The following is a 70,789-nucleotide window of genomic DNA, read 5'->3' as shown; positions in this document are numbered from 1 at the left end:
ATTTGTACAATTCTTCAAATTTTGTAGAATTTGTATAATGTTGTATCTTGCTTTTTTAACCACTGATGTTATAAGCATATTTATGCCACTTCATTCATTTTGGGACTTAATAATACATGATCTAGTGGATATATCATAATTTATCATTCCTTGATAGAGAAAAATTTAGCTTTGCTTATTTTAGAGTTATAAATGATGCTGGGTCAGGTATCTTTATGTTTGAAGATGGCTCCATATTTGGGTTGTTTCCACAGAACTCTTTCCTAGAAATGTTTTTTCTAGGTTAATGGCTACAAATATTTCTAGGCACCTGACATATTGACGCCCACCTCTAAAGTATTTTTATGATCCACAACTAGCATTTAACACACTGCCCTACTCACTCCATGACTAATAAATAGACAAATGACTGAAACATGACCTCATGCTTTCTATTCCTCCAGCTTTCATTGAGTTCCTTTCCTCTGGGAGGATTGGGTGTTGTCCAGCACTCCACAGCATCAGCCCATCGACCCTATCCCTGTGGTTAGAGCGGCTGAGGAAGCCGAATTGCAGCTCTGTGGAAAGGAACGGGGCTGGAGAGTTCATGCATAGACCAGTTTTTTATTTTATTTTTTATTTTATTTTATTTTTTGGTGGGGGGACGGAGTTTCACTCTTGTTGCCCAGGTTGGAGTGCAATGGCATGATCTCAGCTCACCACAACCTCTGTCTCCTGGGTTCAAGCAATTCTCCTGCCTCAGCCTCCCGAGTAGCTGGGATTACAGGCATGTGCCACCATGCCTGGATAATTTTGTATTTTTAGTAGAGACGGGGTTTCTCCATCTTGGTCAGGTTGGTCTTGAACTCCTGACCTCAGATGATCCACCGCCTCGGCCTCCCAAAGTGCTGGGATTACAAGCATGAACCATCCTGCCCCGGCTGCACAGACCAGTTCTTATGAGAAGGGATCAGCTAAGAATAGCCTTGGGTTGACACACACACCTCTTCACACTCACAAGAGAAACCATTTCCCCATGAAGCTAGAGATGAAACCATCTCCCCACGAAGCTAGAATAGCTCAGAGATGCTATTCTTGGATATCCTGAGCCCCTGTGGTCACCAGGGACCCTGAGTTGTACAACACTCAGCATGACAGCATCACTATGCTTAACAATTTCCCTCCTCACCCCCAGATTCCATTTCCCCATCTGCCAGGGCTGCCTATAAAGAGGAGAGATGGCTTCAGACTTCAGAAGGACACAGGCAGCAGAGAGTGGTCAGTCCCTTCTTGGCTCTGCTGACACTCGAGCCCAGATTCCATCACCTGCTCAGAATCATTCAGGTCTCCACTGCTGCCCTTGCTGTCCTCCTCTGCACTGTCCCTCTCTGCAACCAGGTCTTCTCTGTACCACGTGAGTCCGAGTTGTCATTGTGGGTATCACCACTCTCTGGCCATGGTTAGACCACATCAGTCTTTTCTTGTGGCCTGGGAACCCCCAAGAGAAAAAAGAGAACTTCTTAAAGGGCTGCCAAACATCTGGTCTTTCTCTTCAAGACTTTTATTTTTATCTCTAGAAGGGGTCTTAGCCCTCCTAGTCTCCAGGTATGAGAAGCTAGGTAGGGGCAGGGGAGTTACAGTCCCTTGTACAGATAGAAAAACAGGGTTCAAAACAACTCAGTTTGCAAGAGGCAGAATCCAGGGCTGGTTACTTCCCAGCGGGATCTGTTGTTCACTCTCCAGCTCACCCTAGGTCTGTCCCTTGGATGTCTTATGAGAGATGTCCAAGGCTTCTCTTGGGATGGGGTATGACTTCTTGAACCAGACAAAATTCCCTGAAGAGAGCTGAGATAAGAGAACAGTCCGTTCAGGTATCTGGATCACACAGAGAAACAGAGAACCCACTATGTAGAGTCAAGGAGAAAGAAGGATATAGACAGAAACAAAGAGACATTTCTCGGCAAAAAAGCCCAAATGCCTTCCAGTTACTTGGTCTGAGCAAGCCTGCCTTCCTCACCTGCTCGGGGATCAGAAGCTGCCTGGCCTTTTCTTCTGAGCTGTGACTCAGGCTCATTGTCTTCCTTTCTCCACAGTTGCTGCCGACACGCCGACCGCCTGCTGCTTCAGCTACATCTCCCGGCAGATTCCACAGAATTTCATAGCTGACTACTTTGAGACCAGCAGCCAGTGCTCCAAGCCCAGTGTCATGTAAGTGCCAGTCTTCCTGCCCACCTCTAGGGAGGTAGGGAGGGTCAGGGTGGGGGCAGAGACAGGCCAGAAGGCCATCCTGGAAAGGCTCAGTCTTCCAGAGCCTATCGGGGATACAGGACCCAGGGCTCCAAGGTGTCATCTGACTTGGGGCTGGAGTGGGGCAAGTGTTACAGAGTCAGGAAGGGCTGCCCCAGCCCAGAGGAAAGGGACAGGAAGAAAGAGGCAGCAGGACCCTCTGAGGGCCACCCCGCCGAGTCCCTGAGAGAAGCTCTCTAGATGGAGATAGGCAGGGGGCCCCTGAGAGATGAGCAGGCCCTGAGCTGCCCAGGACAGAGTGGGATAGTGGGGCCACGGTGGGCCCAGGATTCCCCTGCTAGATTCCCCAGTGCTTAACCCTTCCTCCCTTCTCCACAGCTTCCTAACCAAGAGAGGCCGGCAGGTCTGTGCTGACCCCAGTGAGGAGTGGGTCCAGAAATATGTCAGCGACCTGGAGCTGAGTGCCTGAGGGGTCCAGAAGCTTCGAGGCCCAGTGACCTCAGTGGGCCCAGTGGGGAGTAGGAGCCTGAGCCTTGGGAACATCCCCGTGACCTCCACAGCTACCTCTTCTATGGACTGGTTGTTGCCAAGCAGCCACACTGTGGGACTCTCCTTAACTTAAATTTTACTTTATTTATACTATTTAGTTTTTGTAATTTATTTTCGATTTCACAGTGTGTTTGTGATTGTTTGCTCTGAGAATTCCCCCTTTCCCCTCCCCCTTCCCTCACACTGTGTCTGGTGACAACCGAGTGGCCGTCATCGGCCTGCTGTAGGCAGTCATGGTACCAAAGCCACCAGACTGACAAATGTGTATCGGATGCTTTTGTTCAGGGCTGTGGTCAGCCTGGGGAAATAATAAAGATGCTCTTTTAAAAGGTAAACCAGTATTGAGTTTGGTTTTGTTTTTCTGGCAAATCAAAATCACTGGTTAAGAGGAATCACAGGCAAAGATTAGGAAGAGGTGAAATGGAGGGAAATTGGGGGAGATGGGGAGGACTACCACAGAGTTAACCACTTTACAACAGAGACACAGTTCTGGAACACTGAAACTATGAATATGTTAGAACTCAAATCATAATATGCATGCTCTAGGATAATTCACTACTCGAATGGACACCATTAAGCAGAGTATTCTGTAGTGCATATTCATGATGAATCAAGCTGTTAATAGCAATTACTTACATTGTTGAGGCTTACTCCTACTGAGTGCTTTTTATACATTGTTTGTTTAATCTGGTTTGTTTATTCTTACCAATGCAATAGTACAGCAAATACCCTGAGCCCTGTGGCTACCAAGAACCCCTTGCATGTGCAATTCAACAAGACACCACGGTGCTTAAAAACCATCCTCTCTCATCAGCCGCCATTTCCATCTTCCCATGACTCAGGGCTTACCTCTTAAGAGAAGGGGACACAGCTTGGATCCCAGGAGGAGGCTGGCGACTGAGTGCCCAAGCCCTGTCCTCTTCTACTCACACCCCCAAATCCCCAACTTCCTGCCAGTTCTTCTCATCCCCAAATCATCCCCTGAACAGCGCTGTCTCCATCTACTTCCTTCTGATTTTATCACTGGTTAGAAGGAGTTGGCTCACTTGTCTCCAGTGAAAAATCACTCAGGGTCACGCTGCTCCTTCCCTCAGAATGCCCAGGTCCCCAAGCACCCAGGCATCTGCTGCTTTTCCTAGGACCCCCAGAAGACCCCTAGTAAAATGGTAGATGGCAATTATGAGACTCACAGCTGTTGCCTGGTAAGGGCTGGTGCTCCTGCCCATCTCTGGAGAGAAGCAGGACTTGGAGGGGGGCACCAGCTGGTATGAGGGCCATCCTGGGGACCCCAGGCCTTTGAGGTCCTATCTGGTGAAGGGACACAGGGAAGGGTCAGAGATGTGTTTTCTGGCCTGACCTGGGGTCTGCAAGGAAACAGGGAAGAGCTGCCCCCAGCAGAGGGAAGAGAGGTGGAAGTGTTAGCAGGAGGAGGCTGCCTGAGGAGACCCCCTGAGCCACTGAGGAAAGGTCTAGGGAGATGAGGTTGGACAGAGTCCTGAGCAAGTGGACAGGCCCTACGCTTGCCAAGACAGAGAGGGGACCAGGAATTCCCTTGCTGATTCCTCAATTTTTATAACTCTCTCTTTTAACAGCTTCCAGAATGAAAGTGGCTGAGGCTGGCAGGTCTGTGCCAACCCCATCGAGTTCTGGTGCCAAGTGCATCACTGACCTCAGAGTCCAATCCCTGAGCGACCTGGAAGCAACAAGACACTGTTACATTTGTGGCAGATTAGGAAGCAGGGACCCAGGCCCTAGGGAAGTCCCTTCAATTCCTGAACCTACCCCTACCCAAGCAACCTCACTCTGGGACTCTTCTTAACATGCATTTCAACTTACCTAGATTATTTAATTTTTGTAATGTATTTCTATGTGTTCTTGACTGCTTGTCGGAAGGGATCCCACAACACCTCTACACCCCTTCCTCAGCCCCTCCAGGCACACAGGTGATCTGCCCACCTTGGCCTGTTGGTGATTCTATTGGCTTTGTTTTGTGACAAAGCAAGGCAGTGGGATGTGAGGGGAAGAAAAATCTCTATAAAACAAGATACAAAAGAGTATTTAAAAGTACAACAGCGTGGATACTATGCTATCTTTTGTACAAGGTCAGGTGTTCAAGACCAGCCTGGCCAAGATGATGAAACCCCGTGTCTACTAGAAATACAAAAATTAGCCGGGCATGGTGGCAGGCACCTGTAATCCCAGCTACTCAGGAGGCAGAGGAAGAGACTTGCTTGAACCAGGGAGGTGGAGGCTGCAGTGATCCGAGATCGCACCACTGCACTCCAGTCTGGGGGACAGATCGAGACTCCGCCTCAAAAACAAAAAAATAAAAATAAAGAAGAAGAATGCTATGGAATTCGACTAGAATTAGGGCTAACAATATGAAGCACTTTGGGAAGCCAAGGCAGGTGGATCACCATGTTAGCCTGGAGTTTGAGACCAGCCTGCCCAACATGGTGAAACCTCATCTCTACTAAAAATACAAGAATTAGCCAGGTGTGGTGGTACGCACCTGTATTCCCAGTTACTCCAGAGGCTGAGGCACGAGAATCATGGAACCTGGGAAGCAGAGGTTGCAGTGAGCTGAGGCAGCCTGGGGTCCAAGGCTGTGGTGAGCCATGATCATGCCACCGCACTCAAGCCTGGGCAACAGAGGAAGACCCTGTCTCCAAAAAAAAAAAAAAAAAAAAAAAAGAGGCCAGGTGCAGTGGCTCACACCTGTAATCTCAGCACTTTGGGAGGCTGAGGCAGACAGATCATGAGGTCAGGAGTTCAAGACCAGCCTGGCCAACACAGTGAAACCCCATCTGTACTAAAAATACAAAAATCAGCCAGGTGTGGTGGCATGCGCCTGTAATCCCAGCTACTCAGTTAGTTGAGGCAGGAGAATTGCTTGAACCTGGGAGACGGAGGTTGCAGTGAGCCAAGACCACATCACTGCACTCCAGCCTGGGCAACAGAGTGAACCTCCATCTCAAAAAAAAAAAAAAATTTAAAAAGGGAGTATAGGGCCAGGCGCGGTGGCTCATGCCTGTAATCCCAGCACTTTGGGAGGCCGAGGTGGCTGGATCACTGGGTCAAGAGATCGAGACCATCCTGGCCAACATGGTGAGACCCCATCTCTACTAAAAATAAAAAAATTAGTTGGGCATGGTGACACATGCCTGTAGTCCCAGCTACTCTGGAGGCTGAGACAGGAGGATTGCTTGAACCCAGGGGCCAAAGTTGCAGTAAGCTGAGATCACACCACTGCACTCCAGCCTGGTGACAAAGCAAGACTTCGTCTCAAAAAAAAAAAAAGGAGTATAAAAAAATATTTACAGAAGAATGACAATATAGAAAAAATACATAAAAAATAGAAAAGTCTCCATTTTATAATCACTACAGTAATATTTGATTTGGCAAGAAGCAATCCAGATAAAACCATTAAGTAAAGATTATTATGGGACAGAATATTCACACAGTTTCTATCATTCCATAGATCACTTGTTAATTACAAAAGGAAAAAGAGGCCGGGAATGGAGGCTCATGTCTGTAATCCCAACACTTTGGGAGGCCGAGGAGGGCGGATCACCTTAGGTCAGGAGTTTGAGACCAGCCTGGTCAACATGGCGAAACCCTGTCTCTACTACAATTACAAAAATTAGGCAGGCATCTGTAATCCCAGCTACTTGTGGGCCTGAGGCAGGAGAATCGCTTGAACCCAGAAGATGGAGGTTGCAGTGAGCCAAGATTGCGCCACTGCACTTCAGCCTGGGTGACAGAGTGGGACTCCTTCTAAAAAAAAAAAAATGCCCTTATTCTTAGGAGATATATAGAAGAAATTAGGGGTGAAGTGCTATGAAATCTGCAGTTAACTCTCAAATTGTACAGCAAGAAAATTTATTAAATTAAAAAAACGTGAATATTCATAGATATACATATATGTGGGTGCAGGTAGAAAGGGAGGGACACACAGACAAAGAAAATATGGCAAAATGGTATCAACTGGTGATCACCGACCTATCCTTGGAACTCTTTGAAAAGTTTTTAAAAATTGCAAAAGTATATTATTTTTGAACTGCTCAGGAGGTTTAAATTTTTGAATTTTTAAAATAAGCAATCAATTGTGAGGAAGTCTGAGAAGCCAGACTAAGAGATAAGATGAAAAATAAGGAAAGTAGAATCACAGTAATGAAAGGAACAGAGTTTCAAAATGCTGTGGTCAGTAGCTTCAATGCAAAAGAAAGTTAAATTAACGACGAACTCAGTAAAGACAACTGGATTCAGCAACTGGAAAGTCAGTGATGACCTAGGGTACGGGAGCTTCATTGAAATAGTAGAGTTGGGCCACGGCACGTGGCCCACACCTATATCCAGCAGTTTGGGAGGCCGAGGTAGGTGGATCTCTTGAGGCCAGGAACTCAAGACCAGCCTGGCCAACGTGGTGAAACCGCATCTCTACTAAAAATACAAAAATTAACCAGATATAGTGGCACGCCCCTGTAATCCCAGCTACTCAGGGGGCTGAAGCATGAGAACTGCTTGAACCTGGAAGGCAGAGGCTGCAGTGAGCCGAGATAGGGCCACTGCACTCCAGCCTGGGTGACAGGGCAAGACTCTGTCTAAAAAACAAAAAATAGGCCGGGCGTGGTGGCTCATGCCTGTAATCCCAGCACTTTGGGAGGCCAAGGCGGGCGGATTACAAGGTCAGGAGATCGAGACCATCCTGGCTAACACGGTGAAACCCGTCTCTACTAAAAATACAAAAAATTAGCTGGGCGTGGTGGCGGGCACCTGTGGTCCCAGCTCCTCGGGAGGCTGAGGCAGGAGAATGGCACGAACTCGGGAGGTGGAGATTGCAGTGAGCTGAGATCACACCACTGCACTCCAGCCTGGGTGACAGAGCGAGACTCCCTCTCAAAAAAAAGGAAGTAAACTGGGTATGTGGCAATAGTTACTTTGGTCCACAGATATTTGGTATCTTAACTAGTTTTGGATCTCTTCCACTAAAGGGATTGCCTGTTGAACGTTGTTAGGAATATAAGTACTGAAGGCAAATTGCCTGGGTTTGAATTTTGTTCTGTCCCTTGCACCCTGCCTGGGTTCAAATCCTAGCTCTGCTTATTAAGTTCTTTTAAGGGGATGATCTTTGAGCAAATGTCTTAGCTTCTGTTTTCCCAAGTAAATGGACACAATAGTTGCTACCTTGTGAAAGATTCATGTAATTGACCAGTGTTTACCAAGTAGCATCAGTGTTCAGTTTCAGTCATTGGTGATTCTGCAGTTGGACTGTGATGGGGTGTTGGGGTGGGGGTGGTGTGTGTGTGTAGCACTTAATTGCACGCAGAAAGGAAAAGATACTTTTGATGACCGAGAGGCAGCTTTTCTCTGCTTTTGTGTCAAAAGGGAGGAAGGGAGTTTGGAGAGGGAAACGAATTCTGTTCAATACTAAGCTCTCTTCCTCAAAATCAGAGGTACATAGAATGTGTAATAACTTACAGAATTGCTAGACTTCAACAATCTGAATGTTTTAAAATTCATTTTTATTTTTTCAGGTTGAGACTGAGCTAAAGTTAATCTGTGGTGACATTCTGAATGTACTGGACAAACACCTTATTCCAGCAGCTAACACTGGCAAGTCCAAGGTTTTCTATTATGAAATGTAGGTTCTATACTAAAAATTAACAAGTGTACTTCAATAATTTTAAACACGCTCAGGAATAATTGGCTTTGTTTCTTTTTTTCTTAGCTATTTCCTATTATTTTCCTTATTAAATATAACGAAAAATCCCACAGAAATTAACTGAGGAGCCTCTAAATATCAAGAAAATTATCACTTGATAGACTAGAATTAAACAAGCAAGTGGTTCCAAGAAATGGCACAAGTGTATTAATCATAAAATAAAATTTCTACATGAAACTTTCAGCCAGCACTGTGAAATGTGTGGCCGTTTAGGGGAGGGGAATGAGATAGGTCCCATGAAAGCAAAAGAATATAAATAGGCAAAGCAAAAGCTAATGCATTTTTTGTAATAGCCTGACCATCTTTTTATTCCAACATTGACTATCCTTCTAACATTAAACAATTATTTTTAAATAAAAGTTGGAAACCTACATAGAAGAAAGTCATGATTCTAAAAAGGCCAACTTTTAATCTTACGTTTTCCTTTCTAGTATAGAACCTACATTTCCTAATAGAAAACCTTGGACTTGCCAGTGTCAGCTACTGGAATGAGGTGTTTGTCCAGTGCATCCAGCACGTCGCCACAGATTAACTGTAGCTCAGTCTCAACCTGAAAAAATAAAAATACATTTTAAAAAATCAGATTGTTTCAGTCTAAATTATTATTTCAGTGTAAATTATTACACATTCTATCTACCTCTGATTTTGAAGAAGAGAGCTTAGTATTAAAGAGAATTGGTTTCTCTCTCCAAACTCCCTTCTTCCCTTTTGACACAAAAGCAGAGAAAAGCTGCCTCTCGGTTATAAAAAGTATCTTTTCCTTTCCGCATGCAATTAAGTGCTACACACACACACCACCCCCACCCCAACACCCCATCACAGTCCAACTGCAGAATCACCAATGACTGAAACTGAACACTGATGCCACTTGGTAAACACTGGTCAATTACATGAATCTTTCACAAGGTAGCAACTATTGTGTCCAATTACTTGGGAAAGCAGAAGCTAAGACATTTGCTCAAAGGTCATCACCATAAAAGAACTTAATAAGCAGAGCTAGTATTTGAACCCAGGCAGGGTGCAAGGGACAGAACAAAATTCAAACCCAGGCAGTTTGCCTTCAGTATTCACATTCCTCACAAGGTTCAACAGGCAGTTCCTTTAGTGGAAGAGATCCAAAACTAGTTAAGATACCAAAAATCTATGGACCAAAGTAACTATTGCCACTCATCTCTATTCATTTATAATGCTGAAAAGGTACAGCACCTCTAAACACACATACCCAGCTTGCTTCCTTTTTTTTCTTTTCTTTTTTTTTTTTGAGACTAAGTCTCACTTTGTCCCTCAGTCTGGAGTGCAGTGGTGCGATCTCAGCTCACTGCAACCTCCGCCTCCCGGATTCCAGCTATTCTGGTGCCTCAGCCTGCGGAGTAGCTGGGATTACAGGCATGCACCGCCATGCCCGGCTCATTTTGTATTTTCAGTAGAGACAGAGTTTCTCCACATTGGTCAAGCTGGTCTTAAACTCCCGACCTCTGGTGATCTGCTCGCCTCGGGCTCCCAAAGTGCTAAGACCATAGGCGTGAGCCACCGCGCCCAGCCCAACATGTTTCTTATGTTTTGCGATATAGACAGGCTGAGGATTTTTCAGATATTCAAGCTGCGATTTCCTTTTTTTTTTTTTTTGACAGACTCTTGCTCCATCACCCAGGCTGGTGTCTGGTGGAGCGATCTTAGCTCACTGCAGCCTCCACCTCCCAGGTTCAACTGATTCTCATGCCTCAGCCTCCCGAGAAGATGGGACTACAGGTGCATGCCATCACACCTGGCTATTTTTTGTATGTTTACAAAAATAGTAGAGGCAGGGTTTCACTAAGCTGGTCTCCAACTCCTGACCTCAAGTGATCTGCCCTCCTCGGCCTTCCAAAGTGCTGGCATTACAGGCATGAACCACTGCATGTGGCCTGTGATTCCTTTTTAAGTATTATTTTATCTCTTTTCTCTTGCACTTTACTATAAGTGGTAAAGAGAAACCACACCATTCGTTCATCACTTTGCTTAGAAATCTCCTCAGCAAAATATACAATTTCATCACTTGCAAGTTCTACCTTTCACAAAATATTAGAACATGATACATCCAAGTTCTTTGCCACTTTAAAACAAACTCCTTATTAGAAACTCCTGTTTCTAATAAGCTGCATCTCATTTCCATATGAGATCTCACCAGAATGGCCTTCAGCTTTCAGGATTTTACCAACATTCTATTCATGATGATATAGGCATTTTCAAAGCCAATGGAGAAATGCTTTTAAAAAATAGTTCACCTCTTTTCTTTCTGTAGCAGCACCGTAACTTAATTGGAAGGGGATACAATCCAGTCTGTCCATAACAGTTGGTCACTATGGTTCCAAGCTTGAGTATAACTACAAAACATCTTTTTTAATCTCAAGACATTTAATAAAAAGAAATAATGTTAATGTAGTTAGAGCAGATTACTAGATGAAATGCATGACAGATAAGGAATTGATGTAAGCACTATATTTCACTCAGGTCATTTTAAAACCACCATAATAACTATCAAATCATTGCACTGGGCCGGGCACAGTGGCTCATGCCTGTAATGCTGGCACTTTGGGAGGCTGAGGCGGGTGGATCATCTGAGGTCAGGAGTTCGAGACGAGCCTGGATAGCCTGGTGAAAATCCGTCTCTACTAAACAAAAAATTAGCCGGGTATGGTGGCACAAGTCTATAATCTCAGCTACTCAGGAGGCTCAGGCAGGAGAATTGTTTGAACCCAGGAAGTGGAGGTTGCAATGAGCCAAGATCGTGACACTACACTCCAGCCTGGACAGCAAGAACGAAACTCTGTCTCAAAAAAAAAAAAAAAAAAAATCATTGCATTGAATTGTATGCTCCAAAATTTTCTTCATTCTCAACAATAAATGGAGATAGGTGATTATAAGAACACAATTCAATATTGCTTGAAAACATTCCAGTAATTTCACTGGAAAAATGTTTATAACATAGAATATGAGCTTAATGATAAGAAACTTGTTTGCTCTGTTCAATACTGAATACTCGATTCCAATCACTGGGCCTGGTATGTGAAAAGAGCTGCTTGGTTTAAAAAATTTACTTCAATTGTCAATGAGTGAGGGACAAATAAGACACATTTTATGTTATACTACCTACAATAGCAATAGAAATTGTGGAACAGATTTTACTTTTTAAATGCCGATTTTACTTGTAATCTATACATAAAAGGAAAATGGGATTAGGTTTTCATTAACTAGAAGAAGCTGTTATGAGAACGTCGACAGAAGTCTTCTGAGTATTTTCAAGTGCAAAGTTACATTTAAGAAACAACTTAGATATATGATAAATAAAAAATTTGTTGTGCAATAAAATTACAGTGCAAGGCAAACCATAATCTGTACAAAGAATTAAAACCTAAATATGTCAATGGATCATAAGTATCAAGTGACAACAAATGAATAGATTAATTTTTATAGGGCTCATGACCTCTGCTTATTACCTTTAAATGACTGCAAAAGAAAAAATAACTCTTTTGGCAGGTTAATATTTGGATTTTATCTATCATAATCACTTATGCCATGGGTCTCAAAAAATGTTCCGGGCTGCATATATGTTCTGCATATGAATCTTGGAAGAATACTCATTTACTGTCAACAGTAGTTGTTTTAAAAAGTAAAATGACATTTTATGCAGAATTTTCTTCTTTTCCCTTATCATGCTGTGTTAGTTTCCTAAGGCTAGGAACAGAACAAATGACTACAAACCGTGGGGCTTAAGATGACAGAACAAATGACTACAAACCGTGGGGCTTAAGATGACAGAAATTTATTTTTTCACCATTCACGAGGCCAGAAATTCAAAAAGGAGGTGTGAGTATGATTGATTTCTTTGAGAGGCTTTCAGGTAAAATCTCCTTCTTAGCTTCTGATGGTTTCCAGCTGTCCTTGGCATTCCGTGACTGTAGGCAGCGTAACTCCAGACTCTGCCTCCCTTGTCCCATGGCCGTCTTCCCTGTAGGTCTCTGTATGTTCCCACGACCTTCCTGAAAGGACACAGCCATTGGCTTTACAGCCCACCCTAATGCATTGTGACCTTGTCTTAACCAAGTGTTATCTGCAGAGACCCTGTTTCCAAATAGTTTAACATTCCTGGGTTCCAGCTGGACATGACTTTCTGCGGGACACTATTCAACATGGGAAACATGCGTGTATTTTTTAGAACATAATGAGTTCTGCCTCTGTTATAAAGCCCCTTTTCATTAGTGTTGATTATTATAAAATAGCATGGAGAGTTGACAGAGCTCTAAGTAGTTTTGTACAGCCACAGCATGGGAAACAAATGGGGGAGTGGGAAGAAATAAGATTTGATAAATAGTTCAGGGCAACATGATAGAAGGGCATGTACATCATGCTAAAAAAAAGTGATTGCTGTTTTGTGGCAAGGAAGAACAATAAAAATTTAGAAATATTTATTAGGTGTCTATTCTGTGTTAATAATGTACAAATACATTCTGGGGATAATGAGCTGAAAAAGGTATATGGCTTCATGTGTATCACAGTGCAACAAGAAACCAATTCCTGAGACAGAAACAATTGGTAAAGGAGCACATTTGGTCATGCCTGTAATCCCAGCACTTTGGGAGGCCAAGGCGGGCGGATCACGAGGTCAGGAGATCGAGACCAGCCTGGCAACATGGCGAAACCCCGTCTCTACTAAAAAAATACAAAAAATTAGCCGGGCGTGGTGGCGGGCGCCTGTAGTCCCAGCTACTAGGGGGGCTGAGGCAGGAGAATGGCGTGAACCTGGGAGGTGGAGCTTGCAGTGAGCTGAGATCTTGCCACTGAACTCCAGCCTGGGCAACAGAGAGAGATTCCGTCTCAAACAACAACAACAACAACAACAACAACAACAACAACAACCAGGAGCATATTTGGGTTTCTCAAGCTTGAAGTTGAAAAAAATTAGGTAGAAAACAGGTCTAGCCAAGCTGAAATGTTCCTAGTGTAAACAAAGTAATAGGAGGAAAATCTCCTGATATCTCAATGGGAAAGCATGAAGAGATGACAGGAAATAGGATTCAGAGCTTTGCAACATTGTAAAGTGTTACCAGTGTTAAGAATGTTCTTAGAAGAAAGAAAAACATTGGAAAATAAAAAGAGAAAGCTGGTTGGAGTTATAAAAAGGAGATGGAGGAAGAAAAGAATATACCAACTGGAAGAGCAAAAGTTGAAAACACACAAACTTATGAGAACATTTTAACTAACTGAGGAATGTTCAGTGAAACAATAGAGCTCTCCCCATCTCTTCTCCCTTTCTCGGTGGTCTTTTTCCCCCACTATCTTCTTCCCCTCGCCCTCTCCCCGCTGTAGTTTTCTCTTCTTTTTTGAGATGGAGTCTCACTCTGTCATCCAGGCTGGAGTGCAATGGTGAGTTCTCAGCTCACTGCAACCTCCGCCTCCGGGGTTCAAGCGATTCTCCTGCCTCAGGCGCTGGAGTAGCTGGGATTACAGGCGCTCGCCATCACGCCCAGCTAATTTTTGTATTTTTAGTAGAGACTGGGTTTCAGCATGTTGGTCAGGCAGGTCTCGAACTCCTGACCTTGTGATCCGCCCGCATCAGCCTCCCAAAGTGCTGGGATTACAGGCGTGAGCCACCGCGCCCGGCCTTGTCCTCATCGTCTTCTTTTCCACCCTCCCTTCTCCCTCTCCTCACCGTTTTCCTCCACTGTCTTCTCTACCACACTTTCTTCCCCACCTTCTTTCTCCCCATCCCACTTTCCAAGGTCTTTCCCACCCTCTCCGTCCCCTCCTCCCCCTCTCCCCGCAGTCTTCTGGGCCCCACTGTCTTTCGCCCGCAGCCAACGCTGTTCAGTTCTGAGGTAGCGGCGCGGGCGGGGGCGGGGGCGGCGGCGGCGGCAGCCGTGATGGCACTGGCAGCGACTCTCCTGGGTCCCCTGTTGGCTGTTGGGGCGGAGCTCAGGGGCCCAGCTTATGGGGCTGCCTGGGCGCAGGGACACAGGCGCGCGCACGCGTGGAGCGCTTCTAGGTGAAAGGCAGTTGGAGAGCGCGAGAAGCGGGTGGGCAAGAAGACGATCGGGGGCGAAGACGGTGGGGAGTGGGAGAGGGGAGAAGAGGGTGCGGGGAGAGAAAAACGCGGCAGGAAGTCGCTGCTGCGAGAAGGTGGGGAGGGGAAGAAGATGGCGGAGAATAAGAGGCTGGGGAAAAAAGACGATGGGGAGAGGGAGAGAAAGTGGGAAGAAGATTGCGACTGACAGACGCTGCTGCGAGACGGTGGGAGGACATGGGAAGAAAACGGTGTGAGGGGAAGAAAACGGGGGAGAAAACGGTTGTGGGGAAGGCGCGGGGAGAAGACAGTGAGAGGAGAAGAGAGCGTGGGGAGAGGACGGTGGGGAAGAGGAAGAGAAGATGGTGAGGGGAGAGAAAAGCGCGGCAGGAAGACGCTGCTGCGAGAAAAAGGTGGGGATATGGAGGCGACAAGAAAATGGAGAATAAGAGGCTGGGAAAAGAAGACGATTGAGAGAGGAGAAGAGGGTGGGAAGAAGACTAAGGCAGACGTGGGAAGAAAAGGGTGCGGGGTGAGGAAGAAAACGGCGGGCGGTAATAGGCCGGGAGAAGACGGTGAGGAGGGGGAGGGGAGAAGAGGGAGCGGCGGGAAGACGCTGCTGGGGGAATAGGCGGGAAGGTGGAGACTGGAAGCCAGCGGGTGGAGAGAAGGAGATGGAAGGAAAAGCTGCCGCCACAGGAACCCGTGCTGCGAGGAATGGGAGAGACTGAGGGGAAGAAAACGGTGGGGAAGGGGAAAAAAAACTGCGGGGGAGAAGAAGGTGCGGGAAGAAGACAGTAGGGAGACGGCAGAAGAGGATGCGGGAAGACCGCAGTAGGGAAGAAGGAGGGGAGAAGACGAAGAGGGAGAGGGGAGAAAAAGGTGGGAAGACGTTGGGAAAGGAGAGGGGTGGGAAAGGAGAAAGGTCGGGAAGGAGAGGGGAGGGAAAGGGCAGAAGGTGGGGAAGAAGACTGGAAAAGGGGTGAAGGGAAGAAAAGGATGGGGAGGGAGTAGGGAAGAGGACAGGTTGGGGGGAAGAAGAAGGGAGGGAAAAGCGGCGAAGACGACCTTGGGGAAAGAGATGGAGAGAGGAAAAAGATTGGTGGGAGAGAAGAGCATGAGGCAGGGAACGAGGTGGGGAGGGGAAGAAAAAGGCAGAAAGACGGGCTGAGAAGAGTGCTGGGAGAAGAAGGAGCGGAGGGAGGGAGAAGGGAAGCGGGGAAAGACGATGGGAGAAGGTGGTGGGGGAGAAGAGTTGAGGAAAAAAGAAACAATAGTGATGCTAATGTTTAAACGTCGTCGTCTTGGAGCAAAAGAAGCAAGTGCTGCTTTAGAGTCCCGGCCTAACTTTGTTCAATAAATTCCCATTTCCAAATATCTTGTGCTTGCAGTGTGGGTCATTTTTAGTACTTAGATCCAGAGCAGTCTCTGATTGTTAGTGACAGTGCTGTCAAATTGCCTGCTGTTCACCAGCTATAAACGAAAACATCACATTTCCTTGAAATGCACTTTAACGTGTAATTCAAAGACTTTTCCAAGAGGCTTATTGGGGAAAAATAGAGGTGTGTACCTTTGGCATTGAACATGGAGTCTCTGATTTTCGATTGTAGTTTCCCCAAATCTTTAAGATTGTGGCAGAAACATGATTGTGACTACGGCATTCATTTTGTAGGGCAGTGCATGTTATTTTAACAAAGGGTAAACTGATACGCCTATAAGAAAATGTAATTCAATTTAATTCACTCATACAAATTTAGGTTTCCTTAATATAAAAAAAAGCAAAAACAGTTAAATTGCCTTAGTCTTTTAACATAACTTCATGCTTAGAGTCAAGAGAATTTGTAAATGCAATCCTGTAATGCTGGTGTTGCGTTATGCCTATATAAAATACATGTTAAACCTAAATGTTGCTTTTTTATTTGGCATTATGGAACTTCATAGAAGTTTATGTGTATTAATACAGGTGAACTTGACATAAATTATTAATTGGTGAATGATAACTTATTGCTTGTAAAATAAGCAGTTAAATGTAAGGATGTAAATACATTTTATATTACCCTATAGTTTATTTTAAATATTTTCTTCTTTTGTATTCTAGTTTAAAATCCTGGAATACTTACTGATATCTTATTTCCCCATGAAAAGGCTTCTACTAACTATACTGTATTTCCAAGCAAATGTCTGTACCAGAACATCAAGTGTAGAAATTCAGCAAAATCTGTCTTTTAGGACAGGTGCAGTGGGTCGCACCTGTAATCCTAGCACTTTGGGAGGCCAAGGCAGGTGGGTGGCTTGAACTCAGGAGTCCCATACCAGCCTGGGCAACATGGTGAAACCCTGCCTGTACAACAATAAACAAATTAGCAGGGCATGGTGGTGCACATCTTGTATTTTATTCAATCAAATTGAAGGCTTCATTTACCCTTGGGAAAGAAAATGATTTAATGTACTCATATAGAAAATAATTAACCTCATGCCCAGAACGGGTTCACTTAAAGCACACGTTCATTCATTCTGTCAGACAGTGGGTTAAATGTGTCTGAGCACCGCCTATGAGTCAGGAACATAAGTCAGTATCCGCACTGAATATTACCCAAGCTTTTTCCATCTGTTATATAGAGTAGCATAGATAACTTCATGGACATCATCTCTAATTTGTTGTGGAATACTTAACATGACCTCCTCGTATATAATTATCAGTGCTGTTCTTAAATAGATGTTATCTGGATATTTACTAGACTTACAATGACTTACTGCAGAAATGTCATCCATATCTAATGTGTACTATACTAAGTCTCACATGGTGGTTTTGGTTTTAAATAAGCTCTTGGAAATCAGGCGGTTTGTGTTTTGTTTTCATCTTATTGTACTATGAAGTAAAGTCAATAAAGATTCTGGAAACACAGTTGTGAAAAGGTCCATTGTTAGGTCCCTCCATGCAAGCTTTGGGACACACCATCAGGCATAGGCAACCTTTGCAACATTAAAACAGGAAGTTGCAATTTGGGTCATCCTCAGTCACTGACAGTCTATGTGCAAATTTAATGGCATGGCCACCCTATGTACACATAGGACAGTGTTTGGATTGGCTTTTTAAAACAAATTATATCATTTTGCCAAAAAAAAGGTATGCATGGTAATAACTGCAAGTTACCATGCTTTCTTAAGAAAGAATATCTGGAAAATATATATGAAAACAAACTACATTTGCCTTTTTAAAAACATTCTATGTTATTGTGGAAGCAAAGTCACAGAAAAAAATGGTTAGAGAAAATCTGAATCAGCATGAAATAAAATATTTTGAGGGTTATTGAACACTTCATTTTCATGAAAATAGGACAAGTTCATTTAGCACAGGTATTTCTGTAATTGTGATACATGAGCAAAATTAGCTGTGTTCTGCGGTGCTCGAACTTGCTCTGTGTATGAAATGGCGTACCGTTAATACAAGGAAATTTGTTGTGAAACACATACTGTAGAATTAAGTTCAAAATCTCTCTGTGCTTAAATCACTTAATTTTGTTAAATAAAACTTGGTTTCCAACATTGGTTTTTTTTTTCTCCAGAAAAGCACAATCTGCTAAATTCTTAACCAAGTGGAAGAGAAAATATTCAAGAAAAATAAAGCAATTGTGCACGTCACACTATACTTGAAAGTGTTCTGATACTGAAGCTATGTCCAGTATTTTAAGCTGCTTTTATGCACCGTGATTACTTCTACATTAATCTCAGAAGATTCTAGATGGAAATTCAAACGGGCCCAGCCAATTAAATGTGACTCTCTGAGAGAATCCTAGTGATACTTACTGACTTTTCCGTTTTCTGATCATTGATCAGATGGTTACAGATGCATGAAAGATACATGATTTTTAAAAACAAGATGTTATTTAAAATACCAGTGTTCAGTGCTTGCATTTGCAAGAACATAAATATTAGATGATACTGAGAACATTCCTTAACAATCAGCAAAGGTAAAATGTTGTTGTTCTGATTTTGAAAAAAATGAAGAGGGTTACCATGAAATTATTAATTTTTTTTTTTTTTTTTCTGAGACATAGTCTTGCTCTGTTGCCCAGGCTGGAGTGCAGTGGCGCGATCTCAGCTCACTGCAAGCTCCGCCTCCTAGGTTCACGCCATTCTCCTGCCTCAGCCTCCAAAGTAGCTAGGACTACAGGCGCCCGCCACCACACCCAGCTAATTTTTTGTATTTTTAGTAGAGACGGGGTTTCACCGTGGTCTCGATCTCCTGACCTCATGATCCGCCCAACTCAGCCTCCCAAAGTGCTGGGATTACAGGCATGAGCCACTGCGTCTGGCTGAAATTATTAATATTTTACTTAAATTTGTTACCAAATCACTGAATTCTAAAGTAGAATTGCTGAAGTCACTGGAGTTTGATACTTCAGGATTGATGGTTTTGGTTGAATTCTTAAAAAAAGTCAAACTATATATGGTATAAACAAATATGTTCATTTGTTTAATAGAAATTAAATATATATACATACAACATTCTTAGGTCAAATTGTCAATTGAATGGTTAACAAAACTACTTCCCAGTCAATTGCTTTGTCATTGTTAAGATAAATCTTCAAAGAATTTGGATTTTTTAAAAATAAGATTTGACTTGTAACTAACATAAGTATGAATTTGATAGTTATATTTTGATTTGTCAGAAATCTGAATGATTATAGAAAATTGTTTCAGTATGTCAAATTAGTTCCATGGCACCCATGGTTATGTAACTGTTGGTACCTGTGGGGAGGGGTCCTTTTTTTCTTAATTCTCAAGCCCATAAGCAATCATTGACAATACTCAATTCTGATTCCTTTTCTTGGGGCCACATAAAGTTTTATCCCTGTCTCTATATCTAGAAATATCTAGAAAACCTTCCTACCATGAGAGAGTCTTTTGTCAGACAATATAATAGTTTTTCAGGGGTGCAACTGCTTGGATAGATATTTTCAGTCTGGAGTTGTCAAATCATGTTCTATCATCTCAACTATTCCATATGCCAGCAGTGTTTTGGGATTGTGACACAACATTTCATTTTTCATTTTATTCACTTGGAAAAAATCAAATAATAACTATGCTGTTGACTTAGGAATCAGAGGTATTTGCTGTTTAATACAGAGTAGGAACATTGCAATTACCTCAAGAAAATGATGACATTCTTCTAGACTGAAAAATGCACGTGTCCTTGACCAAATAACAACTCTCTTTCTTGTACAGATGGCCCGGACACTCAGAAACTGCCTATTCAGAACATGGCACATCATAGAGATGAATTTTTAATAATTTTATTTGCCCATGTTTTCTGATTGTTCTATTTCACTGTGAACGCTCAGTACCAACAATTAATAACAGGTAATTTGGAGGCTGGTGTTTACAACTGATTGATCACACCGGTTACAGATTTCTTTGTTCCTTCTCCAATTCATTCTATGCTGTGACAAAAAATAAGACATTTATAAATATAAACATTTTATTTGCAGTGTAGCATACATTCAAATTAGGTGTTTGTGTAGACATTTTGACAAATAGTGCCATTTCTCTTTTAACACATAGGTCCTTAGTAAGCACTGCTTTCTAACACCAGTTTAAAATAGTTCTTAATTCTTTTCATCTAACGTTACAATATAAAAGTTTCAAGAATGGCACAAAGAAAAAATTATTTGTCAAATAAAACAATATTATCAGACATAATCAAGAACATTTTTATAAGATAATTTTGTGAGGTCAACAACAAAACAACACAAGTGAGAGAAAATTTCAAATACCATTTTTTATGATGAATAAATGTCAGACTTATGCTTCTGATAAAGACAGATTAGGTATCCTAGAATAATTTAAATTAGGTTTTGTATGTAAAATAACATTTTAAAACAAATCAGGTCCTGGCACAGTGGCTCACGCCTATAATCCCAGCACTTTGGGAGGCCGAGGCGGGTGGATCACCTGAGGTCAGGAGGTTGAGACCAGCCTGGCTAACGTGGCGAAACCCCGTGTCTACTAAAAATACAAAAATTAGTAGTGGTGTGCGCCTGTAGTCACGGCTACTCGGGAAGCTGAGGCAGGAGAATCCCTTGATTCTCAGAGGCGGACGTTGCAGTCAGCCGAGATTGTGCCACTGCACTCCAGCCTGGGTGACAGAGCAAGACTCCATCACAAAAAAATAAAAATAAAATAAATAAATGAATAAAATAAATAGGTAATAATTTATTATTTTTTTTAACACTAACTGAGTTAATGCACAGCTAAGAATTGTCAGGCTAAGATTTGGAGAGAAACAGCATTTAGAGAAATAAGAGCTGCTTTGCCCTGGAGCCATTTATTACTTCAGATGGGATATCTACCAGGTTGTGTTAAACCTCTGCTAGTCTTGCAGAGGCCCCCAGTTTTGTCATGGATATCAAAAGCTGCTGGTATATTAAAGCAGTGAGAAGGAACCAGAATTCACCCAGTCACCACAGCAGGCTGGCTGCTCTCCAACTGAGTGCCCAAAAAGGTTCCAACTCCAAATTTTTATGAAAGTAATTCAGAATTTGACTGTCCTTATACTTCTGGCACGAGCAAATAGCAATCATTTGAGAAAGAAAACATTAGTTGGGCCTCTAAAGACAGACAAAACCAGTTGTTCACCCACTATATTTTGTACATTTGCTCAAAGATATGAGGGTCAATGAAGAAAAAAGACACTGTGAGAAGGAATAAACAGATGCCAAGGAAAAAGAAAAAAAATGTGTCAAAGCAACTAGAATTAGTATATTCAAAGGCATGAGGTCAAGCTTGGAAACTTCAACAAGAAAGTGGAAACTATGAAATTGACAGATTAGGGTAAATAAAAACACACAAAAATTCTAAGACTAAAAAGTGTGAGGAAGAAAAAGGTGACTCAATAAATGAGTTTAACAGCAAATGAGGCTGGGTGCCGTGGCTCATGCCTGTAATCCCAGCACTTTGGGAGGCCGAGGAGGGTGGATCACAAGGTCAGGAGATCGAGACCATCCTGGCTACACAGTGAAACCCTGTCTCTACGAAAAATACAAAAGATTAGACAGGCATGGTGGTGGACAACTTTAGTCCCAGCTACTCGGGAGGATGAGGCAGGAGAATGTCGTGAACCTGGGAGGTGGAGCTTGCAGTGAGCCGAGATCTCACCACTGCACTAAAAAAAAAAAAAAAACAAACCTTTTGTGAATCCAAGCATCTCTTACAGGTCTACTGCTTCCACCCCTTCCCATCTGTCATCTCAGGTCTCGATTAGTAGCCTGTCTTTCTAGATGCTTTTTACTCCTTCTATTGTTCCTTTTGTCTTTCCATGAAGCCATCTAGCTGATTTTTCAAAAATATCATTTAAAATGTCACCCTTTGGCTCAAATTCTTTGAATGAGGGCAAAACTCATCTTTTCTTTTTTTAAAAAAATTTAACTTTTAAGGTCAGGGTACATATGCAGGCTTGTTCCATAGGTACACTTGTGTCATGGGGGTTTGTTGTATAGATTCTTTCATCATCCAGGTATTAAGCCTAGTACCCACTATTTTTTTTTCTGCTCTTCTCCCTCCTCCCACCCTCCACCCTTCGAAAGGCCCCAGTGTTTGTTGTTCCCCTCTATGTGTCCATGTGTTCTCATCATTTAGCTCCCACTTATAAGCTTGCTAAGGATAATGGCCTCCAGCTCCATCCATGTCCCTGCAGAGGACACGATCTCATTCTTTTTTATGGCTGCATAGTACCCCATGGTGTATATATACCACATTTTCTTTATCCAGCCTATCGTTGATGGGTATTTGGGTTGATTCCATGTCTTTGCTATTGTGACTAGTGCTGGAATGAACATACACATGCATATGTCTTTATAATAAAATGATTTATATTCCTTTGGGTATACACCCAGTAATGGGATTGCTTCATTGAATGGTATTTCAGTCTTGGGTCTTTGAGGAATTGCCACTGTCTTCCACAATGGCTGAATTAATTTACACTCCCACCAACAGTGCCTAAGTGTTCCCTTTTTCTCCACAACCTTGCCAGCATCTGGTATTTTTTGACTTTTTAGTAATAGCCATTCTGACTAGTGTGAGGTGGTAGCTCATTGTGGTTTTGATTTGCATTTCTCTAATGATCAGTGATGTTGAACGTCTTTTCAAAAGAAAAGTCATTTTTCTTGCACTGTTGAGCTGATTACCATCAGTTCCAAACCTCCCCCCTTTACCCTGCTTGCCGGCTTTGCCTTTTCTGTGGCACGGTGTGAAACTTCATCTGCAGCATCTGCTAAAGGGACGCTGGAGAAGGTTGGGGCTCTTTCTAGTTCTGAGTGCTCCTCTTACCTTGCTCTTGTGGGGGACAGCAGCCAACCCTGGCCATCACCTCTCTGGGGACAGAGCAGGTCACAAGCAGCACCTAGGGGAGCAGCTTTCCAGTGTTTTGTCAGTGTAGAAACTCAGCAAAATTCTCTGCTGTCAAGCAGGCCACATCCTCACCCTTTCCAAGGAGGTCTAGCACTCACTTCTGGTGTGTGTGGGAGATTCTTCCAGATTTGTTTCTTCCTGCAGTGCTTGCCTGAAGCTCTGGAGAGCACATTGGCAGCTCCGTGAATTTGCTGTCCCTATTTTGTGTGTGTGTTTGCTTTGCCTTTCCTAAGCTTGTCCAACCCACAGCCTAGGGCTGCTTTGAATGAGGCCCAACACAAATTTGTAAACTTCCTTAAAACACTATGAGATTTTTGGCTGGGTGCCAGTGGTTCATGCCTATAATCCCAGCACTTTGGGAGGCCGAGGCAGGCAGAGCACTTGAGTTCAGGAGTTCAAGACCAGCCTGGCCAACATGGTGAAAACCCGTCTCTCTACTAAAAGTACAAAAATTAGCCAGGTGTGGTGGCACATGCCTGTAACCCCACCTACTCAGGAGGCTGAGGCACAAGAATTGATTGAGTCTGGAGGCAGAGGTTGCAGTGAGCTGAGATCATGCCACTACACTCCAGCCTGGGTGACAGAGTAAGACTCTGTCCAAAAAAAAACAAAACAACAGGCTGGGTGCAGTGGCTCACACCTGTAATCCCAGAACTTTGGGAGGCCGAGCCAAGCAGATCAAGAGATCGAGACCATGCTGGCCAACATGGTGAAACCTCATCTCTACTAAAAATACAAAAATTAGCTGGGTGTGTGCCTGTAGTTCCAGCTACTCGGGAGGCTGAAGCAGGAGAATCGCTTAAACCCAGGAAGTAGAGGTTGCCATGAGTCGAGATGGTGCCACTGCACTCCAGTCTGGCAACAGGGCGAGACTCCGTATCAAAAAAAACCCCAAAAAACAAAAACCAAACCAAACAACAACAACAAAAACCCAAAACAAATAGAAAAACACTATGAGGTTTTTTTGTGATTTTTTTTTTTTTTTAGCTTATTGGCCATCATTAGTGTTCATGTATTTTATGTGTGGCCCGAGACAATTCTTCCAATGTGGCCCAGGGAAGCCAAAAGATTGGACACCCCTGCTTTAAGAGAGAATTCCCTGAAATAGTTAACAGTTATTTACTTTCAATTTTCCTTATTCAAATTACTGTGCAGTTTCAGCCTCCTGGTTGGACAGTAACTGACCACAATGTCTCCCAAGGCCTGGCATTATTTAGCTCCTGGCATTGCTCTGAAACTGTCGTCTACCATCCTCCCGTTGTGCACTTTGCTCTGGCCTCACTGATGGGCACGTTCTTCCCAGAACATCCTCCTACTTAACTTTGTCTTACTTTTTGCCTAGAATCTTCTTCTTGCTATTCAAATGTCTCATTACCAGAATTTTCCACATATGATGTAAAATGTGCTTCTAATACAACACTTTCTCTCTACTTTAGCCTACTTCATTTTTCATAAAAGTTCTTGTCACCACATGACGTTACAGTCATTTATTTCCTGACTCTCTGACTCCTCTCATTGGAAAGTTATGCCCTTGACAGCACACACAGTCTGTTTTGTTCCTGGTTAATCCTTGTGCCTGCACCTCCGTATAGCCTAGCACGTGGTAGACAATGAAACGACTGAATGAATTAATGAACAAATGAAGTAGTATACTTCCTAGATGAGAAAACTGAGACTCAAAAGTGATAAGTACCAAATCAGTATAACATAAAAGTTAGGAGTTTAAGCTCTTTGGGGAGAAATGTGGGTTTAAATGTGGGTTTTGCTACATCCTACTAGTGTAACTTACATATATTTCTTAAATTCTCTGTGCCTCATTTTCCTTATCTGAAAAATGTGGATTATAATGGTAACTACTTTATACTGGGCTATATAGAGTAAATAAATTATGTATATAATATGCCTAGTACAGTGCTTGACACAAATTAACAATTCCACATATTTAGTTACTTGTACAATTATCTGTAGCTGCAAAACTATAAATGCAGGTTTATCATCTTTCTGGAGAGATAGCAAGAGAAAGGTTAAGTTTATAAAATGCCTAAACAATAAAAACTATATTATCAAAGTATAATGCCTAAACGAGGGCTGGTTTTAATATCAACTAATTAGTAGCTGCCTAATAGTAAGAACTGACTCTAAAATCAAGTAGACAAGAAAATGGTCCCGCCTGTGCCCTCTCCCTGAATGCCCTGTGGGTCAGGGACACCCAATTCCCTTGTCTCCCTTGCTCAAGGCTTGTTGTCCTGGCAACCTCGGAGGAGGTGCAGGAGTGAGGGGCCTCTGCTGCTCTCTGAGGCTGTGGGTTCTGGTAGGGAGGGGCGGGGTCTCCCACAAATGGGTCTGGCTCCTCTAGTAACTTTGAGGGCCCTGTGAGGGGCAGAGCGAGACACCGTGGAAAGTGGGAGGGGGCTTGTTGGAGGGTCTTGCCCACATCCCCCTCCTGCGTGCACAACATGTCCAGTATACACACACTGAGCGCCTGCCCTGAGGACTGGTGGGCCTCCTGTACTTTCTTAGAGTCCAGGAGGAAGAGAAGGAAGAAAAGGTGAAGGGGAAGGCCCAGGTAGTAGGGCTGAGGGTCCGGGGCACTCCCTCACTACTGACTGCCCCAGAGGGTGACATGGGAGGGGACATGGCACTGGAGCCCACTTGGGGGTGGCAGGTCCCCTTGCTTCCTTGTTAGTTTCTTCGTAGAGGCCCTAAGATGCTTGAGCACAGTGTCATCGTCCGTGGCCCAGGTATGGAAGAACTGGTTCCGAAAACATGCCAAAAGGCCAGACCTGGATGTCTTCATGAGGCGCTCTAGGGACAGGGTGGATATCAGGCCAGGACAGTTACCTGGGAATGGTCACAGCTCATACCCCGTGGCCACTTCAGTCTCCCACTGGGCGGTGCCGGATCCTTTTGTGGCCACCCCAGGCGTCCAGATGTACACAGGAGACTGTGGCTGGGGGGTGATCTGGACAGGGAAGTGCTCACCACACTCCTGACCTTCATCTGGGTCATGTGAGGGATGGGCTCGGTGTCACAGTGCCCTTCCCAGCCCACCTGGCCAGACCTCCCTCTGGGCCAGAACAGAGGATCATGAGGACAGTGTGAGGAAGCTGCCCTCAGGCCAGTTTGGTCTGACCACAGGGCTCCCCAGGCCCCACTGGGTACACATAGACTTACTCTTCTGAACCTTAAAAGCAATGCTTCTGATCGGCATCAACACCTGTCCTTCCAGCAAATACACGTCCCACAAGCACAGGGTGAGCCCGAGAGAGATCTGTGGGGACAGCAGGTGTGAGACAACCTGGCCCTTCCAGGCTGGGGCTGGTGACTCAAGCTGCACACATTGGGGCTTCAGTCTCCAGAGTCAGTGACCTTCCCCATGAGGGTCGCCTGAGCCATCCAGAATGCTGGGTCAGACAAGGTCTTGCAGCTCCTCATAGGGGGCACTCATTTGAGTGGGGATGTGGCTCCTGGACAGAGGGGCTTGCCCAGGGCTTGAGGCTTCCCTGAGCCCTCTCAAGTTGGGTCCTGGCCCAGTCTGCCCATGAGGCTGGGCCTGAGCCCCAGCCATTGCCCTGGGATGACCCCTCTTGGGCAGAGGGTTTTGCTTTTGTGTCCTTCGGGGACCCGCCTGAGCCTCCTGTGGGCTGGGAGTGAGCCAGACCTCCGGACTGGGGAAGCAGGGCACTGCAGGGCAACGAGGGTCCCTGAGCCAGGGTCTCCCTATGCCTCCTTACCCCTTGAATCAACATCCGGAGAAGGCAGCCTAATGAGGAACACTGTCCGCATAGACCTTCCTTGTCCTGATGGGAGGAACAGAGGTGCTCAGGGCCCCCTGGGCTGCCCTAAAAACCTCCATCTTCCAGGGCCTCTGAAGACCCTTCCCCTAGTGCAGAACACTGGGCGGTGTCCAGAGCTCCCCACAACACTGTCCCCTTCCCACACTCTCGGTGGACACACTGACCTTTGACTTGCTCTGCGGGAGCTGGGCCCCCATCCCTGTGCCTCTGTCTCCTCCAGGGCAGGAAAGGAAACAAACTCCCAGCCCATGGAGAACCCGACGTCCCAGGTCAGGCCCTGGCTGGGACTCCGCCAGTCACCAGTCCCACGAGGGTCTCCAGTCCCCCTGCTCCTACAGCCCCACGGGAGGCAAGGCCTCTGAGAAGAGCCGAGGGGACAATAAACTCACCTGATGCCACATGGTCTTGGGTTGTGACTTGGGCACCACATGCTCCTGTTGGTCTTGGAGCCCCTGGACTGTCCCGCCATTTGGGCTCTGGAATTCTGAGAAGCCCCCAGCCCATCATGAAATCAGAGCCTTCCCCCAAGATGTGGAGCCATCAGCTGCAAGAGCTGGGCAGCTGCAGAGGCCCCCAAACCCGAAGGCCTCCCACCCTCCCATCTGGTGACCCCACCATGCGGGCTTTGCCCTGGGGAGGTGGGACAAGAACATCCCCTGGAGCCTGGCTGGAGGTTCCCCTGGAGGCCTCCTGGGCTAGGGTGCAAAAAGGGCAAGACTGACTTTGAGGTCACAACAGAGCGGCCAGAACACGGTGGCTGCTGGGCTTCCTGGTCATCTCGTGGAAGTGGGGTTGGGCCAGGGGACACGGGATGGGGAGATGTTGCTACCTGGGCTTGGTTAGCCCATTCGTGGGCACCAAGGGCAGCAGGAGCCTGGGCAGCTGGAGGGCAGGAGGACTCTCAGGGAGGGGAGAGTCAGCTGCACAGAGTCAGAGCCAGAGGGCGTGGCTCCAGGACACAGAGGGGGGCCACGGGGAGGCTGTGATGCCCTCTGCTGATGGGGATGAAAGGCATCTGACTTGGGCTGTGGGGGTCAGCCGCGGACTCCTGTGGGACCCTCAGCAGAGACGTCCTAAAGGCTCCCAACAAGCTGGCGACACAAGGATGGTGCCTTGGCTGAAAGCCGAGATCACCTCGCCACGGTGGCTGTCCCCAGGTCTGGCTGCATGAGGCCCCACGGGCAGCTGTTCACCTACCTGGCAGGGAGTGCCTCTCACTGGCCAGCAGCTGCACCAGTGCCCAGAATGCATCCTCCTCAGGCAGATAAAGGAGGAACAAGGTGGCAATGTGGCTCAGGTCCCTGCAGTAGCCCGCCTCCTGCAAGAGCCAGAGTCGCCATGGAAGGACATCACCTGGGAGGGCCGAGGTCACCTGGGAGGACTCATGTCATTGGAGAGGGCAGAGGTGACTGGGGAGGCTTCCTCTGAAGAGGCTTCCTCAGGATGCAAATTCATTTCATGACAAGAGCCAAGTCCATCAGGCACTTCAGCACCTTGTCCAAATTGTCTCCTGAGAGCACCATCCTGCATGTGACACTGCCAAGCTCCCGGGCTTTGGGGCAGCCCCAGGAGGAGGGCGTCATTTCTTGTTCTGAGAAGTGCCCAGGTGACAGGCCCAGGTGACACCAGGAATCCAGGCCCCAAGTCCTTTGTGTCTCAGCTTGACCCCTTGAGACCACCCCCTTGCTTGGAGGTTTATGCCAGCGGTGACCTGGAATCCTACCTCCTATATCCTGGTGGGTCACAAATACTAACTTTAAAAGAAGCAACGACACCCCCATCAGACACCCACTCCTGTGAATATGGAAATACGGCCCAGGAACCTCACTGCCGGGAATACTCACTGGGTTATACTCCGAATATGCGAGGAGGATGTAGAATAGTTCCCGCTGCCTAGGAAACAGAGAAAGGGGGCTAGGGTTTGGTTTATGCAGATGCTGTTAGTTTCACTTTGTCTACAAATCCTAACAACAAATCCCATTTCAGGTTCAGATGATTCTCCAGATAAGCAGTGAACTTTCAGGGCCTCAGATTGTTGAAGAAATGTTTCAGTAAAATCCACATCTGTGACATGCAAATAGCCCAGTTGTACAGGGAGTTGACCGATCCTTTTCACTCTGAATGATTTTTTTTTTTTTTTTTCAGTTTGCACACATGCCATTTCAGTCTTTGGGTGTACAGTTCCTCCACGGTTCCAAACCAGTGTGCAGAGTCTCCCGGCCACCGCTCCAGCCCCTCCTGGAGTGACTCCTGATCTTCCAAATCTCCAGGGTTTCCCCTATGCACCCAGCCTCTCCCCGATCCGTCAGCCCCTGGCCACCCAGACTGCTTCTCAGTCCCTATGGTTTGGTCTTTTCCGGAATGGGAATCCTACTGCGGTAGCTTATTGGGTCTGGCTTCTTTCCCTTAGCAAAATGCATCTAGGATCCACCCACATTCCTGCGGGCATCACTGGCTCATTCCCTTTTCTTACTGGGTCTTCCGTTTGAAGGGAGGACCAGACTGTCTCTCCCCATTCCCGTGTTGAAGGCCATCCCCGAAGGCTCCGTGTGTGACTGATGAGGAATCAAGCAGTGAACGTGGCATGCAGGTTTCATGTGGATGTCAGTTTTCAAATCAGTGGGTTCAATATCTGTGACACCTTGGGGACGCGTGGTTCAAGTCCATTGAGCTTTGTGAGCCACTGCCCAACTGGCTGCCAACGTGGCTGTGCCATGTCATATTCCCAGCAGACCTGGATGAGAGTTTCCAGGACCCCTAATTCTCCCAGCATTTGGTGCTGTCAGTGTTGCCTGGGGAGGCTCATGGGCCCTCCATCCTGCCACCCTCCCGTGGGTCCTACCATGGGTCCCCGTGGGTCAGGGAGAGCACCTTTCACCATTATGCATGATTTTGTTTGCTGTCTTCTGTCTCCTCAGGATCCTCCTGGGTTCTGGCCCCACATGTTCCAGCCTGGCCCAGGGCTTGGAACCAGGGAGGTGCTCGGTTCATGGTAACGGCTGCTCCCTGGGCCAGGAGAGCTCTTGGCAGCTCTGTCATCCCTCCTGGGTGACCCTGGCTTCTGCTCTGGGAAAGTCCCCATCCCTCTCATTCACCCCATCTCCTCTGGGACCCTGTGGCTCCCGTAGGCTTACTTCACTCCATATCGATCCCTGAAGAAGACATGGTTCTGGAGAGTCCTGTTCACGTCCAGGTTGATCTGGTGGATGTGTTCAGATGACCTCTTGCCCTTCTCCTTCATGATCTGTAGGGCAGGGCCAAGAGGAGGAAGCAGCCTCAGAACAGATGGAAGACTCCCTGCCCCAAATGGCAGTCAGCCCACAGTCAGCGCTTTGGGAAGGAAGGAAAGAAGGAAGGTTTCCTTGTGCCGAAAGCTGCTTTTTGGCTTGTTACTGAAGCCAGGGAGGGTCACCAGAGCCGAGTTCATCTGTGGTGACTATGTCACCATCTGTGCCCAGGAAGTGCATCTGACCATCCTCCCCACCCCCCCAGGCTGGGCTTGACGTTCCCTCCAGCTGGAGACCTGGGCCCCTGACGGCCTGTCCTGTTTGTTGTGCTCTGGCTGAGCGTACCTCGTATTTTTTTGGGTATTTTGACTTGATTTCCTGAATGTTCAGGAGGACTGACCACACCAGGCCCCGGATGTTCATGGGAATGCCCTTATAGATGCGATCTATGAGCTGTGGGCAGAAAACAATCTGGTGTCACAGGCCATGGGGTGACCCCAGTGAGGATCAGAGCCCAGGGATTCTGGAAATTTTCGGTTTTGGCCTCATGATTCCTCAGTAGAGGTGAGATCAAGCTGGGACAGGGTCTCCCTTCCCAGGACTGAAAGAGTGGATGGACACTCAGAGTCAAAACTGTGATCTGAACCTTTTTCTTCCTTCAGGTCACCAGGGCATCCCTAGCCTTGAGCTCCAGGTGGTCCCAGCCCTAGATTCACATTCCCTCCCAGCAAGGTGACGCTTGCACGAGTAGGCAGGCAATCTGACGACCAGGCCTGCAGTCTTCTGTGCAAGGACAGTGTGCCACCCGCCCTCTGAGAGGCTGACGGTGCCAGGCCACAGCCATGGGTGCCTCTCTCCTGTCTCTGCAGAGAATACTTCCGGGGGCCTCTCCCTCCACACATTACCTTTTTGCTGTTTTTATATGTCTCCCATTTGCCCAGCATTTCCAGCCACTTGCTCTTTCTTTTTTTCTCCTGCCGAATTTGCTGCCAAATGAGGAATGTTGGAGTTAGCGGAGCTGCCAGGCTTCCCAGAGCCGCCCGGCTTCCCAGAGCCGCCCGTGGATGCTGGGTCTTGGGCTCTGGAGCCCTGGTGGGACCCAGCTGGAAGGAGCCAGGGAAGGGCAGACCCTAAGGGCTGAGAGCCTTTGAGCAAATGAGCGCCAGTGGTCTGGCTTTGGGACCCCAGGATGTGCCATCCTCAGGCCACAGACACACCAGTCTTAGGTCCCAGCCTGTAGGTGGGTTCCTGACACAAGCAGGCAGCCACCCCCAAGCCAGGACTGTGGTTCTCACTTTGGAATTTTATCAAACTGCCAAAGTTACAGCAACTGGGGTCAGGTCTCTGCTGCCCCTCCCAGTGACAGCGTGTTGCCCTCACCCGCCACCGCCCAGGCCAGCTGCTTCCTCTGCCTCACTGACCACCCGCCCAGTCCCTACGTCCCTGGACCAGCCCCTCCATGCATCAGGCTCTTACCTTCGCCTCCCGTGCAGTCACAGGAGGCAGCTCCGTCTCAGGGCAACCCAGGCAGAGCTGAGGACCTGCACAGGGCCTGGAGCCGCCCAAGCCTGGGAGCCGACCCCCAGAAAGGACTGGCACTGTCCCTATTCAGCTCAGGGCTCAGCCCAGGAGAAGTCACAGGGAAGGGAGGACAAGGACCTTCCTGTGGGGCTGACTCCCAGGAGGGGCAGGACCTGGAAGAAGAAGAAGTGCAGGGACAGCCTGGCTGGGGTTACTGGGGCCCTGGCATGGGGGGTGGTCAGGCTGCACAATGGGGCTGCGCGTCCTGGACTCAAGGTGGTGCTTTCTGCTGGAGCTGAGAAAGGTTAGCCCTGAGATGGGATGGGGGCCACCCAGGGTGGGCGACCGGGCCCTGACAGGAGTCCCTCAGGGAGTGACCACATCACCCCACCAGGGTCAAGGGAGCCTGCCCTGAGACCTGCCCGGTGTACTCTGGGTGCACCAGGGGCCCATCCCACTTGACAGCCCCAAGGCTGTTCTGACCTCCCAGTATCCACCTGCCTCTCCCTGCATCTGAGCCACACACCCTGCATTTCAGAAGTGGCACGGCTCATCAGCTCCCTCCCACCCTACCTCCCCCGGGATCCTCTGTCTCTCCATCCTACGATCCCCGAGGGATGGGCTCCTGGCTGGGCTCCTCTTACCTGGCCCCAGATCCCTTCCCAGCACCAGACCCAGGGTCTTTAGCCACAAGCCCTGCTGCCTCTCTGGTCTCATCATGAGATGCCCAGAGCGGGGCCCTGCCCGTCTTCTCCCCCATTCTCTTTGGGCCAAAGCCCCCACTGTCCCCACACCTTTCCCCCTTCCCCATGGCGACAGTGAGGGCTGTAGTTCTAGGGAAATGGAGGAGGACAGGGGCAGGTGGGCTCTGAGAGACCTGCTGGACAGCAGCCCTGAGGCTGGGCCAGGTGTCTCCTCACCCTGTGGCCACAACCCGTGGATCTCACTGGGGTTGTCTCCTGGTAGACAGGGCCAGAACCTCAGGCTGCCCCACTCCTCTTGTGCTAACTTGCCGACAGAACCTCTGAGAGCCCAGGGGCCTGGCCTAGCCCCCTCTCCATTCCCACCGGCTCCCTAGATGGGCCTTGCACCTCTGGCCTAACAACAATCTTGGGCTGGACCTGCAGGGGAGCCAGGGAGCAGTTCTGACCCTGGAAAAGAGGTTGGCCCCACCTGGCGAGACATGTCCTGCGTCAGAAAGGCCTTTCTAAAAGCAAACCCATCCCTGAGCTGAGACAGCTGCTTTAGGGGTGAGGGGAGCACAGAGGACTCACTGCAGAATCCCAAAGTGATCAATGTTGCTGTAGATTCCAACAGGTTCAGGCCCCTTGTCCTCTGGCAGCTCAGCTCGGTGTCCCTGTAACCCAGAGGGAGCCTTGGTGAGGGGTCCAAGGTAAAGGGTGCAAGGGCCTGGGGATATTGGCCACCTGTCCCTGCCCTGTGCTCCGAGGGAACCCAGGACCCTTTGACCAGGGCGCACTGGAAGAGGCCTCCCTCCAAGGAGCAGACCGAACTGTACCTTCTGATACTTCATAATTATGTCCTCCCGCTTCTATGCCTGCACACTATCCGCGCCCTCTACCATGTCCATCCTGTGAGACAAAATTGTCTAAAGGTTACACTGTACCCAACAGCTTCGGAGAACCCCTGAACTGCTCCCGCCGGGCTCCCAGATGCTGGCTGGTTGTATAACCTTCATTCCACCACTGCACTCTGGTAAAAAGGGTCCAAACCCCGTGGCCCACACATCCATGGGTCTCTGCAGTCTGAAGCCCTAAGCAGGGGTGGGCATCTTCCCAAGGACTGGAGAAGAGTGGGACCTGGACAGAGAATCCCGTTGTCCCCATATGCCATGAAACGGGCACACACCTGCCCTGGCAGGTTGAATGGTGTCCACCTGCCAAGGGTGAAGAGCCTGTGATGGGCTATTCCGGGGATGTGGATGTGAACTGCGGTCAGGCACCAGAGGTCTCTGTACGATCAGCCTCCTGGGATGCTCAGGGCCACAGAGATGCCCAGTTTCCTATGAGGAACAAGATCTCTCCTGATTGCTCCGTTCTACCCCGCTCATCACTTGGGCTACCATGGCCCTTCAGTCTAACCAGTGAAGCTGCTTTAAGAATAACGCCATTTGAGCAGGAGTGTGTTTGGTTTTGGGGATGAAAATGATCTACTGTCTCCAAAGCAGCCACTGTGCTCATGGAAACCATGTCTCTCAGGGACGGACTATGGACTCCACCATTCTGAGCTGTCCCTACAGGAGAGGGCTTCATGTTCCTGTGTCACTGATGTAGAAGAGTGGGTCCTTGCTCCTGGAGAACATCTAGATGGACTGTCCCTCCTGAGAATACTCAGGGCAAAAGGAAAGCGAGGCCAGACAGAATAAGAAATACTTGGGGAGAACCCCAGTGCCCGGACCCCTTTGAACACAAGGGAAGATAGTCTCCCCTCAGCCAGCCCTCCAGGGCTCCTTCACTTTCCACAACTGCCCAAGGGCAGAAGCCTCCCCATGCCACTCCCAGACAAGGGACTATGTGTGTCCAGTGGGTCCCACAGTGACCATCAGGACCCAGCTTAGGCCCCAGCTGTGTTCTGAGGACCGTTCCCTCCTCCCCACCCACAGTGGATCCATTCCAGTGTCTCTGCCAGGGCCAGGCTCTGCCCCATCGGGATCGGAAATCTGGGCAGATTTGGGATCTAGAGCAGGGAGGTCTCAGGGTTGAGGCCTGAAGTCTAGCATGGCACACAGCAGGGCTGAGAGCAGAATCCAGGGTCATGTCTGATTCCCAGGCCGGTTACCGCCTCTCTGACCCCAGATGTCTCACCTGTCGAATGGGTACATTCGGGAACAGCACCCACTCTACGAAGCCACCATGAGGACGAAAGAGAAGGGTCACTGAGCAGATTTTTTCAGCTCTGAGCAGCTCTCCTTTTTCAGCTCTTGCCGCATCTCGGACTGTCCCAATGACAGCCATAGCAAGAAGAGATAAGAAACAAGACAAGTTCATGTTGTCCAGTTTTGAGGTCTTGAAAGAAGTTGCACCAGTATGAGAATAGTGGATCAGTTTTCTCTAGGATCCAGAAAGCATATCAGGCAGCCTTGGGGTGAGGAAAGGAGCCCGGCCTCTCCAGCAGCCACACAGGCCTGCAGTAGGATGGGGTTGGGTCTGGCCATGTGGATCACTTGGGCCTCATGAGGGGAAAGGAAATACCAGGGGGCAGAGGAGGAGCATGGGGGCAGCTGGTTGCCTAAGGAGAAGGCACCTCAGGGAAGGGGACTGTATTCATTTGTTTTCACACTGCTATAAAGAAATACCTGAGATTGGGTAATTTATAAAGGAAACAGGTTTAATTGACTTGCAGTTCAGGAAACTTGCAATCACGGCAGAAGGTGAAAGGGAAGCAGGCACCTTCTTCACAAGATAGCAGGAGGGAGTGAGTGGAGAACCAGTAAGTGCCACATTTTGAAACCATCAGCTCTCCTGAGAACTACCTCACTATCCAGGGAGCAGCACAGGGGAACCTGTCCCCAAATCCAATCCCCTCCTACCAGATTCCTCACTTGACACAGGAGAATTACAATTCCAGATGAGATTTGGGTGGGGACACAGAGCCAAACCTGTGAGGGTCTCAGTCTATGTTGCAGCTCCCCTGGGGCTGAGGCTGAGTACAGATCTACTGGCCTCGCCCTATAGCATGCGAGGGCTCTGCCAGTGCGCCCCCATCTGCTGCTTCCTAGGGATGGTGGTGACTTCCTCAAAAGGAGCGTGGATTTGCTCTCCTGCTGCCCGCTGCCCCTGCAGGGCCTTGTGGAGCCCCGGCCAAGTTCTCCCAGGGTAAGGGCAGGAAACAGGGCTCCTTGCCCTTCTTGCTACTTGAGTGACAACCCTGGGGTCATCCCTAGGCCCCGTCACTGCCCCTGCTTCTAAACTGAGAACATTTTGGCAAATCTTCCTGGCACAGGCTGGGGGCTCATCCCTGCTATCTGTTCTAGCTTGGTAAAGCCGGGTTAAGACATCTGGGCAAGCAGACAGTAGAGTGGACCCCAGGAAGGGTGGGTGGAGGGCGCTGGCCTTTGGGCTTCCCTGGACTAGGGTGGGAAGGGGGTAGTTTACCAGATAGAGCTCTCAGGACTATGTTTGGGAGGAGGTGGTAATGCTGGTGGGGGGATGTCCATTCATCCATCCATTCATCCATTTTCTCCCCCCACCCCCCATCTCGGACTGTCCCCATGACAGTCCTAGCAAGAAGAGACAAGAAACAAGACAAGTTCATGTTGTCCAATTTTGAGGTCTTGGAAGAAGCTGCACCAGTATGAGAATAGTGGGTCAGTTTTCTCCAGGATCCAGAAAGTATATCAGGCAGCCTTGGGGTGAGGAAAGGAGCCCGGCTTCTCCAGCAGCCACACAGGCCTGCAGTAGGATGGGGCTGGGGCTGGTTTGGGGTGGAGGATAAGTGACAGCCAAGGTTTGTCAGCATGCAGAGGGGTGGCTGACTCATGGACTAGGGGCTGCGGAGCCCAGTGGTTGCCCTTAGTTCTTGGATCCTGGGAGACTTCTGGAGCCTGGATTTGGACAGCCTAGGGGTGGAGGTGGTGAGGGGCAGGGGTGGGGCGGGAGGAGAGGCCTTGCATGACAGGGTTCAGGGCAGGAAGCCAGCCAGGGACTGCTTTGCAGTGGCTGTTCCCATCCCCATTCTCACCCCCAAACCCACCCCTCCCCCCACCCTGGTGCGGGGTCGGTTGTGGGCAGGTGTCTTCTACTTTGGCCTCAGCAGATCCCAAGAGGGAAGCTGGCAGCCACGTGGGCATGTCACTTGTGCCAGCTTTGTCCTGCAGTTTCTGCTTCCTGGAGCATGGGGCACCCACCCAGGAGAGCACGGGCACACCCCACACCTCTCATTTTGAGGGTGCTGGGAGGTGGGGGACCTAGGTCCTGCAGCCCTGTGCTTGTGCCGTGAAACTTAGCCTAGGAGTCCCGTGTCCGCCCATCCACGTGGAGCCCCAGGAGCCTGAACAGTGGCATGCAGCGAGATGAGGAGGGAGAGAGAACTGGAAAAGGAGGCAGAAAGAGAGATGTGGAGCAGGGAATGAGAGAGAGGAAGAGACAGAATAAGAAATACTTGGGGAGAAGTATTTCATCCCTCTGGGGTGCCATGACTCCTCCCTGCTATGGATGGAGGAAAGTGATTGATCTGCCGGAGACGTGAAACCACATGATCCTTCCTTCCACAATAAACTGGAGGGTCAAAACAGGCAAGAGTAGGTCCAGGTCTTCTAAAAGCCATACCTGAAATGTTTCCAATAACAGTTGATTTGGTGGTGGTAACTCAATCACACAAACAACCACAACAAAAGACACAACTATCAGAGATTTTCAGATAGCCTCAAAAACACCATCTAACATTAGGGAGTTCAAAAAGGCATGAAGTTTCAAAAAATTGAGCTTTATTTACATATCATTTGCATAAACTGGTAATTTAACAGTATGAATAAATCCTAGGGCAGAAGACACTTTGGAGACCCCAGGGCACAAGTGCTGAGTTTGGAAGATTTGGTACTGTACCCTTTGAAGCCCTCGCCTAGTCCCCGCACCCCTTGCCTGCCTGTTAAGAAGAGCCCGTACCAGGGAGCAAATCAGGGGCAAATAGCCCAGAAGCCCAGTAGTGGACAGACCTCCATGCCTGGAGGAGGAGGCCACCTCTGAGAGCAGGAGGAGCTGCCCGAACCCTTCCTCACAGCCTCCTTTTCCTGCTCTCAACACCTCCAGCTTGCAGATAGACAGCCCCAGCACCGGCAGAATGAAAAGGTCCTGAGGCAGCAGGGCTGTGGCTCTGGTAAATAAAAGAGGCCTCTCTTTAGTAAGGTAGAGGAGCTCAGACTGCACACCCTGGTCTCTGACACCAAGGCTCGCTCCATGCCCAGGACTAGGGGCAGCGTGGGAGCTGCTGGCTGGGGCCATGCTCGTAACCTCTTCTCTGCCACGTCTATCTCCAGCGATGCTCTCAGCTCCAGGGCTGAGCCCAGTGGCTACAGCAGGTGGCATGAGGTCTGGCAGCTTGTCGCTTTGCTGGTCTTTGGCTGTATCTGTGCAGGGCCTGGAGGACTCTGGAGCTACCTCTAGCTGCAGCACTGCCTCTGGATGGGGACTTCCCCATGCTGTGGGCTGTGGCTCCATAGCGGGCACTGGAAGTTCCTCTCTCTCTGCACGTGTGGCAAGAGCTGAAAAAGGAGAAAGGGTCACTGAGCAGGTTTTCTGTGTCTGAGCCCCAGAGTTCAATCTCTGCTGACCAGACCCCCACTGACCAGACCGCTGAGCGGTGGTGCTCAGAGTCCCCTACCAATGGCCCTTCTCAGTCCACAGACCTCTCCCTCCCCTCATCAGCACCCACAGGTGACTGAGAGTCTTCTCGGGACTGGACCCCAACTCCAGGACACAGGGAGGGGCAGTTGGTCCCAGGCTCCGGGTGCTGAGCTTCACGCTTGTGCCACAAGGTCCTCTGGGCCATCTCAAAGGGGGCAGTGATGTGGCCTCGCACATCTGGATGCACTGTCTGGGCCTATTCCTGGGCCACGTAGCCAGAGGAACAGGAAGATGTTTGTCAACCCAGGCACCCCACTCTGCTGGGTCTCCCAGTGTCCTTCCCATGGAGGCCAGATCCAGAGACAGCACAGAGGCCGCAGGGTGACCGGCCCAGAACCCTTGAGACTAGGCTGGGGATGACAGGAGGACTGTCCCCAGACAACCAGAAGACCCTTTGCTAGTTTCTTGGTACTTCATTTCTCGCCTGCTACCCTTACTCCACCAGAAATCCCCTTCATGCAGAGTCAATGAGGAGAGGAAGACGGACACAGAATCTGTGGAAAGAAAGAAAACAAAAGGTGGGTGGGGGGAAGAGCTGGGAGTGTAACGTTGTAAGGGTCCTACACTATGCGTATTATTTGAGGGTTGGCTGTGATTAATTAAAGGTGTGCCTTGTAGACAACCATTACACACACTATAAATAAATTTTATATATATATATATATGGAGAGAGAGACAGAGACAGGGTCTTGCTCTGTCACCCAGGCTGAAGTGCACTGGCCCAAACACAGCTCACTACAGCCTTGACTTCCCAGGCTCAAGCAATCCTCCCACCTCAGCCTCCTGAATAGCTGGGACTACATGTGTGGGCCCCCATGCCTGGCTGCTTTTGAAATGGTTTCTTGTAGAGACAGTTATCTCACTGTGTTATCCAGGTTGGTCTGGACCTCCTGCCCCCAAGCAATCCTCCAGCCTCGGCCTCTCAAAGTGTTGGGATTACAGGCATGAGCCAGTGCACTCGGCTTACACATGTTTTTAAGACGCGTAAATGCTCCCTCTCCCTCTTCCGTCTCCCGTCTCCCATCTCCCGTCTCCCGTCTCCCGTCTCCCGTCTCCCTCTCCGTCTCCCGTCTCCTGTCTCCCACTTTCCATGGTCTCCCTCTGATGCCCAGCTGAGGCTGGACTGTACTGCCGCCATCTCGGCTCACTGCAACCTCCCTGCCTGATTCTCCTGCCTCAGCCTGCCCAGTGCCTGGGATTGCAGGCGCGCGCCGCCACGCCTGACTGGTTTTTGTATTTTTTGGTGGAGACGGGGTTTCGCCGTGTTGGCCGGGCTGGTCTCCAGCTCCTGACCGCGAGTGATCTGTCCGCCTGGGCCTCCCGAGGTGCTGGGATTGCAGACGGAGTCTGGGAAGTGAGGAGCCCCTCTGCCCGGCCGCCACCCCATCTGGGAGGTGTACCCAACAGCTCATTGAGAACGGGCCATGATGACGATGGCGGTTTTGTCGAACAGAAAAGGGGGAAATGGGAAAAGAAAGAGAGATCAGATTGTTACTGTGTCTGTGTAGAAAGAAGTAGGCATAGGAACTCCATTTTGTTCTGTACCAAGAAAATTTCTTCTGCCTTGGGATGCTGTTAATCTATAACCTTACCCCCAACCCCCTGCTCTCTGAAACATGTGCTGTGTCAACTCAGGGTTAAATGGATTAAGGGCGGTGCAAGATGTGCTTTGTTAAACAGATGCTTGAAAGCAGCATGCTCGTTAAGAGTCATCACTATTCCCTAATCTCAAGTACCCAGGGACACAAACTGCGGAAGGCTGCAGGGTCCTCTGCCTAGGAAAACCAGAGACCCTTGTTCACGTGTTTATCTGCTGACCTTCCCTCCACTATTGTCCTATGACCCTGCCAAATCCCACTCTCTGAGAAACACCCAAGAATGACCAATAAATACTAAAAAAAAGAAAGAAAGAAAGAAAAAAAAGAAACATCATGTTGTACATCATAAATACATACAACAAAAATAAATATTAAAAAAAAAAAAGAGGCGTAAATACGAAGGTTAGTGTTGCCATGAAGTCAGGCAGGGGTGGGCAAACTATGGCCCACAATCCAGATGAAGCCCCCCTCCTATTGTGAATAAAGGTTTATTGGAGCCACAGTTCCTCCCCTGTGTTCGCTTCTTGTCTGGGGCTGCTTTGGGGCTGCAGTGGCGAAGCTGAGTAACTGTTGAGTAGGTGCAACAAAGACCACAGGGTCCATGAAGCCCAAGATGCTTACTACCAGGTCCTTTGCAGAAAAATCTTTCTGAGCCCTGGGGAGGGGCCAGGTGGCAGTGGGGAGGCCATTGGGGAGGCTGGTACAATAATCCGGGTGAAAAATGAAGGGAGCTCAGATTAAAGCAGTCATGACAAATGGCTGGAATCAGGATATATTTTGGGGGTATGACCAACAATATATGGATAAAATGGACAGTATTTAGAGTTTCAGATTTTCTTTCTGCCAAAGGATCCCTTTCTTAAACAAAAAAATTATACAAAAGATCAATTAAAAAACTGACCAGGCCAGGCGCGGTGGCTCACACCTGTAATCCCAGCACTTTGGGAGGCCAAGGCGGGCAGATCACGAGGTCAGGAGATCGAGACCATCCTGGCTAACATGGCAAAACCCCGTCTCTACTAAAGATACAAAAAAAAATTAGCCGTGCATGGTGGCAGGCACTTGTAGTCCCAGCTACTTGGGAGGCTGAGGCAGAAGAATGGCATGAACCCAGGAGGTGGAGCTTGCAGTGAGCAGAGATCAGGCCACTGCACTCCAGCCTGGGCGACAGAGCAAGGCTCTGTCTCAAAAAAAAAAAAAAAATTAACCAAAAATCATGTCAACAAGATTATTTGTGTGATTGAAGCTGGGGTTGAGCCTAGGCACCCTAACACCTTTTCAGCACCCCTAACACCCCGGCTGTTCCAGAGGCACCCTATAGAGCCCCTTGGGTTCAGATGAGCAGAACTTGAAACCACAGATCGGAAGGAATAGAAATCTGCGTATCTTTCACACAAGCCATAACATTCTAAGCTGCATCTTTGCAGCACACTGACATGGGGCTACTTCACCCACAGCCAGCAAGCGTCTGCACCAGTGCCGGGATTTGTGTCCACCGTTATAAGAAGGCAGCTGCTTGCATGAGGCATGGCGGTGAGGAAACAATGCCACCTGGATTTCACCATTGGCCATGTGGACTGGCTGTACCATGGGCCAGATGCATGTCTTGGGCAGACACTTTTTAGATGCCAACTTGCCTGTAGACAAAGATGACGCAGAGGTGGCCTCGGGGATGGCCTATGTGATGGGTTGAATTTGTCCCCTGAAATTCCTATGCTGATGTCCTTAGCCCCAGTGCCTGATAATGTGATCTTATTTGGAGATAGCGTCTTATAGAAATAAGTTAACATGAAAAATGAGATCAGTAGGGGGTGCCCAATTCAATATGACTGATATCCTTATAAAAGGGCAAATTTGGACACAGAGACATGCATAGAGGGAAGACGAGGTGAAGAGACACTGGGAAGGCCACCTACATGCCAGGAGAGAGACCTGGAACAGAGCCTTCCTGTACCGCCCTGGAAAGGGACCTTCCCTGCCGACACCTTGATCTTGGACCTACAGCCTCCAGGACTGTGAGACAGTGAGATTCTGTTGCTGAAGCTGCCCAGTATGTGGTACTTTAAGGAAGCCCTAGCAAACCAATGCAGCCTGGTAGCCCACAGCTGGTGAAAAGATGGAATGAGCGATGGAGACTCAGGCTTCCTGTCTATACCTCCCAAAGTGCACTATGGGATCTTTTGCTGGGTGTAGGTTTGCAAGATAATTTTGGCCGGGGTTGGGACGGTGGGGTGCAGGGTGCATAATTTCAGTGTATGTTATCATATGTTTATCTTACTGTGTAAATGCTTGTAAGAACAGTTAACCAACAAAGTTTATATGCTACTCAAGATACAGGTTTAAATGCTCTCAATGCAAATGAAAACACTGTCCTGCTGTGGTCCAGGGAATCTTGATCTTTCCTTCAGAGAGACTTGCAGCTTTGAGCAGGAGCTGCCCTTTCCTTGCTGCATACTGCATGCTCCCACAACACACATGCACACACACATGCCTTTGCACACAGCTGGACACACGCATACTGTGCTTCATGCCCTCATTAAGGAGGCACAGAAGGGAATGTGTCTGTTAGGAAATGAAGACGGCTCAACTCCCTGGTTCCCTGGGTGTTTGCACAGGTGCCCTCTGTGCAGACCATTCTTTGGTCTCTTTCTTCTCTTAGTGAAGGGAGAAGCAGAGTCCCAGTGGGTACCCGGCTACTTTGGGCCCAAGCCAAGGTCACAAGCTTCCTTGGGAGCCTGGTGAGATGGGGGCACCACTGGTCCTCCCAAACCGAGGGGGCAGCATTCAGTGGAGCCGTGAGCCCAGGAAGGTGATAGACAGGATGACTCGGTTCATTAGAAACAATCAAAATCCAGTGAGGAAGGGCAGCCCTCAAAGGTTTTATTCTCCAGGAGGAAGGACTCTTAGGGGCTGCGAGCAGCAGGCACGAGGGCTTTATTGCACATGCAGTTAGGTGATGGTGACCTACAACTGCACTGGAAACTGGGACCCAGAGTGCCCTGACCTCCTGCTCTGTCTCTCTCTCCCTCTCTCCCTTTCTCCCTTTCTCCCCCTCTGCCTCTCTGGCTTCTCTGTCTCTCTTGTCATCTCTTGCCCCTTTCCCCATCTCTCTTTCTCTCTCTTTGCTCTCTCCATCCTCCTCTCCCTCTCAGCCTCCTCTGTCTCTCCCCCATCTCTTTCCACTCATCTTTTGCTTTCTACCTCTCTCTTCCCTCTCCCCATCTCTTTTCTCCCTTTCTCTCTCCCCACTCCTCTCCCTCCTCACCCTCGTTCATGCTCCCTGGTCCCCATCCTACACTGCTGCTAAGGCAATGCCAAGGCTACTGTCCTGTCACGGTGTCCCTACTTCCAGCATCCACACATGAAAAGATGCTCAATGTCATTAGTCATTAGGGAAATGCAAATCAAAACCACAATGAGACATCATTTTATACTCATTAGGATGCTATTATCAAACAAATGGAAAATAGCCAGTGTTGGAGATGTGAAGGAAGTGGAACCCTCACACATTGCTCATGGGAATGTATAATGCAGTGGCTCATGGGAATGTATAATGTATAATGTGGAAAAGTTTAGCAGTTCCTCAAAAAGTCAAACATAAAACTACCATATGACCCAGCAATTCCACTCCTAAGTAGATGTCCAAAACCCCTGACAGCAGGGTTGCAAACAGGTACTTGAACTCAGGAACGGAAAACCAAACATCATATGTTCTCACTGATATGTGGGAGCTAAACTATGAGGATGCAAAGGCATAAGAATGATACAATGGACATTGGGGACTTGGGGGGAAGATTGGAAGGGGGGGGCGAGGGATAAAAGACAACAAATATGGTGCAGTGTATACTGTTCTGGTGATGAGTGCACCAAAATCTCAGAAATCACCACTAAAGAACTTACTCATGTAACCAAATACCACCTGTACCCCAATAACTTATCAAAAAATAAAACACAATTTTTAAAAAAACAGATACTTGTGTCCCAACATTCAGAGCAGCATATTCACAATAGCCAAAAGGTAGAAACAGCCCAATTGTTCATCAACAGAAGAATAAATGAGCAACATGTATTATATGTGCACAGGGGGATACTATTCAGTTATTAAAATGAATGGAATACTTATACTTCCTGCAAATATGGATGAACTTTGAAGATTTGCAATTCAAATCTAATGAATAGACAGGGCCGAGCATAGTGGCTTATCCCTTTAATGCCAGGACTTTGGGAGGCTGAGGTAGGAGGATCACTTGAGCCCAGGAGTTTTGAGATCAGCCTGGGCAACATAGCAAGACCTCATCTGTACAAAAAAATAGTTTAAATGCCAGGCATGGTGGTGTAGGCCTGTATTCTTGGCTACTGGCACGGCTGTGGAGGGAGTCTCGCTTGGGTTCAGGAGGTTGAGGCTGCGGTGCACTAGGATACCACCACTGCAATCCAACATGGGGAAGAGAGCAAGATCCCTCTCTAAACATAAAAATTAAAAAAATAACACACAAAATGGCTCAGCACGGTGGCTCATTCCTGTAATCCCAACACTTTGGGAGACTGAGGTGGGTGGATCACGAGGTCAAGAGATGGAGACCATCCTGGCCAATGTGATGAAACTCTGTCTCTACTAAAAATACAAAAATTAGCTGGGTGTGGTGGTTCCTGTGTGTAGTCCCAGCTACTCAGGAGACTCAGGCAGGAGAATCGCTTGAACCCAGGAGGCAGAGGTTGCAGTGAGCTGAGATCATGCCACTGCACTCCAGCCTGGTGACAGAGCAAGACTCCATCTCAAAATAATAAAAACAAAAACAAGTAAGTGTGTGTCTGTGCCCATGCCTCCGAGCAAGTTCGTGTCAGCATGCATAGCTGTGTTGTGTCCAGGTGAGTAGGCACATGTGCATGTGTGTGAGTGTTGGATGCTGGGGCAGTCAGGGTTAGAGTCACTCACAGTCAGCACCTGCTCTTCACTTCCTCATGCCTGGTTCCTACAGGCCCCCACAAGAAGCATGTAGGGCCCAAGCACTCCCTGCCACCTCTTAACCCCAAGCACAGGCATGAGAGGGTGAAGGTGGCCGACTGCAGGGCCCAGGCTTGGAGGACCCTGGAGCTGACTCCTGGTGCACATGCCACAACCGCCAGCCTGCCCTGGCCTGGCTCCTGGGAAACACTTGCCCTTGGCCAGCTGGAGAGGTGTTGATTTGGGACACAGCCCCACAGTGATCACCACTTTATCCCACCCCCAAATACTTCCTAAGGCCATTTATTGCTAGGAGATGGGCACAGGCAGCCTGCTGTGATGACTTCCTAGACACAGGCTCTGGGGACAGGAAGCCCATCTGGCCCCCTTCCTATGACATGGCTGGGAGGCAGGAGGTGGGCCTCGGGTATGAAGGATAGATAAGGGCAGCTTGGGCAGGTTGGGGTGATCAGACCCAACATCAGGCCATGGGGGCTTCGAAGTCCAGCAGAGTCATAGGAATGAGAAAAGACAGGAAATAAAGTGGGACCAGGGGGCCAACACTAGTATGGAGGCTGCAAAGGCCCTGAGCTCTGGAAGCCCAGGCTATTTATTGGTGCTCAAACAAAGAAACACATGGTGAGGATGTGGGGGTTTAAAGGAAGCAATGTATCAAGTGAGTGAGCTACAGCTGTCATGGTGTAGCATTTTCTTTGAAACATGTGGCTACTTGAGATAATGGGAGTGCTAGAAGCAAGAGCCAGCAAGTCTAGCAGACATGCGAGCCCTGCCTCAGCTTCTCTCCCAACACTCAGCTTTTCTCCCAACAGGACAGAGGAAGCAGCAGTAAGTCTCAGAGCCTCAGGACCAGAGGGGCCCCAGTGCCCCTTGGTCAGGATGCTGAGCCCAGAGAGGGCAAGATCCTGACTTGAGGTCACAGAGCAGCAATCCCTGGCAGAACTAGCATTCCTTTTGGAGAAATTCAGAGTTCATGGTCCCCAGGAGTCATTCATTTACTCATGCATTCATTCAGCAATTACATATGGAGCCTCTACTATATGCCAGGCCCACTTCTAGCCCCAGCATACAGCAGTGGACAAGACAAACCAATCCCCACCTCAAGGAGCTGATGCTCTGGTCACAGAGACAGAAAACAAGTGAAGAAGATCACATTACATGATGCTAAAGGCTAGCAAATAAAATTACACCACATGGAATGTTGGAGTCACTCTGTCCAAATGGTGGCCACTAGCCCCATACGGCTATTTGAGTTTCAAGCAATTGGAGTAATTGAAAATTAAGAGTTTAGCGGCCGGGCAAGGTGGCTCACATCTGTAATCCCAGCACTTTGGGAGGCCGAGGTGGGCGGATCACGAGGTCAGGAGATCAAGACCATCCTGGCTAACATGGTGAAACCCCGCCTCTACTAAAAATACAAAAAATTAGCCAGGCGTGGTGGCGGGCACCTGTAATCCTAGCAACTCAGGAGGCTGAGGCAGGAGAATGGGAGCGATTGAGACCATCCTGGCTAACACGATGAAACCCCATCTCTACTAAAAATACAAAAAAATTAGCTGGGGGTGGTGGCAGGCACCTGTAATCTCAGCTACTCGGGAGGCTGAGGCAAGAGAATGGCATGAACCTGGGAGGCAGAGCTTGCAGTGAGACGAGATCATGCCACTGCACTCCAGCCTGGGCAACAGAGCGAGACTCCATCTCAAAAAAAAAAAAAAAAGAGTTTAGCGGACCTGCAGCCGTGCTTGGAGTTTGCAGACGCTGCGTCACTGTCACCACTACCTTGCTCCCATCCCCGCTGCAGCCAGGGGCATGCTCAGTCACCCCGGGCAGTGTCCCCGCTGTGGCCCTGTGGCAATGGCCACCAAAGTTGACAAAGAGGCTTGCTGGGAGGCCTACAACCTGGCGCGAGACGACGGCTTGGCCGTCATCTGGGTGACTTTTAAATATGATGGCTCCACCATCGTCCGTATCGGGCAAGGAGTGGAATACCAGCACTTCATCCCACAGTGCACAGATGAGATCTGGTTGCTTGCCTTCGTGTGCGTCACCACGAGGGATGCCACCCTCATCAGGTGGATCGGCGAGAATGTCAAGACCCTGGTGAAGGAGGTCATACAGGATTTCACTAAGGAGTTTGTGATCAGTGATCAGAAGGAGCTGGAGGGAGATGTAATGAAAAGCGAACTGAAGAAGACTGGGGGAATCAATTACAATGCCCAGGTGGAGTAACCCCAGCTTCCCCACTGCCCCTTGCCAAAGTCATCTGTCTACTCCCCGGGGAAGGGGCCCTCAGGCCTCAGCTACCAACCCACCAGCCCACCAGGGAGAAAAGAATCCATGAGAGGCAGTGCCCGCCACCCTGTGTCCACAGCCCCCACCTTCCTGCTTCCCTTAGAACACTGCTGTGTCTTATCTCATGAAGCTTGTGGAACCCCTTTCTTTGATTTTTTTCTTTTCTCCCCCTCTCTTTTGTTCTAAAGAAAAATTATTTTGATGCAAGGTCCTGCCTGTCATCAGATCCGAGGTGCCTCCTGCGGTAACCCCTTTTCCTGGCATTTCTCTTACATATAATGAGGCTGCCTAGTGGGATCTGTGCAACCTCATGTTGCTTCTGGAGCCTAGATTTGTTTTGCCATCTCAGTTTTCTTGGGCCCCCCTTCCTGTTTACCACTGAGGGGCAGCTGGGCCAGGAGTGGCACCTGGTGATTGTAGCCTTCATAAGCACACAAGTCCATTCCTGTAGTCAGTCCCAGACCTCCTGGAGTCTGCCCCGGGCTCCCTCATCCCAACTTCATCCAGAGTTGCCTAAGTTGCATCTCCAGCAAACGCAGGATTGCTCAGTGGTGAGAAGGTTAGGTCTGGCTCTGATCGAATAAGAGATAAAATTTGCCTTAAAACTTGCCTGGCCGGGTGGATCACCTGAGGTCAGGAGTTCGAGACCAGCCTGACCAACATGGTGAAACCCCGTCTCTACTAAAAATACAAAAATGAGCCAGACATGGTGGTGGGTGCCTGTAATCCCAGCTACTAGGGAGGCTGAGGCAGGAGAATCGCTAGAACCCAGGAGGCGGAGGTAGCACTGAGCCGAGATTGCGCCATTACACTCTAGCCTGGGGACAGGGAGAGATTCTGTCTGGAAAAAAAAAAAAAAAATCTTGCCTGGCAGTGGCTTTGCGGCAGGGTCTGAAAGCACCCGTTCCCACCGTCTTGACTGAAATGTCCTAGTGACACAGAGAAGGGCAAAGGTCTGAGCCCAGAGTTGACAGAGGGACTATTTCAGGGTTCACTTCAGGGGCTCCCAAAGCAATGAGGTTGTTAGGGAGAGAGGCCCAGGGTGGGGACTGGGAATTCAAGGAGAGCTGGGAACTGATCACTTAGGTTCAGGAAGCTTCTGTACAAGCAGTAAGGATGGCTTGGGCCAGAGGGCTACTCCCCCTGTGGTGCTAGCGGTGAGCAAAGCCCTGGGCTCACGGCACCGCTAAAGCCCATGGCTTCAATCCTACACCTGCACCACACATTCAAAAGGATCGTTTTTTTGTTGTTTGTTTGTTTTTGTTTTTGTTTTTGTTTTTCCAGGCAGAGTTTCACTCTTGTTGCCCTGGCTGGAGTACAGTGGTACTATCTCGGCTCACTGGAACCTCCGCCTCCCAGGTTCAGGCCATTCTCCTGCCTCAGCCTCCTGAGCAGCTGGGATTACAGGTGCCCACCACCATGTCTGGCTAATTTTTGTATTTTTAGTAGAGACGGGGTTTCTCCATGTTTGTCAGGCTAGTCTCAAACTCCTGACCTTGTGATCCGCCCACCTCAGCCTCCTAAACTGCTGGGATTACAGGCGTGAGCCACCGTGCCCAGCCTGTTTTGTTTTTAAAGAAAGATGAGATTGTCTTGGTTCTTCATGAGAAAATTTTATATAGCTCTTTTTCTTTTTTTCCTTGCTCATTTCATTTTGGAAAAGAAATCTGTACTGTATTGGGATTACGAAGAACATCTCTGCACTCAAACAGCTTAAGAAAGAAATTTTATTTTTCAAAAAAAAATGAAAAGAAGAAAATTAAGAGTTCAGTTCTTCCATCGCAATAGCCACATTTCAGAGGCTTGTTAGCCGCACGGGGTGGCTGCTGTGTTTGACAGCGAACGGGGAGCATTTCCATCACTGAAGGAACTACCGGACAGGGCTGGTGTGGGGAGTGCACAGAGGGCTGGGGGCTGGACGGTTGAGGACAGTGACATCTGGGCTGTCCTGCTGAGAAGGGGTGGCCACATGGCGACACACCAGGAGGAGGGGACAGCAGGTGCAATGTTGGCCAGATGGGGATGTGCTTGATGTGTTCAAAGGACAGAAAAGACAGACGGAGCAAGGGGAGAGGAGAGCAAGGTGGGGCTGGGGAGGTCAGCGGGGGGGCCTCTGGGGCCTGGGTAAACAGTTTTCTGCTTTACGTGGAAGGCGTCAGGAAGCCATGGGGAGAGGTGTTAAGCAGGGGAGTTGCATAGTTTGAACAATATATGAAGAATGGATTTGTGGGGGCAAGAGTGAAAGGAAGGAGCCCTAGGGAGGAGGCTATTGTGTCACAGAGAGGAAGGTGACGGAGACCCGGGTGATACGGGGGGTGGGGAACAGCCATAGCACAAGCCTCAGGGTTCTGGATCCAGCTGTGCCTGAAGTTGATCCCCCCTCTCCTCCCTTTCTCCTCTTGGTTACTGGGCACTGACTGGAACACCCCTCATTACTACCACCCACCTATCCCCTCCCTCACAAAACACCTGACTGTCTCTCCTCCTGTCTCTGTGCAGAACACTCAGAAGGGACCTAGGCTTCCCTCAGTGCCCTGGGTCCAATTTCTTTTCAGAACTTTTCCCCCCTGACTGCATCCCAGGGCTGATAAGATAGCCCTGTCTAGTCACCCTGGAGTCCTGGGAAGATACCTTAGGCCACCTGGTGTTTCACTTACTTTCCCCACCAGGACGATTTCCTGGAGCTGTGAGCAGGAGGCAGGAGGAACCAGCTGGCTCTGGGTCTGGGAGGTGGAGGCAATGAAAAGAGAAGGCTCAGCTTCAGTTGCAACCGCTGGGACTTTGGTTTTCTCTTAGGAAGAACTTCCCCTCTATAAAAGGGCCGATGCCATCCTCGTGCATTCGCAGCGGAGGGGATCTCCTAGGGCCCTAAGAATAAGGTGGAAAACCTGCTCCCTAGGGTGGGTACCGAGAGGCCAGCTCTGCTCCTCCAAAGCTGGGCACTCATTCTCCCTCAGGACCTTTGCAGCTGCAGTTCCCTCTGCCAAGACCCCAGGTGGCTCCTCCATCTCTCTCCAAAGTCTCCTCCTGAGTGGCGTTGCGGATTGCCTGATGAGCACGGCTCCCTCCTCGGAAGCACCTTGTCTGTCTCCTGTACTAGAACGCCAGCTCCACAAGGGCAGGGCGGTTGTTGATCTTGTTTCTCTCTGTCCCCTCCTGTCTGACACTGTGCCTGGCACATGGTGGATGTTCCCAGGAGGTTTCTGGAATGAGCAGATGTCTGGGTGAGTGTGGGCAGGTGGCTGCCATGCACACAGAGCCTGCCAGGCCCTAGTGGGCTCAGACTCACCCTCTCACTGCACCCTCCCAATGGGGATCAGGACTTTGAGGCTTAGAGAGGTGAGGTCACTCACCCAAATGGCACAGCCAGTATGTGGTGGCCCTGGTCTGGAGAGGCCTGGAGGGGACTTGTAGGGGTTGGAGGCTGGGCCAGGGCCTGTGGACACACTGCCTTTCCACATGACAGCTGTCCATCCATCCACAGGCCCTGCTTCCCCTGCCAAGTCCCACCTGGGGCTTCCCTGGCCACCTTAGGTCTTCAGGTACAATTGCACTGCAGGGCACTGGCCTGTGGCACACAGAAGCGGGCCCTGCAGCCCAGATTCACACAGCAAGTGAATGAGGCATAGCTGAAAACCGTGCGTATGGTGGCCTCAGCCGGGCCACACTGGGTAGACCCTGACTTGGGCAGGCATGTGGCTCCACCCATCACTGGGCCGGCAGCCCTGCCTCCTGAGTGCACCTGCTACACCCAGGGCTTGCACCAGCTTTGGGGACAGGGGCCGCCTCTCCAAAGAATGCAGCTCATTGTCAGCGATGGGGCAGGATTCCTTCCCGATGGCCGCACCCAGCGGGGGATCTGTCCAGATGGACAAGGGAAGCTGAGTGAGGTGCCTGAGGAAAGCTGACTCCCTCCATCCTGTGATGGATCCTACCTGTGTCCACCCCATCCTGTCTGACTGCTTCAGCTCACTCTGTCTGTCCCAGCCAGTCTGGAGCCACACTTCCTTGCAGCTCTGTGGCTCCTTCCAACTGCACGGCCTTCCCTGGGCCACTTCCCCTGCCTAGAAGGCTTTTTGCTCATTGTTTCCATTTCTGCTTGGTCTTGGTTATGTGGTCTTGGTTGGAGGATGGTATCTCTGATCGACACCCCTGCCTGTGGGACCCTCTCCCTGTGGCCTCCATGCTCAAAATGTTCATTCTCACCTGCCTCAGGGCCTTTGCACTTGCCATGCCCCAACCCAAGCTAGTCTTTCCAGGCCACCGCCTCTGAGCCACCTCCCCACTTCCCTAAACAGGCTCCTCTGTCCTTGGCCTGCAGGGCAGTTATGGTTGCCTTTGCATGTGGAGTAGGTGCTCACTATGGCACAGCCCTGCCTGTAAGCTGGGGAATCTAGCCATTGAGGAGTGCTTGCCAAAAGAATGAACGAGCACTGTGATTCAGAAAGGGTCCTGGACCCACATGTGTCCCCCAACACAGTGTGTGACCTGGGACGACACTCCCCCTCTGCACTGCATCTCCTCTGTCCACTGTGGTGGTTGGTCCCCAAGATCCCCAAGGGTCCTGCTGGCCCTCACCTTTGAAGCTCTGGGACACAATTATCAAGGGAGACCACTGCCTACACTCCCAGAGCTGAGAGCACAAACAAGCTCTTAAATCAATCAGCGACATCACCTTCCAAGTGAAGAAAACAGGACCTCTGGCGTAGACACAAGGACCGGGGAGAGGAGGCTGCAAACATCCCTGAGCGAGCTGGCTAGGAAGGGTCACTAGTTGCCTGGACCTGGAAGTTGAGGGACCCACAGAGAAAGGCAGGGAATCTCAGCTGGAAGATGGGGACGATATCAACTCAGACCCTCAGACTCAACCTGGTGAGGGAGAGTGGATATATCAAAACTCCTTACACCACCAAAATCAACTCTGGCTAAGTCCAGCCAAGGCAAAGCAAGCAAGGAATGTGCCGGGAGATTCTAGGTTAGCTCACAGAACCAAAAGAAGAAGTAAAAAACCACATACTGGAAAGGACTGCTTTGGATATGAAATTTAGGTAGCCGAACTAATGGGAAGCCCTTGGATGAATGAATTCCCTCTGCTTCCATCCTCAAGTCACTCTACTCAAGATCCAAATTTCCTTAATATATAAAGAGTTCCTACAGTCAATAAGACAAATGAAACTGCAATCGAAAATATGAAATAGAAAAAATGTCCACGAGTATAGACATGAACAGATAGTTCACAGAGCAGGAAGTAGAAATGGCCCTTGAGCTGATAAACAATGTTTAGCCTAATTTATAACCAGAGAAGTGCAAATGGAAACTATAGTTCAAGCCCATTTTTCACTTATCACATTGGCAATTATCCAAAACTGTGATAACACTGTGTCACCGTGGGTGTGGGAGACAAGCTCTCTCCTGCATTCCTGGTGGGAGTATAAACTGGTAAGGCCACTATCAACATTTTTTTTAATGCACATGCCTTTTGATCTAAAAACTTACTCCTAGAAATGTACAGGGACACTTGCAAATGTGCTGATGGCCCTAGTACAAAGATATTTATTGTGGTATGTTTCTCTTGTAATAGCAAGATTGGAAACAATCTAAATACCCATCAATAGAGGTTGGTGAGCTCCATAATAATGTAGCCACTCAGTGAACTCTGCAACTGTGAAAAAGAAGAATGAGGTAGCTTTACATACTGCAGCGTGGAATGATCTTCCAGATAGACTATCCCACGAAAAAGCATGGTGCATGCATATTTGTGAAAGCCTCCACTTCTGGTCTCTGAATTCAGAACACTCACCTTTGTCTTGTGTGGCTACTGTCCACTCTCCACCGGCAGGTCACAGAAGTGTGACCCCTCGCACCTTTCTATGTGCCCCTTTCCTGGCCTGAATGGCCTTGGTTTCCAACTGTCCACACCTATGACTCTTTGCAGCAAGACTGTCATCAGGCTATTGGAGCCCCTTGGTCCTTTCTGCAGAGAGCTGGAAATGTCCCCCTGCCGCAGGATGGCCCTTCACTAATGACTGACATGTGTATCCTTAGCTCAGGCTGGGAAACGGAGATGTGACTCCACTCCACAGTCCCCAGAGGGACCTGCTTCTGTAGGATTTTGCCTGGGGCCACAGCCTTGCATGGCTTTTCCCCTCTCTGTCTGCTACCCCCGTTCCCTTACCGCTCTCCTTGGGTGCCGTCCTTCATCAGTCACTGCCATACAAATCAGGATCTACTTCTGGGGAACGTGACCCAGATAGCTGCCCCCTTACCCTGCTCCTTGCTTTTTGCAGGTAGGGTGTGCCTGTGTATGCATGTGTATGATGCAACATGGGCACCGTGGTTCTTCCCGTTTCACAGGTGGGGGACCTAGAGCTCCACGGCTCGCCTTAGGTCCCAGGTAGGAAGTGGCAAGCGACTTTGAAGCCAAGTAGTCTGGCTCCAAGGCCGAACTCACATCCACTGTTATATAGAAAATAGCCTAGAGAAGGAAAGCTCCAAGTGCAAGGAAAATCTGCATTATCAAAGCAGGCTAAGCAGGGAAGACCATTTATTTTCCCAAAAGATTCTATTCTGTGGTCTTCCCTTCATAAACACACATCCCACTGTCAGATGCAAATCCTAGAGCTAGAAATGGGGCATTCAAGGTAGACAGAGCTCCTGGGAACAGCACGTTTGCAGAGATGGGAAGTGACCCTCCCACTGGTTTTGGTTTCTCCATGGCTATGGGCAAAGCCTGCCTGCTCTGCATCCGGGGATCTTGGTCAGGTGTTGGAATCGGTGGGTGGATTGCCGGTACATTTGCACTGTGTCCTAGAGAGCCTCTATGCATTTCAACTCTGATTCTCCTTCACCATCTACGTGCAGCCCACAACCGCAGGACCCCACCCCTGGCCCTGAATCTCCCATGTCCTGGCGCCAAGCAGGTGAGTCAGCCTAGGAGGAGGCAGGGCTCCCGGAAGCCAAGCCCACGCTGGGATGGTGAGAAACAACTTTCCTATGCAAGGAGGTGCCTGAGCACCCGCTGATGATCAAGCCGGAGCCCCCTCACTTCCCCGAAGTGTGGTGAAGGAAAGACAGGCTGGAAAGAGGCGGCAGTCTTCACCTGCTGTGGTTGAGTTTCTCACTCATGCCAAGTTTTACATAAGCTGGGGACCATGTGCTTCAAGGCTAGAGGTCTTGGCGGGCCCAGGGCCTTGGAGGGGCCTGGATGACCAAGGGGTCTGAGACTTAGGCCCTGGCTCTGCATGGGGAATCTTGGGAAGGTTGGAAGCCCACAGCCCCTACTGAGAATGGAGCCACGGGCCAGATCTTTTGCACAAATCCCACCTGTGCTCCTTGACCGCCCCTCCCCACCGGGGCCACGGTGACCAGGCAGGCAGAAGCCTCCATCCGTTCACAGGACCAGCATCCTGGGAGGACCCTGGCCTGAGCGAGCTGCTGCAGGGGACCCTCATGCTGGATGGTTGGCTACTTGGCACCCTTTTCTCTGTGGAGCAGGGATGACATTTGAGAGCCACCAAAGATGGGCAGGAAAAACAAAGGCCACCACAAAGGAAGCTGAAGGCAGAAAGAGATGCAGAGAAAGTGGGAGAAACTCGGCTGTGCTTTGTGGGGGCCCTGCAGGGACATCGGCTCCTGAAGGGATGAGAGAAAGGGTCCCCTGAACTTTGACACTCTGTTCTTCTCAAGGCCTGGCCAGCCCTGTGGCTCCTTAGAGGAATCTGGGTGCCTTCTGTCCCTAGTACCTGACAAGCCCCAGGTGAGAAGACCTGAGTTCACCTGCGCTGCCACGTGTAACCTGATGGCCCCGGCACCCTCGCAGGGTCCGAATAGCTGCCCTTTCCACCTGTTTCCCGGATTTTCCACACCACCCAGAGGCTCCTATTCAACCCCACAGCCTACAAGTCAGCCAGGGGCCTTTGGCCACATGTACTGATGATGAGAATCACTGGATTGTAAGCTGTAAAAGCGCAAGGATGGTGTTTTGTTCCCCGCTACCCCCTGCACCTGAGGCCCAGGGAGGATTGCTGCTCGGATGAAGGAGAGCGAGTGTTCGTGGAGCTCTTTGCAGAAGCCACGGGAAGCCCTTCCTGTACCTTCTCAGGCTTAGTTCTCAGACAGCCCCACTTTCCAGATGAGGAAACGGAGGCTAAGAAAGGAGAATAAACTTGTCCAGAATCAGTGGTGAGGCTGGTATTTGAACCCCATCCTGTTGGACTCAACACTTCCTCTGAAGAGACAGCATAAGGGAGCTGCCTACTTCTGGCTTCGGGAACTGGCAGAGAGGAGCAGAGCTGGGCCAGACGCGTCACTTCCCAAGCTCTGTTGCACCCAAGGGTTCCCAGGGTCCTCTTCCTCCATTTGGCTCTTTTCTTCTCTGGACTCTCCCACCTTCGAGGATTGGACTCCTTGCAGGGAGAGCAAAGCAGAGAACAGAGGAGGCCCATCTGAGGAGAGTGTGCTGGAGCAGATGGGGCACACAGAGTGCCCCCAAACCTTAGCCTCACCTGAAGAGTGGCTCCCTGCAAGCTCAGCCCCTGTGTGCCCAGAAGTGACATAGGCATTCAGGAAAGGGACTGAGGGAGGAAAGAAGGAGCCATTCCTCTTCCCAGGGGCGCCTGCCCTGGGTTCCTGAGGGAGGCTCCATGTTTACATCTCCAAAGGCCGGTCCCAAACACGCCAGAGTGCAATGCCCTCCCTCAGACCCAGGGCCATCCTCAGAGCAGCCGGGAGGCAGCCTGTCCACCCTTACCGCAGGCAGGTCACCCAGGCAGCCTCCTCTTAGAGCTCCTGAATTCTGGAGCATCAAATAGAAATGTGAAAAACAGGCTGGGCATGGTGGCTCACACCTGTAATCCCAGCACTTTGGGAGGCTGAGGCGGGCAGATCATTTGAGATCAGGAGTTTGAGACCAACCTGGCCAACACAGTGAGACCCTGTCTCTACTAAAAATACAAGTAAATAAGCCAAGCATGGTGGTCCACACCTGCAGTCCCAGTTACCTGGGAGGCTGAGGCAGGAGAATCATTTGCATCCAGGAGATAGAAGTTGCAGTGAGCTGAGATCGCGCCGCTGCACTCCAGCCTGGGCGACAGAGTGAGACTCCGTGTAAAAAAAAAAAATGAGAGAGAAAATTAATGTGACAAAATGTTAACAATGGGTGAATGTAGGTAAGAGTATGTGGCAGGGTGTTTTTTATTCTTGCAAATTTTGTGTAGGTTTGACGTTACCTCAGAATAGCAAATATAAGAATGATTCCTGCAGACACACGAGTGATTTCAGCTGTTCACAGGGCTCAGGCAGGAAGCAGATCTCTTGCCCTCCCTCTGATCCGGGTCACTTAGTCCAGTCCCTGAAAGCAGTGGATGGACAACCATGCCACCCTCTTTCTTCAAATACACCTTATTTTGTATCCTGCCCTTTTTGTGTAGCATTAGATCATGAGCATTTTCCTCTGCTATAAATGTCCCCTCAAATATGTTGTTTCCTGTGACTCCCTAGTGTTCTACCCATGATTTCCTCAGCTGCTCCACCTTGGTGGAATTCAGTGATTCTTCTGCCTTTTCACCACTGTAAGTAATGCTTTGATGAACAGCTTTGTAGGTTCATCTGTGCTGCACCTCTGACCAGTCTCTTCTGGAAGAGTCTAAGGAAGGAGACAGAGGCATGGACCACTGGTTTTTGAAGGCATTCGGTGGGTCCTGCCACGCCGCCTTCCAGCATTCCAGAAAGGTGGTCCCAGTGAACAACTCACCAGGGCGGGGCCCCACTCCACGGCACCCCAGCAAGGCCAGCATTCGAGACCAGCCTGACCAACATGGTGAAAACCCGTGTCTACTAAAAATGCAAAAATTAGCCGGGCATGGTGGCGGGTGCCTACAATCTCAGCTGCTCAGGAGACTGAGGCAGGAGAATTGCCGGAACCTGGGAGGTGGAGGCTGCAGTGAGCCGAGATCACTCCATTGCACTCCAGCCCAGGTGACAACAGTGAGACTGCATCTCAAAAAAAAAAAAAAAAATTAGAATAATCTTGTACATGTTATTAACTTTAATTTTGCATGTAACTTTTTAAAAATGATTAAACTTTTCTCAGCATATTCTCATCATTAAATATTATTTAAGACATTATTTTAAGGTTAGATAGTATTTTATCATATAAATAATTCATATTTACTAGTCCCCTGTTGTTGAACATATATGTATTATTGAACCTTTATGTTCTTTCCAGTCTTTCAATATTCAAATACTTTTTTCATCTCTTGCTTATTACTTACTTAGGAGAAATTTCTAGATGTTGAATTACTGAGTCAGAGTATAAACATTTTAAAGACTTCTAACATATTCAGCCAGATTGCCCTTCAGAAATATTATACCAATTTGTTGCAGCAGTCATGAGAACACGCACTTCCCTGAGCTCTTGCCAACACTTGATATTATATTGTTATTGCCTTCCAATCTGTTAATCATTTCTTTTTCCTTCTTTTTACCCTTTTTGCTTGGAAATATCTTCCCTAGCCCAAGATCAAATAAACGATAACTTTTCTCATTTAAAAAAATAATTATTTAATCAGTCTAGAATTTGGTTTTTGATATAAGAATCGTGATGATTGTATGATATTCTGCCCACCAACCAGAGCAGTGCTGGAGAGGTGCAGAGATGGCCTCCTGTTTCCTGTTTCCTCCAAGTTCTGGGTCTGTGATTTAGGGATCTGCTGCTGAGAGAGGTTCAAAACATCTTCCCACCTTATTTCATGGACTGTCATTGTTTCAAGAAGCAAATTATACCATCAGCTCCAGGAAGATTTTCTCCACTGCTTCATCTGTTTTAAGATCAGTCCATTGCAACTTGATTCGGCATTCTGCCATCTGATGGGCTTCGTGGTGGGTCATGTGAGGAGTTTCTATTTTTGTCTGTGTTCTAAATTTGCAGGTATTTTATTTAAAGTATAAAAGTAATTTTAATAGAAGTTACTAGCCAGGCTTTGCATTAGGTTTTAATATCTTGTAGAATAAGAATAAGATTACTTTCTCTTTTTTTGCTTTAAGATTCCTCATTACACTTTTTTTTTTTTTTTTTTTTTTTTTTTTTGAGACGGAGTCTCGCTCTGTCACCCAGGCTGGAGTGCAGTGGCACCATCTCAGCCCACTGCAAGCTCCGCCTCCCGGGTTCACGCCATTCTCCTGCCTCAGCCTCCCGAGTAGCTGGGACTACAGGCACCTGCCACCATGCCCCTCCTCCCAAAGTGCTGGGATTACAGGCGTGAGCCACTGCGCCCGGCCTAGATTCCTCATTACTCTTTTGCATTATGTTTAATCTCCCATGTGGCCCTTTTTGAAGTTCTTCCCTAGTCACTCATCTGTCTCTTTTATTATATTTATATATTTATTATATTTATTTATTTATTATTTTGATTGGCATTTGCATTATATGTATTAACGAGAAGTAATTTTGCATCTTAAAAATGTCTTATTTTTTCCTCATCATAAAATTACATGTTCATTACAGAAGATTTAGAAAATACAGAAAAGTATAAAAAAGAAAAGTATTACCTTTAATCTTACCACTTGGAGGAAAAAATGCAAACATTTTGCTGTCTGTCCTTTCAGACTTTTTCTTAGTTTATACATGTTTGAGCATGCATAAAACTTGCATTGATATGATTATGATATTTCATCTTCCTATCCAGAAGAATAGAGTATGTCTTTCCACATTCCATGACAAAGAACCAGTTGGATTCATTTATTTATTCCACTGTTAATCTGTTTTGATTAATTCTTGTATCCTACTTCTTGGACATTTCTTTGATTTCTCACTAGTTTCTTGAGTAAAATTGTTTGTTCGTTTCACTTTCTTCTTTCTTGATTGATAATGAAAGCATTTAAAGATATGAATTTGACTTTTCTTGTAGCTTTGGCTAAATAGAGACAATAAAATCTAGAAACTTCTGAAATAAATTAAACCTAATTTAGAGAAAAATGGAAAGTGTACATTTTCCATAGAGTACAAGGCACAACATAAATGTTTAAAATTAAGCTGTTATTAATATTATAAAATCAAGTTACTATTCATATATCGATATCTTATTGCATGCTAGCTAGAATTATCAAATACTAACAGCAGGACAAAAAAGTCCTCACTAGTAATTTAGGCGAGAGTTTGAGGTAAAGATGTGGGCATGATATCACATAGGGTTGCTTTCATATCTATCAAGACCTTAGGTCTGTGATTTTGTGCTTTCTCATATGCACAGAAACTGATTTGTAATTGCAGTGAACTTGTAACATACTAACCCTCCTGCCTTTTTACATTACCATAGAAAAAGCAAAACCCAAACCTCCTAATCAAACTGATAGCTTATTTTATCTCTACCTCAGAATATCAACTATAATGATATATATAATTTTGGGTCTGCCGCAGGGGCAGAGTCCTCATGGAGAACCTCTGCTAGAGCAGGGTAGAAGTGAAATGTGGGGTTGGAGCCCCCATACAGGGTCTCCGCTGGGGCACTGCCTAGCAGAGCTGTGAGAAGAGGGCCACCATCCTCCAGACTCCCGAATGGCAGATCCATCAACAGCTGTACCATGTGCCTGGAAAAGCTGCAGTCACTCAATGCCAGCCTGTAAAAACAGCCAAAGGGGCTATGCCCAGCAGTGCCGCAGGGACAGAGCTGCCCAAGGCCTTGGGAGCACACATCAGAATGCCCTGGATGTGAGATATGGAGTCAAAGGAGATAATGTTGGAGCTTTAAGATTTAATGACTCCCCTACCAGATTCTGGACTTGCATGAGGCCCATTGGCCCCTTTGTTTTGGCCAATTTCTCCCATTTGGAATGGGAACATTTACCCAATGCCTGTACCCGCATTGCATCTTGGAAGTCACTAACTTGCTTTTGATTTTACAGGCTCGTAAGTGGAAGGGACTTGCCTTGTCTCAGATGAGACTTTGAACTTGGACTTTTGGGTTAATGCTGGAATGAGTTAAGACTTTGGGGGACTGTTGGAAAGGCATAATTGGTTTTGAAATGTGAAAAGGGCATGAGATTTGGGAGGGACCAGTGTCAGAATGATATGGTTTGGCTCTGTGTCCCCACCCAAATCTCATCTTGAATTTTAATCCCCTGTGTCAAGGGAGGGACCTGGTGGGAGGTGATTGGATCATGGGGGTGGTTTGCCCCATGCTCTTCTTATGATAGTAAGTGAGTTTTCATGAGGTCTGATGGATTTATAAGTGGCAGTTTCCCCTGCTCTCCCCTCTCTCCTGCTGCCTTGTGAAGAAATTGCCTGCTTCCCCTTTGCCTTCCATCATGATTGTAAGTTTCCTGAGGCCTTCGCAGCCATGCAGAACTGTGAGCCAATTAAACCTCTTTTGCTTATATATCACCCAGTCTCAGGTATTCTTTAGAGCAGTGTGAAAATGAACTAGTATACGTGAATTCAAATGATAATACTTAAGAGACTCATGTCCAAAAGATAACAGGAGCAGTTTTAGAACAAAACTATAATGAAGGATCTAAAGTGCTGTACTGGGTTCTCTTGACTTACCCAGTGTGCAATGTTATGACCTTGGGCAGCCCCTTTACACTGTGCAATGTGGAATTCAAATGCGATGGTGGATGGAACCTTGTCCTGAACCTAATTCCATGGGAAGCATTTAACATTTCATCATGACATATGCTTGTTGTAGGCATTTGGTACATACCTTTTATTACCTCATGGAAGTATTCTGCTAAGAGGGATCTGGTTTGTTTGTGGTTTTTGGTTTGTTTGCTTGCTTGTTTTTTAGAGAGACAGGGTCTCATTCTGTCACCTAAGCTGGAATTCAGTGTTGTGATCCTCACCCACTGCAGCCTTCAACTCCTGAGTTCAAGCGATCCTCCCACCTCAGCCTCCTGAGTAGCTGGGACTGCAGGCACATGCCACCATGCCTGTTAAATTTTTTAATTTTTTTTTTCAGAATGGGGATCTCACTCCATTGCCCAAGCTGGTCTCCAACTGTTAGCCTCTAGTGATCCTCCCACCTTGGGCTCCCAAAGAGCTGGGATTACAGGTGTGAGCCACTGTACCCAGGCAAAAGATAACTTTGGAACACCACCTGAGAATGTTACTTACAATGAATCCTGTCCTCATTCTCATTTACTTATTTGGATGGAGTTTCCTGAAATTTGTCTCACTATCATCTAGGATCCTTTTTCTTTCTCCAACTGGGAGATTGTGTCTGGTTTGGAAACTGCAAGCCCTGTTCAGGAAAAGGGAAAAGACCCAAGGCACACACCCAGTCCCCAGGTGATCATCAGGCCCAGGTGAAAACTCAGGCCTTAGGTGCACATCTGGCCTCAGGTGGACACCCAGGCCCCAGGTGATCACCAGTCCCCAGGTGGACACAAGGCCTTAGGTGAACAACAAGACCCAGTAGGCCATCAGGCCTCAGCTGGATACAGTCCCCAGGTGAACACAAGGCCCCAAGAGGGACATAGGCCAAGGCAGACATCAGGCCCTAGGTGGACATCAGGCCTGAGGACGACATCTGGCCCCTGGTGAACATCAGGCACAGGTGTCCAAGCAGACCCTGGGTGGACATAACTGTGTACGGGTAAGGAGTTGACCTGGGGGGAGGGTGAGTAGTCAGCAGCCCAGTGGAGTCCTGAGTAGGCTTATGGAAGGAAGGGGCCTAGGGGACAGAACCGTAAAGAAGCGACCTCTCTTCCTCGATGATGACACACACGAACAGAACTTAGAACTCTGGTAACCAGGCACCCATATCCTAGAGTCAGCGCCGTAACCAGCTCACTTTGTGGGAGACGCTCAAGAGAGCAAGATGTTCTCGTGTTGCTTCCCCACTTCGAGAGGTTGCTGCTTCAGGAATGGAGGGAGTGAGAGCCTTTTCCGACGATGCCGAAGAAGGCTCATCCCTCACCCCAGACGCCTGTGGCCCTTTGTAAGAAGGCGCACCCAGGTACCACAGGACAGCCCGAGGCAGGCCCTAGCAGGCCAGGCCACACCAGAGATCCCATCGGGGCTGCCTCTGCACATTGTCCTTGTCCAGGAGGAGATTCGGGAGCCCATGGAGGCACAGACACATGGTGAGGTGGCTGCAGCCTGGAAGACTTTGCGGGAGCGGTGCTTTTGGGCTGGAATTCCTTTGAACTCAGTGAGGTTGTCTCTGTGTTTGGAAATTCCAGTGGAAAGTGACTGATGCTGGTGAACCTTTCTCCTTTTTCAGCTCCTGGTCCGTACGCAGAAATAGGACCACTTGCGGCACCAGCTGTCAAGCCAAAGCCAGCATGGGAAGAGCCCCCTCCAGAGAGAGCGCTGGAGGTGGAGGGAGCTCCAGCCAAGGACCAACCCAGCCAGGAGCTGCCTAAAATCATGGCACCTACTGTAGCCACTGGCCTTAATGCTGGAGCTGAAAACGTGGCTGGAGAGAGAAGTGGGAGGGAGGGGGTGACAAGCACAGCCCCAGCCAGCAGATCCCATGCTGCCCCTAGTCCTGGGCATGGTGGCAAACATGGAGGCGGAGACCAGGGTATTCAGACTGGACTCCTGTACCTCGCTGGAGAGAGGCTTCTCTCATTCACTAGAACCACAGCCCTGCTGCTGCAGTGCCTGTTTATTGTGCTAATGCTGGTGGGGTATATCTCTGTGCAGGTGGTGCTCAAGAGCATTAAAAGAAGGCTGGGAAGAAGAGTTCCAGCAGCTCCTCCTGCTCTCAGACGCAATCTTCTCCTCCAGGCATGGATGTGTGTCTGCAACTGGGCATCCAGGCTGTTTGCCCTTAATGTGCTGCCCCGAACGGGCTCTTAGGTGGGCAGGGGTTGAGGGGACCAGGACGTGGCTCCAAAGGGTACAGCAAGGAAAGCTTTTAAAGACAGCCGTTGTGCTCCAGGCTCTCCATGCCACCACCTGCCCTAGCATTTATTAATAGTGTTAGAATTACAAGTTTATGAAATGAAATATAAATAAAGTTTGATTTCTGAAACTTCTCACCTTTTTGAACTCCCTAATATTAGATGGTGTTTTTGAAGCTATCCTGAAAATCTCGGATAGTTGTGTCTTTTGTTGTGGTTGTTTGTGTGGCTGAATTACCATCGAGTCATCTGTTATTGGAAACCTTTCAGGTATGGCTTTTAGAAGACCTTGACCCACTCTTGCCTGTTTTGACTCTCTGGTTTATTGTGGAAAGAAGGATGATGTAGGCTCATGTCTCCGGCAGATCATTCACCTTTTGCCATCAAGGATTTGGCATCAGAGTTTCCAAGAATTATGTGTGCAAATTGACATGCTGGTACTTTAGCTAATCTGGGTGTCAAAACAGAATGCCATAGACTAGGTAGCATAGAAAATTGATTTCTCACAGTTCTGGAGATGGTAAAATCCAAGGTCAAATGGTCAGCAGATTCCGTGTCTGCGGAGGGCTGGCTTCCTGGTTCATAGACAGCCATCTTTTTACTGTGTCTTTACATGACAGAAGGGGTGAGGGAGCTCTCTGCAGTCCCTTTGATAGGGACACCAATTCCATTCATGAGATCCCTGCCTTCATGAACTTAATCACCTTCCAAGGCCCCACCCCCAAATACCATCACATAGAATCCAACGCATGAATTTGAGGAGGACAATAACATTTGCTTTATAGAATCAGGTCACCCCGAGCCATATGCACTCACAGGAAATCTATAATCTTCTATTAAGTATTTGCTGGTCCCCTCTGGGGATTGTCTAAACAAAATTGTCTAAACAAAAATTTAGACAATTTTTGTTTTCTTTAAGAAAAATGATCTTTCATGTGATCCATGGTTTATTCATAGAAAGCACTGTGAGTTCACACACTTGCTAAAAAGAAGGACAATTGCGATATAAAAATGAGAGTGACCTCCCTCTCTCTCTCTCTTTTTAACCAACCAACTGGGCTGAGACATTGTAGGGACCCTTGGCTGGGCAGTAGGACTTGAGTAGCTACATACGGCAAATACAACTTCTTGCTCAGTTTGGAGTAGAAAAGGTGACAGTTTGTCAACAAAAGAAAAAGTAAAGCAGATGGAGAAGTTCTTAGTTCGCATTCTAGCTATACTACCTCTTCCTTATCAAACCCCACCCCCAACTCAGGATCTAACATGTAAAAGAGTAAACACAAAGGCACTGGTAACCAACTGACTCTTCTGAATGCCCTGGCTATCTCCTACAACAATTCCAGGCTGAGCATAGGGGTCAGGAAGGTAGCAGGAACATGATGATACACTGTGGAGGTCAGCCAGGGCTAAGACAGGGCTGCTCATTAGGGCTAGAAATTAAGAAGGGAGAGGCTAAGTGCAGACCAGCCCTAGCCTCCAAGTCAGCATGCAATGAGACTGTGACAAAAGCAGGCAGAGGAAGCTTGACGTAGAAAGGCAGGGGAAGAAAGCAAGTACGGGGCGAGAAGGGAAATGTGCAGTGAAAGCAGCCAATCTGATGGCAGAGGGAGACCGGTGCTTAGAAGCTTGTTTGGTGAGAGGGAATGAATAGAGGAGGCACAGAAATGGGGAACAAACATTTAACTAGTGAGAGAGATTTAAGACGAATGGGAAGAGAAATCTCGCAAAAAGGACACATTCATGCAGATCCTCAAAGATGGACACGCAGTCATCCCTACATGTAGAAATATGCTCAGTTACACATATAAAAACACAGATGCATGGAGAGCAAGCATACACACAGACACATATCTGTACACATGCACTCATGTGTTCCCAGATACACACACACTAAACATGCAAAACATGACAGCATTTACACATAGATATGCACCCTCACATGTGTGCAAATGTTACATCCTCACACAGAGACCCACATTCCAGTGTGCACATATCCACACAGGTACACAGCCATAGAACTGACATACATACACATCAACATATAATGTGCACATACAGACAGGCACGCACAGATATATCTATGCACATAGACACATGTACTCAGTCATGCAGATACACACACTCTCTAACACAAAGGTGACCAGTGTAGATGAATATTGTGAGCTCAGTGGCTTCCCAGACCTTCATCTTTTCCCTACTCTTGTTTCAAAGGTGCTCAGCAGACTCCTGGCGAGGCTGTGTGAGGCAGGGGCAGGACCTTCAGAGTCCTTACAGCTTTGTGAGGCAAAAGTCTGAGTCCAGTCCTGGCCTCTGCCACTCACCCACCACTGGGCTATTAATGCCCTGTCTGTAGGCGAGAGATTCTGCATAGACTAGTCTTGGGATTTTTTTCTAACTGGCCATTTTTCTCCTTGGCACACCCACTATCCCACTGGTAACGGCATACACTCTGCAAGGGAAACCTGAGAAATGGTTGTGAGTCTCCTCGGACAATAAGCATACCCTCCCACCCACAGCTACCTCAAGTGCCCATCAAATCAGAACCAGAATTATAAATACTTACGACTTTACAGTAATTGGCAACAGATATACTATAGTACTTACAGTACCATAAATGCATCTGTTTCTCTGGTGAAGCAATCTCTGAGATGGAACAGTGTTCTGTGTTTGCCAAGGGAGACAGGGCCAATGCCCAGGACACTCAGGACATAGGGGCAGAAGGTGGCATATCGTGGGGGTTTCTGGTCGATCTGCAAGGCCCAGCTTCTCCATGAACAGTGGGCTGTAGTGAGAAGCTTGCCAAGGTATGCATATCGACTGGAGTTGGACTCTCCCCATCCTTAGCCCTGTGGTCCTTTGGCCTCAGCCACAGGTGCTCAGAGTCCTCCCAGGGTGGACAAATGTTTCAGTGTTTTTGGCCTGACCTGATACTACCTGGGGACCCAGGCTGCCGGGCCGGTGAGCTATCTGCTTTCTCAGCCAAAGGGCTCTCGAACCAGCAGCATCAGCTTTTTCTTGCCTTTGTAGATCGTTTGTGGTTGTTGATGAACAGGGCAAATTGCAGGTAGCCATCCTAAGGCAGCAGGAGGGTCTCCCGAGCCTTGCTTAGAAACTCAATGAACTGTCCATACTGGCAATGGCTAATGTGTGTTAGGTGTAGTGTGTGGTGTTGATGTAAGCATTGCATCAGCAACTGGTGCCATGGAGCTCTGTCAGTGGAGATGAGCTTTCCAGAGCTGTGGTGGCCCGGGGTGCCGGCCAGGCCAGGTGCAGTCACCGTGCAGCCTCGCACACAGGATGTCTGAAAGCACCATGGCAATGTGCGCACTCTTCACCACCAGGGGGATGAGAACTGCCAGCTCATTCTTGCCCAGAGAGTGGCTGAGGGCACAAACCCAGAGCACATCACTGATGGCTGGGTGGGTATCCTGGTTATGAGCCACGTTAAGATGGCTCATGGCCAATGAGACCAGCTCGAAGGCGTGGAGTGTGTAGCCCCAGAGCTCCACGTAGCAGGCAATGGTGAACAGCTGTGAATGGGTCATGCCACCGGCAGCAGCTTCGGTGGCAATCTGGCAGGCTGCCTCAAAGGCAATGTGGTCTTTCTCACAGAGTGTAAGGGCTGACAGGGCACAGCTCTGTGGATGCTTCGTAGCACACTGCAGGGCCAATGTGCAAGCACAGCTAGCCAGTGTGGATAGTCAAGACTGAGGCGCAGGATAGTGGTGTGGGATACGGCTGTGGCAGCTACAATACTAGCAGCCTCAGTAGGGGTGAAGAGTGTGTGCCAGCTCTGCAAGATGCTCCCTGAGGCCCACACACCTGTCGGGGAGAGCCTGAGCTCAGCTGTGGCCATCTCAGTCCTGATTCAGTTCGGCCCACATTACCGTGTGGGGTTTGAACTTGGCCTGCAGAGATGAGTTCTCCCTCCTCCTCAGCAACCTTGACATGATCTGAGGCAAACCAGGGCAAGAGAAGCATCCCAGATGGCCAAACCTTGTTTGGGGTCTCTTCCTATCCCTTCCTTACCCAGGTCAGAGGGTTGAAGGTTTCTGCAGGTGCTCTCAGCCCCTCACAAGGATGGAGCAGTAGATCCTGGGGTTTGCTTAACCCGAGGCCAGGGTTGCAGATCTGCCAGGGGTTCTAGCTGAAGTGGGGCCTGTCAGGGTAGAGTCTTGTGCTGGGGCTTTGGGCTTTAGAAAGGGTCCTGAGCCTCCAAGGTGTCTGGAGTTTCTCACAAGCATGGACAGGGACGGGGACCAAACCACCAGGCCCACTACCTCCCAAGGGCACACTTGAGTATTGGCAGCTGAAAATTCATTCTCTTAGACATGTCTCTGATGAGAGGGTCAAAGTGCTGCTGACATCAGCATGTGGTTGGTTTAAGCAGTGAGGACAGAACTTGGGCTGGCTGAACAGACGCTATCTTCTCCCACCAGCAGCTGCATCCTTTCTTAGGCCATCAGGAATAGGAATATGAGAGCTCCAAGGATTTGTTCTCCTGTCCCAAGAGTAGGGTATAGAAACTCCTTTCCCGTGGGAGTAGAGGGAGGTGGGCACTACCCACTTCTGTAGCACAGGTCACCAACCATCGTACCATCTCTCCGCGTCTCCAGTTAAGGGATGATAAGGTCATCGCATCACCTGTAACCCAGGTTCCAGGGCCACGTTGAGCAGGGTGCTGTCAGTACTACTGTTAGTGGGAGTAGCAATCTTGAACGCATTTTGGGCCAGTTTGAAGATGAGCGGGGAAGAACGAATGTGCTTCTGCATTGCTTCCGGAATTGTTCAGAGCCTCAGAGTGTCTCCTTTGGCAGCAGTCAGCATGGTGGAGGCCAGTTCCCACCTCTGTGATTCCAAGTGTCCAAGCGAGAACCAGGGAGGATAATGGCTGGGCACCAGAGACACCATACAGTGAGTGAGGGATGTGTGGCCTGCACAACCTGAATTTTCTGAAACAGGTAACCTTATACACGTAAGCCTAATTTATAGGCAGGGTCTGGATCACAAGACAGCAGAGCTGAGAACAAATACTTGGCAGAGGTATGCATGGAAACGCTCTCTCGGTGGATGACTTCTCCCAGATCCCTGAAAGGGTCCCCTTCCAGCAGCAAGATGCACTATTTTTGGAGTGTTTGCACTGGGTCATCATCCAATTGCAGCTCTTGGAGTTGGCTGAGGAGCTGCTCCTCATTACGGCACACCTTGTCCTGTGCATAGGAGCCTTCAGGCATTACCCTCTGTGACCCAGGCCCATCGATGCAGCCTCCAGGGCCAATGACAAGTAGGACTCACTGCTGTTTGGGGAGCTTACAGCCACAGGTACATGTTGGTACACAGGGGGTCTGCTTTCATTCGTATCTAGATACCTGTCATCATTCAGGAGGCAGGCCTCAGTCAAAGTGAGAAACAGGCAGCCGATGGGATCCAGGGGGTGGCCCACCCAGCCTTCCAGGTTTGTGATGGTTGTGGTTCCTCTCTGCAGCACTTCTTTCTTCTGATGCTTGTAGATTTTCAGTTGCCACCGCTGCTGAACCTCAGAGTATTAATAATGGCCACTGTGAGTCTGAGGGCCTCTTTTGGATAACCATGGGAATGTGGGGCATCAACCCGAGCACAGGCTGTTGCACATGCTCAAACCACAGTGGCTGGCCTTGGGAATTAAAGAGTAGTCTTGGCCAGGCGTGGTGGCTCATGACTGTAATCCCAGCATTTTGGGAGGCCGAGGTGGGCGGATCATGAGGTCAGGAGATCAAGACCAACCTGGCCAACGTGGAGAAACCCCGTCTCTGCTAAAAATACAAACAATTTAGCTGGGCGTGGTGGCGGGCCCCTGTAGTCCCAGCTACTCGGGAGGCTGAGGCAAGAGAATGGTGTGAACCCAGGAAGCGGAGCTTGCAGTGAGCCAAGATCGTGCCATTGCACTCTAGCCTGGGCGACAGAGCGAGACTCCGTTTCAAAAAAAAAAAAAAAAAAAATAGCTGGGCATGGCGGCACGTGCCTGTAATCCTAGCTATTCGGGAGGCTGAGGCAAGAGAATTGCTTGAACTCGGGAGGTGGAGGTTGCAGTGAGCCCAGATCGCACCACTGCACTCCAGCCCGGCAACAGAGCTACTAGACTGTCTCAAAAAAAAAAAATATTGCACAGATCCCTGAAAATACAATTATATAGATTTTCTTTTTTGTTTTGTTTTGTTTTGGCTTGGTTTTTTGAGATGAAGTTTCGCTCTTGCGCCCAGCCTGGAGCAGTGGCGTGTTCTCGGCTCACTGCAACATCCACCTCCCGGGTGGATTCTCCCACCTCAGCCTTTCAACCAAGAAGCTACTTTTTGTTTGTTTGGTTGGTTGGTTGGTTGGTTGCTTGTTTGTTGAGACAGAGCTTTGTTCTTGTCGCCCAGGCTGGAGTGCAATGGTAAGTTCTCGGCTCACTGCAACATCCGACTCCAGGCTTCAAGCGATTCTCCCGCCTCAGCCTCCCGAGTAGCTGGGATTACAGGCTCCCACCAGCAAGCCTGGCTAATTTTTTTGTATTTTTAGTAGAGACAGGTTTTCATGATGTTAGCCAGGCTGGTCTCAAACTCCTGACCTCAAGTGATCTGCCCGCCTTGGCCTCCCAAAGTGCTAGGATTGCAAGCATGAGCCACCGTGCCCAGCCTGATTATATACATTTTCAATAAACATATATGAAAATGGTCTCAGGCATTTTAATAATTAGAAGACCAAAATCAATAAAAATGTAATAACATTACCCACTAACCAGAATATATAAAAGAAAGACTGACAAAATTAGGTATTGGAAAGAACATCTAATTAGAATGCTCTTAAACTTGTGGTTGGGTTGTATATTAGTCAAAAAAATCTTTGGAATTAAAAAAATTAATTGATAAATTGTGTGTATTTGTGGTGTACCACATTATACATATATACACACACACAGACAAGCATTGTAGAATAGTTAAATCTGTGTGTATCTATATAGCCACAGACATACATTATAGAATGGCTAAATCAACCGACATAGCATATCTGTTAGCTTAGATACTTATCTTTTTTTTTTAATTTTTTTATTTTTAGATGGAGTCTCCCTCTGTCACCCAGGCTAGAGTGCAATGGTGCAATCTCGGCTCACTGCAACCTCTGCCTCCCAGGTTCAAGTGATTCTCCTGTCTCAGCCTCCTGAGTGGCTGGGATTACAAGCGCCTGCCACCACGCTAGGCTAATTTTTGTATTTTTAGTAGAGATGGGGTTTCACCATCTTGGCAAGCTTCTGACCTCATGATGCACCCACCTCGGCCTCCCAAAGTGCTGGGATTACAGGCATGAGCCACTGTGCCTGGCCAATCAATACTTATCTTTTTGCGTGTGTTTGGTGAGAACATGTAAAATCTGCTGTCTTAGCAATTTCAAATATTACCACATTTTTTTTTTTTTTTGAGACGGGGGCTCACTCTGTCTCCCAGGTTGGAGTACAGTGTCACGATCTCGGCTCACTGTAAGCTCCGCTTCCCAGGTTCACGCCATTCTCCTCCCTCAGCCTTCCGAGTAGCTGGGACTACAGGCGCCCACCACCACGCCTGGCTAATTTTTTGTATTTTTAGTAGAGACGGGGTTTCACTGTGTTAGCCAGGATGGTCTCGATCTCCTGACCTCGTGATCCACCCGCCTCGGCCTCCCAGAGCGCTGGGATTACAGGCATGAGCCACTGCACCTAGCCTAAAAGTACTCATTTTTTATTCATCAATAATTAGTAATCTGACTCGTTTCAAAAATTTGGTTATTATTGACAACCTCTTTGAAGATCCATTTCACAAACTCAACAGAGTGCCACGATTAAGAGCTAGGGATCCCCCAAACTATCTCAAGCATCTAAAAAATTGCCATTTTTTAAAGGCTTAAATTGTAGTAGTAAAGGGGGAAAAAACCCATAAATCATCTAAAAAATTGCCATTTTTAAAGGCTTAAATTGTGTGTGTGTACACACACACACACACACATCATTGACCTTTCTTAAGACTTCAGAGGGTGGAACTTTCGGATGTGACCACAGAGAGGGAGAGACCGGGAACGCGGAGCGCGGCCGCCAGCACCCCCGAGCCGCCGCCGGACCCCCGCCGCCCCGGGCCGCCCCCCGCCCCCCGCGGTCCCAGGTCTGTGCGTCTGGGGACGGTTCGATTCCCCGCAGAGCCGGGGGAGGGACGGGGGCGCTCAGGGGAGGGGGCCTCGGGCGCCCCGCCCGC

General features: G+C 48.5%; 3 protein-coding genes, 1 long non-coding RNA gene and 2 pseudogenes across 4 annotated transcripts; 3 read left to right on the top strand and 3 right to left on the bottom strand.

Annotated features, from left to right (window-relative positions):
- Positions 1–1,161: 1,161 nt before the first annotated feature.
- LOC129137614 (C-C motif chemokine 3-like 1) lies at positions 1,162–3,110 on the top strand (the record flags this gene model as incomplete). The annotated part of the gene is made up of 3 exons (XM_063800070.1): positions 1,162–1,393; positions 2,073–2,187; positions 2,605–3,110. Coding segments are annotated over 3 exons (438 nt in total), but the record flags the coding sequence as incomplete, so codon positions are not given.
- Positions 3,111–12,286: 9,176 nt separating this feature from the next.
- LOC107968994 (BCL-6 corepressor-like protein 1) lies at positions 12,287–23,830 on the bottom strand (annotated as a pseudogene).
- LOC129137613 (coactosin-like protein) lies at positions 23,830–48,070 on the top strand. Its single transcript, XM_054670442.2, has one exon. It carries the CDS (start codon positions 46,227–46,229, stop codon positions 46,644–46,646), a length of 420 nt encoding a protein of 139 aa, XP_054526417.1. The 5' UTR covers positions 23,830–46,226; the 3' UTR covers positions 46,647–48,070.
- Positions 48,071–58,262: 10,192 nt separating this feature from the next.
- On the bottom strand, positions 58,263–61,418 carry LOC129137612 (uncharacterized). Its single transcript, XR_008540310.1, has 3 exons — positions 60,817–61,418; positions 60,407–60,632; positions 58,263–58,564 (listed from the first exon to the last, which is right to left on the bottom strand). It is a non-coding gene; the product is annotated as an uncharacterized LOC129137612 (long non-coding RNA).
- On the top strand, positions 61,365–62,687 carry LOC455056 (CMT1A duplicated region transcript 15 protein-like protein). The gene is made up of 2 exons (XM_511823.8): positions 61,365–61,787; positions 61,928–62,687. Exons 1-2 carry the CDS (start codon positions 61,523–61,525, stop codon positions 62,506–62,508), a joined length of 846 nt encoding a protein of 281 aa, XP_511823.6. The 5' UTR covers positions 61,365–61,522; the 3' UTR covers positions 62,509–62,687.
- Positions 62,688–65,195: 2,508 nt separating this feature from the next.
- Positions 65,196–68,248, bottom strand: LOC129137719 (zinc finger SWIM domain-containing protein 5-like; annotated as a pseudogene).
- Positions 68,249–70,789: the final 2,541 nt, after the last annotated feature.

This window comes from Pan troglodytes, chromosome 19 (genome assembly GCF_028858775.2).
Source record: "Pan troglodytes isolate AG18354 chromosome 19, NHGRI_mPanTro3-v2.0_pri, whole genome shotgun sequence".
NCBI classification, from domain to species: domain Eukaryota; kingdom Metazoa; phylum Chordata; class Mammalia; order Primates; family Hominidae; genus Pan; species Pan troglodytes.
Note: the sequence above shows the minus strand (reverse complement) of the source record. Positions and strands in the feature narration are given on the sequence as shown.

Excerpts from the sequence above, each read along its gene's own strand:
- LOC455056 (XM_511823.8), top strand. The coding sequence starts at position 61,523 with ATGTTCTCGTGTTGCTTCCCCACTTCGAGAGGTTGCTGCTTCAGGAAT. Across the intron at positions 61,788-61,927 it reads CATGGAGGCACAGACACATG|CTCCTGGTCCGTACGCAGAA; the intron begins GTGAGGTGGCTG and ends CTCCTTTTTCAG.
- LOC129137613 (XM_054670442.2), top strand. The coding sequence starts at position 46,227 with ATGCTCAGTCACCCCGGGCAGTGTCCCCGCTGTGGCCCTGTGGCAATG.